Source organism: Adiantum capillus-veneris, chromosome 13 (assembly GCF_014529385.1).
Source record: "Adiantum capillus-veneris isolate H3 chromosome 13, ASM1452938v2, whole genome shotgun sequence".
In the NCBI taxonomy this organism is placed as follows: domain Eukaryota; kingdom Viridiplantae; phylum Streptophyta; class Polypodiopsida; order Polypodiales; family Pteridaceae; genus Adiantum; species Adiantum capillus-veneris.
Genome location: NC_140943.1, coordinates 64,076,990 through 64,149,078, shown reverse-complemented (window position 1 = coordinate 64,149,078; position 72,089 = coordinate 64,076,990). Strand labels below are relative to the sequence as shown.

The 72,089-nt window shown below is 41.5% G+C and overlaps 1 protein-coding gene, 1 long non-coding RNA gene and 1 pseudogene across 2 annotated transcripts; 1 reads left to right on the top strand and 2 right to left on the bottom strand.

The window, feature by feature from the left end:
- The first annotated feature begins 56,406 nt into the window (after positions 1-56,406).
- On the top strand, positions 56,407-57,005 carry LOC147444148 (co-chaperone protein p23-1 pseudogene; annotated as a pseudogene).
- Positions 57,006-64,344: 7,339 nt separating this feature from the next.
- LOC147444147 (uncharacterized) lies at positions 64,345-66,566 on the bottom strand. Its single transcript, XR_015190030.1, has 2 exons — positions 64,763-66,566; positions 64,345-64,682 (listed from the first exon to the last, which is right to left on the bottom strand). It is a non-coding gene; the product is annotated as an uncharacterized LOC147444147 (long non-coding RNA).
- Positions 66,567-67,042: 476 nt separating this feature from the next.
- Positions 67,043-71,640, bottom strand: LOC147444146 (cysteine proteinase mucunain-like). The gene is made up of 5 exons (XM_086526863.1): positions 71,040-71,640; positions 69,929-70,170; positions 68,555-68,695; positions 67,748-68,377; positions 67,043-67,269 (listed from the first exon to the last, which is right to left on the bottom strand). Exons 1-5 carry the CDS (start codon positions 71,518-71,520, stop codon positions 67,150-67,152), a joined length of 1,614 nt encoding a protein of 537 aa, XP_086382989.1. The 5' UTR covers positions 71,521-71,640; the 3' UTR covers positions 67,043-67,149.
- Positions 71,641-72,089: the final 449 nt, after the last annotated feature.

The window sequence follows — 72,089 nt, the reverse complement described above, 5'->3', positions numbered from 1 at the left end:
GAAAATGCTAATAAGTATGTAAACTCACTAAAAGTGACCCGTTGCACATATTTAGCAGTAGAACTGCAGAGAGCTAGAGATAGTAACCCCTGGTAACCCTAAGAACGAGAGTCTTGCCTCATGCCGGTCTATTGGGTGAGCAACACCGTGAAGTGCACCGCCGTGTACAAGTATGTCTACCTCAAGTATGGCCGAGCACAACCACAAAAAAGTAATCACTCCCTAATCTGCTCTTAGGAGATACTAGACCCACAACTGGATAGGAATCTGAACTCTAACACACTCCTACTTAAGAGGCATGTGTGCATGAATAACTAGGGATCCTCAAATCAAGCTCAAGCTAGCCCACATCTCTCTTTTAGTTGGAGTTATTACACTCTTTTAGAAGCATCCATAACCTCTTTTTAATTCATACAAACACATTTGCTTTTGAAAGGAATTCCATTGGCACTTTTAAAGGTTGCATTATCCTTTTGGTACCCTAAGGTCCTAAGATGCACATTAAACTAGTTGCATTGACACTTTTGAAGGTTGCTTCACCCATTTGGCACCTTGTTTGCGGGTCGCCGCGACGGACGTCCATAGCATAGCTCTCACGCATCAACAAACAATTATCGATACAGAGGAAGCGACTCGGATGAGGCATGGAAACTCATTAGGATGTCAACCCTAATGAAGTGAACTCAAAGAGATGCAACTACTACTCTACAAGCACATCAAACGCACTAAAGCCAAGTAATCTGCCTATGTCCTTCTACACAGCTCTACAGTCATCACGCCCGTTTACCATGAAAATCATATTGGAATCGCACGAAACATGAAGGGAAGCTACAGGGGACCATATCCTATCACTGTCACAGCATTCTGGAGAGGTACAAAGATCGCGATCGTTCATCCCAAAGTCAGCAAAAATAGCAAACAGATGATCCTAATGGGTCGTTTTAGGGTCCCTAAAGCCCCTCCTAGGGTCAAAACAACATAAAACACGCATATAGACACTCAAAACAGTGATTTAAGGCCTCAAACTCGTAGTTGAAATCCTACACCGAATCTTGAATGATTACACTTGAATGGAAGAGCAAGGTAAGAGGAACACAATGCAATGAACAAATCTGAATTTGGATTACCGTAGCCTCAATGGCGAAGATTACAAAGTTGGAGCAGGAAGGAGCTCTCAAACGTACACTGTCTTCCCAGTTTTCCATCAAAAAGATCATCTTCGAACTTACAAAAAATGACCTTTATAGTTTAGGTCTTTACAAATGGCTTGTCCGACCAAAAGCTCCTAAACTTCTAACTGGCTCTCTAATATACAATTTCTCCCAAAAGAATAATCATAAATCCTTTGACAAGTTCTCGGCTTAGAGATGCTTCCTTACAAAAGAATTTTACAAAGGTTTCTCATAAAAATATGATGCTTCTCTGGAGACGGCCGCTTGTTGCTTCGTCCGCCAAACACTCCCCCCTTCCTTATCCTTGCATGCCCTCGTGCATGTTCAATGCTTTGGCCATTGATGTGGCTCCAATGAAGCAAGTGTTGCTGAAAAGATTCTTGTTCGAAGGACAGCTTCCAGGGCTTCTTGATGCTGTCTGAATGGATTTTCAGTCAACGTGTGTTGGTATTCTACATACCGTGCCTTGAGGTCCTTCGCCATAGGATGGAAAATCCGTGAGTCAATTTCGAAGAATCCTGTGTGACGAAGGCCTCTTCGAATGTCTGCAAGTAGTGTGAGGGCAGGTACATTAGCCTGGAGTACATTGCCATCAAAATGTGTCGTGGCCGTGAATCCTGGAGATTCCAACAGATCCCTCTATGTCCTTCCAAGAACAGAGTCCACGGAAAATCGTCGCCTTCAGTGTTTTTAAACACCTGGATGCAGGTGACGATCATCCGGGCTATCTTTAGTAGCATTTGAAACGCCACATCGGGGACATCCCGCAGCAAGGTGACTGTCGAATTCAGTGTGTTGATCATGTAGGCTACTGTAGAGGGCTGCTGAGCTGTCAAGACCGGGTAATTCAATTTTTGCGGCCTCCAGCCTTTCCATGTGGCAAAATCCTTCCATGTGCGTCTTCTAGGGACTGGGCAGAAAGTAGGATCTATTTGTATATGCTGAGGAGCGTTGTGGTAGTTAATTAGATCCTGTGGCCGTTTGTCCAACCACTTATGCCTCCACTTTGGGTGGTCGCCGACAAGCATCTGGGCTTCTTCCCCTGTTAGTGCAATGCCTTCGTAACCCCCATCTTTGTTTCGTGATAGGGCTGGCCGCATCTTTTCCTTCCACAGAATTGCTTCATGGCATAGCAGAGGAAATGGGCGGTACTCATGGCCAAACCCTTCCACCTTCTCTTCTGGCTGTAAGTAGGACAGGGCCACTGACTCCATTATCTTCTTTTCATAGAGCATGTACTCCTTTGCTGGCCCCTCTGGCATGTCCTTAATGCTCTCGTTGAGCTCATCTCTAATATCCAGATCTGGCTCAGCAAATTCATGCTCCTGTTGCCCTTGGTGTGATGTTTCGGGCAAATCAGGCACTTATTGTTCGAGCAGCAGTTGCGGTTGACTCTGGGCTTTGTCTGCTCTGATTTGTTGTTGAAAAATCAGATCTTCTTTTTCCTTTAGCAGCGTGTCACCGATCTGCTTCTGAGTCTGTAATTCGGCGCTTGCTTGAGCTAGTTACTGCTCCAGTTCTTTTAGCTTTCACTCATTTGCCAACGTCTGGGCCACCATTCCTGATACGAGCAGCTGTCTTTAAATCTTTTCTTGCTCTAGCTCCGATTTCAGTGCCGCTATAGTGTTCACTGCTGTGGCATTGTCACATGTGGAGACCAATGCTCCAGCAGGTTCCTGATTCGCCATCAAGGTTGTTAGAGTGCTTTTGACAGTGTTAAATGAAGTGTTAAGTCTCTGAAATCTTGCGCTCTCGTAAGCAAGCTGCTCCATTGCTTTCTGTACTCTTATCGTCAACTCTTGGCATTCCTTTTCTTTGGCGATCAAATCTGTCCTGACGTCCACCAAATCTTTGATCAGAGACTGAGCCTGCTATCGCTCAAGGTCTCTTTCCTCTGTTGTGAGTTCTAGTCGTGTCCTCAGGCTCTCTAACTCCTCTTGCCCAGATGCTTGCTTTTGTTGGGCCTCATGTACCTGCCTTTCCTTTTCACTCAGCACCACGTGCTGGCACTGGAACTGTCTTTCTAATTCCTTTAAAGTTTTCTTGTAATCAAAACCAGCAACTGCCTGGCAGGCTTCGTGGTATCCGATTGCTTCTGTAGGAGGTATAAGGGTGAAAGCATGTTAACGTGTCGCGCTTTTTGTGCTAGTTAGCAGTTTCAAGTTAGCACGTTTTAAAAAAGTTGGGCGTCCGGTAAAATTTTTACAATTCGTGTCAAAATTTGTCGGAGGTTGTACATTTGGATTCCTTGTTTCAAGAGCTTTCTACTGATATATCATATGTCATAGATCTTGGAGATGTAGCTCATGTTATTGTACTAGTTAGCATATGTCAACATTGTGCTAGTTAGCATTGTCCGGGACACCAAAAAGCATGACAAGTTAACATGCTTATACTCATAAACTCCTTTTGCGAGGTTGAAGGAGGAGGAGGTGACTATTTTTTGTTCGATGGAGAAGGGGGAGGAGGAGGAGATTTCGGCGAGGGAGGAGGTGGTGATTTGGGTGAGGGAGGAGGCGATGATTCAGGCGAGGGAGGAGGTGGGCTTGCTTCTTCTCGTACATGCCTCTTTTTGGAAGCATCTTCCCCTCGTTGCAAAGCAAATGCTTCTGCTTTTCTTTTCTTTAAAATCTTGATGATTCTTTGGCGGGTCAGATCCGCCGCCCGTCGCGCTTCCACATTCCTCTCTCTTTGGATCTTCTTTAGCTGCTCTGCTTGGTTTGTTTCATCAGCCGCATCTTTCTCCTTCGTTCCTTCAGTGGACTGCGAAGAAATGTCCACTTCTGCAACCTTTTTCTCTGCTTCTAACCTTTGCTTCTTTGCCCGTATGCGAGCTGCATTTTCTATTCTTTCTTGCCTTTCCTTTTCGAATCTTCTTTTTTGTGTTTGTTGTGTTGCAGCCGCTCTAGCCTGTCTGTCAGCCCGTAACTTGGTTCTTCTTTCCTCGACTTTTTGTTGAGCTTCTGCATATGCTTTTTGAAGGTCCGACTATGGTACTGCACTTCTCTCCCTCCTTTTTCTCTCGAGCCGCTTTGTGGAGTCTTCCTCCTCACTTTCTTCAAACTCTGATGGCCCTTTGTCTTTCGATTATTGAGATTGTCCTTCTTCATTAGTCTGCGTTTTTTCTTCATCACTCGAGCTTTTGTTGGAGGCCTTTGCTGAGCGCGATGATGTCGCTCCAGGGGTCGTCCTTACTGAATGAGCAACCAACTTTGCTTCTTGGATCAGGGCTAGCAGATCCCTTGTATACATCTTGTTCAAGTCACCAACCAAGTTTCAAGCCATTTGGACATCAAAAACTCATGAAAAGACAAAGTCTAGTCCAAAACTCCCTTGTAATCCAAAATTGGGACCTGTAAACTCAAAAGTGGTTCAAATGAAACACGGAGTGGACCAAAATGACCCTCCAACTATCAGCAACCCACTCATGTGATCAAATCTAATTTTGGCCTCTGTACTACGATTGCGATCGGTGTACCTCAGGTCCAGAATTGGCTAAGATTTTAATCAGTCATAGCTCTAGTCTTCCTAGTCCCACTAGTGAAATATGGACAAGAATGGATGAGATTTGTTCAAGTAATGATCAGTTTTAACTTTTGAACTGTTTTTTACTAAAAGTCTAAATGCGATTGATTGCGAAAGGAAAATCCTGGCAGCTTGTGATTCTCCTGACATAGAATGCCTCGCCAAAAGAAAGAAAGGCAGTGGACAGCAACACCATATGAAGTGGAGGAGCTCGCTACAAATAAAAAGGCTCACATCTCGGATGAAATACTATCTCAGATCCCTGCCCACATATTCATCTCAAAGTTTAAGGATGCTGATGGTGACATGGTAAAGACAACTATCATGCCACGAGAGATATGGAACCTCCACCTAAGGCCAGAGGTAATAGAGGCAGTGCGAGCTGTGCATTTGGAGCAATTTTTCAGATTACAGCCATGGGGAACAGATTATATGAGGGCCCACGAGCTCATGAGCTCGATACAATATGATGGGCAGGCAATGCTCACGGACAAGGATGGATCGAAGGTGAAAGTAAAGATCGCGAAAGAAATCTTCAACGAAGCTTTGCATTTCCTCCCAAGGCAACACGATTTGTTGGCGAAGACAAAGTCACTGGATAATGAGAAGGCATTCGTCAAAGCAAAAGGAAACAAATACAAATACAGTGACATGATATACGGAGAGCTGAAATTGCCTATGAGATTGATCTCGCAACATTTCAGAGTACAAAAGCCTCCTCGCTACACCGAGCCAATCTTGCACATTGCCATGGTCATGGCTCTAGCGACAGCCGAAAATAGAACCATTCGCTGCGACTACGGTTCTTACATTTTGGAAAACTTGGTGGAAGCAAATTTGAAAAGCTCGGATGTTGAGGTACACCGATCGCGATCGTAGTACCTGAGCTTTTTTGGGTGAAAACTAGATGGTTATGGACCCCTATGCCTGCCTAGCCCACTGATGAATTATTTCCAAGTTTGGACTTAAAATGAACAAATTAGAGCAATTTTTCACTGTTGACCTTATTTTACTAAGTCTAACCATATTGGGTTTTCCTGATGAAATTTGGTTGGAGCCTGAAGTTAGTTTTAGAGCTTCCACTGCTTCCATGATGTGCTGCTACCAGCAGCCTACTCCACTGTCTGATTTTGACTTGATCAAGCACTTTATACCCCGTCTTGGGAGATTTTCCAGACTTGTGCATTTTTCAGGCATTCCTTGGATACCCATGTGATATTTGAGCATCTTTAAGTCACCTTTTGGTCTTTGGCATTTGTTCGGCCCCAATTCTCCCTTTGTGTGGTCATTCGAGACTGAAATGATTATATTTGTACTTGTAGGAGATTCTGAGATCCATTCGAGGTTTTCTACAACTATTCTGACTCTTAGTCGGACAGGTATGCCCTTCAAACTATCCATCATTATTTTTAACCGGATTTTGGTAGTTGTAGGTCAAATTTTCCCGTTTCGGTTGTGTTTGACAAATTAGGCCCATTCCATGAGTAAAATTTGTGCATTTTCCTTGAAAATTCAAGAGAGTGTATTTTTAATTGAGTTCCAAGCCTGGGCCAAATCAAAAGTTGCAAAACATGCATCTGGGGGCACCGATCGCGATCATACCACAGAGGCCAAAGTTAATTTTGACACCTGCAGATTGTAGGCGGGGCTGAGGGGAGGTTTCTTGCATATTCTGTCCCAAATTTTGTCGGTGAGGTACACCGATCGCGATCGGTGTACCACCACCAAACTATGATTTGATCATATGGTTTTGTTCCTGACCTTGTGGGGAGCCCATTGATGTGTTCTGTGCCTGGAAAAGTTTTGTTTGGATGCCTCTAAGGGCCCGTGACCTATTTGACCCGATCCGACTTTGATTTGATCCCTTCGCCCGTTTATGCAATGATTCGCGCTTGCATGCGTAATAGACTTGATCTTTACTTGATAAGGAACATACCTGTGAAATCTGGTATGAAATGTTGGCTCCGACCGTCCGTACGGGGTAGAAATGTGGCAGCTCGCTGTAGGTCAAGAGGCTCTCTTCTTCTCTCTCAAAATGTGAAAATGAACAATGAGCTAGAATTTGGCCTACCTGACCTGTATCTTCTCGAGATTTTCGTGACATAGGGCTGATTTTCCTCACCTTTGATCCCGATATAATCTGCATACCACCTGTGGGTCGAATCGCTTGTCATTCCTGTGTCGTATGACCATTTGATGCGATTTTGGCGAAATGTAGTCATGATCATTAAGGCTGAAATTCGACATCTTCATATTAGCTTCATATCTTTCATGCTTGATAACCTTATCATGATACTTTGGCGTTTGCTTCCAGAACTTGATTCCGAGGTCAGTGGTAGGTTGTATTTCTTTAGTCTGCAACCACTAATCCAGTTAGGCATTTCCTCTCCCTCTAATGTCTCAAGTTTAATGGCACCGCTAGATGATATATCATGAATCACATAGGGTCCATTGCCTCGCTTTTTGAGTTTCCGGGAATGTTGTTTCAGGGTATACATTAAGACGTAATCCTCAGTAGCAAATTCCTTGCTGATAACATGTTGATCAAAGAATGATTTCATGTTTCGTTTTTGCGCGTAGATTGATGCAACGGCTCTCAATCTAGTTTCATCCAGTTTTTTCAAGAAATTTACCTGATTGAATAATTCATGGCCCGTCCATTCTAATTGTTTAGCGACCCGAAGCGTGGAGATAAGAAATTTAAGTGGAAAAATCGCTTGAATTCCATAAACCATGTTGAACGGAGTCGTTCCGATTGATGTTTTGTAAGCTACTCTATATGCCCATAAAGCTGAATGTAGATTTTGATCCCAGTCAGCTCTCAATTCGCCAACAATTTTGGTGAGAATTGTCACCAAAATCTCATTCGTACTTTCTGCTTGGCCGTTAGCTTGTGGGTGATAGGGAGTTGACTTCCTGTGAATTACCATGAATTCATCCAATAGGAATTCGATCACTTCATTGATGAAGTGAGTTCCTCTATCGCTCACTAGCTCTATTGGTAAGCCATATTTGGTGAAAATGTTCTCATACAAAAACTGTGCTGTCGTTTTTGCATCATTTCTGGTTGTTGCTTTAGCTTCCACCCATTTGTTAGATAATCTATTGCCACAATAATGTATTGAGCTTGCTTTTTATATCCCGGAAGCGCTATCGATCCTACAAAATCTATTCCCCATTTTGCAAACGCTCTTGCCCCCATCATTGGCTCAAGGGAATATCATCTCGTGCTCTAGGAATTTTTGTTTTCTGGCAATCGTCACATCGTTTCACGAACTCTTCAACGTCCATGAATAGTGTAGGCCACCATATGCCTGCAATAAGAATTGCTTTGGCCGTTTTGTCAGCTGAGAAATGTCCATCAGCTTGTCCGCCGTGTGCTTGCTCTAAGATAGGAATGTATTCCTTTTCAGTCGCGCACATTCTCAATTGATTGTCTTTTCTCCTCTTGTAAAGATTGTCCTCAATCAGTACATAGTTTTCTGCCTCTTTTGTGATCGTTTTGATACGTGATCTACTCATCCCTTCAGGCAATATCCTGGTGGTGAGGTATTCAACAATGTAGTTACTCCATCGGGGTGCTACAGATAATCTAAATAGAGACGTGTGCTCTATTGGCTTATGAAGCGTGCATCTAACGCATGATTTGATATGCGTATGAACACTATGTTGCATTTTCGACCAATACACACCCATTCTCATCAATCTTTGATACATCTGTGCATGCCCATTGTGAATCCCCGTTGTTTGTACATGAGCTTGGTTTAGGTACAATTCCCGTTCACTCGATTCAACACAAAGCCTAAGGATTTGATCCGATCCCTGTTTGTATAACCTGCCCGCCAACATTACCAATGATCTAGATGTTGCAATGGTAGATGGTTGTCTTGTCACATTCAAGACCCGATAGTCAGCAAAGGAATTACATCCTCGCTCCATCTTGGAACCATTTCTATGTTGAAAAGATATGCATTTGGCAAATCATCATAAACCCCTACTAGGTTTTCTCCATGCATTATTCTAGATAAATGATCCGCTCTATTACCGTGAAGTCAAACTCAAGAAGTATGATGAACCATCGAACAATCCTTCCCGTACTGCAAGGTTTGTTTACTAAGTACAACAGTGCTTGGTGATCAACGAAGAATACAAAATTATTGGAAAGTAAGTAGTGTCTAAACTTTTTCACCGCATAGACCATACCCAAACCCTCCCTCTCAGTTGTTGTGTAATTTTTCTCTGCATTGTTCAGTTGTCTACTGGAGTAACTTATTGGAAAATCCACGTTGTTCTCTCCAGGTTGTGCACGTATGCATCCTATTGCATACGCTGATGCATCTACGTGGATGTGGAATATCTTTTCCCAATCCGGAGCCTTCAAAATTGGAGCAGAAATTAACCTTTGCTTCAAAGTTTGAAAAGCTTTCTTGCACTCATCCGTCCACTCAAATTTAGTTATCAGTGTGTAAAGTGGTTTTGCAATTATAGCGTATGAGTAGATAAATCTGCGATAATATCCACAATGGTCCATAAATGCCTGTACCTCCTTTACCTTTACTGGTCATGGTAGATCACAATGACGTTGATCTTCTCCATGTCTGTCGAAATACCGTTTTTGGACACTATATGTCCCAATATTTTGCCCTGTCTTACCATGAAGACACATTTCTCTGGATTCAGGCAAATCCAATACAGTCTGTATTTTTCGAACACCTTGGTCAAGTGCTCTATGTGCTCCAATCTCACAAGAGAGTGAATGCACAAGTCATCCATGTAGATTTCTAAGAACTGTCTTAGATATTCTTTAAAAGCATGACCCATCAGCCTCTGAAATGTGGTTGGTGCATTTGTTAAGCCAAAAGCCAATACCCGAAATGAAAAAATACCCCATTTAGTTGCGAAATCCGTTTTGTACTGATCATCTGGCTTTATTGCAAGTTGGTTGTAACCCGAAAAGTCATGTAAGAAAATATAAGCCTCTTTTCCTGCCACTCTTTCTATTACATGATCAGTAATGGGTAGGGGATAGTTGTCCCGAATTGTAGCAGCGTTTACTTTCTTGAGATTGACGTACACTCTTAACTTTCCATTTTTCTTCGGGACCACCACAATCGGTGAAACCCAATTGGCGTGCTCAATTTCGTAAATAAACTCTGCCTCTTTAAGTTTATCTATCTCCTCCTTGATCTTTTTTGCAAATGTTTCATTGTAAGTATAGGGACGTTGTCTGCTGGGTTTGGCATCATTCTTAAGGGGGATTGTGTGTTGACAGATACTTGGATCCACCCCTTTAAGATCTTTGTATGACCATGCAAACACATCTCTATTATTGTTTAAGAGTAGCTACCAAAAGCCTTTCCTCTTCTTCAGTAAGATCCGTGGCAATATATGCAGGTTTTGGATCTTCTCCCGTCTCTGCTAGATCTATTCGTTTGGCTTTCTCAGGACCGTTGTACAATGTACCCGGTTCCTTCAATTCCCTCATTAGTTGTTGCACTATGATTTTCCTATCTTGTATGGTATACTTCTTATAATGGGATGGTGCATCCATCTTGTCAGAATTCGTGTCCTCATTTGTTTCCAAGTCAGTCGTCCATATGTCTCTGAGGGTTCGCTTGAGCTTATTGTACTCCATTTTCCTCTTTGTTTGGTCATTCCAGACCCTGTTTTCCCCCCTTTATGCGACTTAGTCGTTCGCTTTTCGTGTATGTTCTTCTTGTTGTTTTCCATGGTTTAGTTTTGATAAACCGGCCAGTGACCTCGTCTTTGACACAATCATCAGCTTTGACAAGCTTTAGATATCCCGTTCTGTCACATTGACAAGAGGCATCGATTATGCTTATTCGCCCTTGATTTTCTTGTTCTCTTGGATTTATACCGCTCTTGTCGACTAGGTTTTTGGTTAGGAAACTCGTAAAACCTATCCTGTGTCATAATAATCAATATCTAACTCTCCTAAATGATTTTCTCATGTTAAACTGATCATTTAATATGGGGAAGTGCCAGGGGAGAAAAAGCTAGAATATTGGTTAAGCTAGCAGAACGGCCACAGTAGGGATCCAAAGGAGGGAAAATAGGGATCCAAAGGGGGGGCCATCTGCAAAAGAGCCATGTGCAACAATGGGCTAAAAAGACCCTAAGGTTCAGCCCATTAAGACTTCCAAAATGCTAAGGTTCCAAAATTCAAAGGTTGTGTCCAAAGGTCAACCTTAAGGGAATTGGATGCTTTGTGTGTGACCAAAAAAGTCTTTGTACATCCCTACTTGGGAGGGGCGAGCCTTTCTTCTAGGGGATGAGAGAGAAAACCACACACACACATAGGCTCCCTTTACACAAAGGGAATGAGGGACACATGTTAGCTCCCTACCCCAGATGCCCACAAGGTGTACCCAATTTCTATTGGATGGCCTTGGAGGTGGACCAATGAGAATTAGGCTAGAGTAAATCTAGTTTAATTAATTTAAAAACACTTAATAAAAGAACCAATGAGAATTAAGTCCTCTAGAAGACTATTGGACAGTCTCCCAAGGGGTCCAATGAGCATTCAGGAGCCCAATGGCTTGCCTGATTCCTATTGGCCAGGAGGCAAAGGGGTCCAATGAGAGTTTAGTTTAATTATTAAATTACCTAAAGCTCTCACAAAAGGAGAAATGGGGACACATGTCAGAAGGCTATCACTTATGCTGCTTAATAGTCATTGGCTTGACTTGGGGGGGATCCAATGAGGGTAGAGGAAGAGAAAAATAGCAAGAGGGATCGCCCAAGAGAGAGAGGGGGCTGATTTTTGCAAGGCATTATCACACACACACTCACACACAGTCTATGTGTGAAGGAAAGAAGACTATCTCTTCCCAAGCTTTAATAAAGAGCTCATCACCTACTCCAAGCTTGTGAGATAGAAGCCTACATCGACATACTCTTGGCATGTGGATGCAAATCGAACCAAGAGCCAAGCTTCAATGCATGCTCATCTCCTCTACCAAGATAATTACTAAGCTAAGCTATGCTAATATGAGTGATTATGTGAGGAGATGTCCATCTTTCTCGTAAGATACTCCTTCTTCCTCTCAATCTACTCTCATACCCTGCTAGCTCTCACCATCTTCGAAGGTGTGTGAGGTCTTGGGTCTGAGACCGGGGATAATTGATGTTGTGTTTGTTAAGTGTTTTGCTTAGTGCATAAAGCTTTCATCTTCATTGCACTAGCTAGTCTTGAAGGAACAGAAAGAATTGTATGGTACAATGTCTCTCTTGATGGGAGAAACCATAATACAAAGCCTTTTGGAGGGGGGACCGGCTCCATGCAAATCCGGTCCTCAACTGTTGTCAATAGCTTAATTTCTCTCTCTTTTGAAAGTATTTTTGATGCTATCTAACTAGGTGTTATGATTTTTGTTGCTCTCTCCACCCAAGCACTCTTGTAATTCTCATTAGGAATCTATTCTAATGAAATGCCCACTATGTTCATGCTAATTTCCGCTACACACAAGTTACTAGGCCATTAAATGTTACATTGGTATCAGAGCACAAGGTTTTTCTTTTCTTGCTCAAGAAGGGAGGTCCTCAAGCTAGCTATAAATGGTTGGTATTATTAATTGCCTGTGAGTAAGTAGAATAGGGATTTTTCAGCCTTGCAGTGCGCTTGCCTTCGTGCAGTTAACGGGGCATCATCGTCGAGAGCTATGGTCTTAATAGTGGAGTCCTACGGGGCTTGCCTACGGCTTAACCACTATTGAGCTATTAGAAGCTTGACAGGAGCCGCTGTTGTTTTGGTGTTGAAAGACCCTCTCTTCTATTCCTTGCAATTAATGGTATTCGAGCCGCGGGTACAGTAACTTGAGTGATTTTTCTAAAGGGGTAAAGAGGAGTAGCAACTAGGGCTTGAAGTGCCAAAGTACACCTAAAAGTTGTTAGAATGGCTGACAATAGTAAAGAGAGTGAAATTAATGTTGATAACTTTGATTTTGCTAATGAGCAAGCTACTAATGATGCTCCGATGCTTGTTAACTATCTTGTTTCTAGGCTTCAACAAGCCATGGGCAATCCATCTCTCCAAAGTGAAGTGCAACGGCAACTCCATGCTCAAGGGATTCTCCAAGCTCATCACCATGACGAGAGAACACCTAGAAAGACTCCTTGTGAGACTCCCAAAAGAGGTCTCTCTCCGATTTTGAAAGAAGAAGAGAATCCATATGAAGGGCTCAAGAATTTACTTCTTGATGATGCATCTCCTTCCCAAAGGAGAACTCAAGAGCCTCCACCGAAGGAACGAGAAAGAAGTGAGTCTCCTGCCACCTCGACGGAGATAGCTCCACGAAGACGGCGGGCTAAACGCTCTCCATCACCACCAAAGCGGAGAAGACCATCACACTCTTCTCCATGCCATAATTCAAAGAGGGATGATAAAAAGCAAGAGAAGAAAAAGGCGAGAAAGAGGACACCCTCTTCTCCATCTTCTTCATCCTCTTCCTCTTATGAAAGTGATGGTGAAGACGCCGAAGATCAAGACAAGAAAAAGGCGAGAAAGAGGTCACCCTCTTCTCCACCTTCTTCAAATTCTTCACCTTCTAAAGAAAGTGATGGTGCAACCTTTGAACCATCAAAAAGAAGAGGCCAAAGGAAATCCTATGCCGCATGGAAGAGGTCGTCCAAGTTGAAGAAATTCAAAGAGGGAGGGAAGAGCATCTCTTTCCTTACCTATGATGGTACCTTTGGTGCTACGGACAAAGTCTTGGCCTTTATCCAACAATTTGATGCGGCGTTTGGAGATGAGGGCTTCACAGAGTCCTCTAAGCTACGCCATGTAGCTATGCACTTTCAAAAGTCCGCCAGGCAATGGTGGTCTAGCCTACGAGCCAACGGTGAAGCTCCACGAACATGGAAAGCTTTAAGAGCTTCCATTATGAAGCAGTTTTTGGCCACCGATGCCAAAGACAAAGTACTCACCGAATGGCGAAGCTTAAAGCTCTCTCCCTATGAATCCATCCACAAATATGTAGACAAGTTTTGGGACCTACAACTCAAAGCCACTGTCTTCAAAAAGTTGGATTTTGGAGAGCAAAAACAACAATTTTGTGCGGGCTTAACCAAAGAAATGGCGGAGTATGTCAACTCCCAAAGGCCACGTACCATATCGGCGGTAATACACCATACTATGGTGGCCTCTCGAATCAATTTCCAAACGGGGGCTAAAAGAAATAATAAGCCCACGGAAAACAAGGGTTCCAACGAGCCTAAGGGGAAGGACAATGTCCAAAAGTCTCCTAAGGGCAACTCCAACAAAGCTAAAGAGAAGGCAGTTTACAAAGGTAACAACAAACTCTCTCCTGAAGAGCTTGATCGTTATCGCAAGGATAACCAATGTTTCAAGTGCGGCGAACAAGGGCATGAGTACCACGCTTATCCCCAAAAGAACAACCGCCAAGATCCTCCTAGAGCTTCCCTGGTTGAAATCCAAGAGGAGGAGACTCACCAAACTCACCACAAGGATCTCCTCTATGCCATGCTTGGGGAAAGGTAAGAGAACATGATGCTTTTATTCTCTTTGACCCTGGTTCTACTCACAATTTTATATCTATAGAGTTGGCCACCAAGCTAGGCATACAAGCTTACGAGATGGGAGATGTCCTACCCGCAGACAGTGCCTTCAAGGGGCAAGAAGCTTCAGTCACTCCCTTAATCGGGAAATTGAGGCTTTATGTCCAAGGCTATGTGGACAAAGAGGACTTCTTTATCTCTCCTCTCAAGCATGAGGATGTAATCCTAGGGGTACCATGGTTTGACCGCCTGGCTGCCAATGTTAAATTTCTTGAAAGGAGAATCTCCTTTGAGTTCAGGGAAAAAGACATGTATATAGATGCTAAGGAAATGGGTAACACTATCCCCATTGTACATACACCAGCTTTCAACAAGTCAATAAAGAGCTCTATTTCCATGTACATGATTTTTGTTAAAGATTCTCAAAATGAACCTAATGCTTTAGCAAAAGAAAATAAAAGCAACCAAAAGGAATTAGAGCTATCCAATTTTCTCAAGGGGTTTCAAGATGTTTTTATTGACGACATCCCTTGTGAGCTACCTCCTAAACGAGGTAATGATGACCATGCAATCGAACTTCTTCCAGGAAGTTCACCGCCTAACAAACCTCCTTATAGAGTTTCTCAAGATCAACAAGAGGAGATTGTGCGGCAAGTGCATGAGTTAGTTGAGAAGGGCATGGTTAGGCCTAGCTCATCTCCATTTTGCTCACCAGTGCTATTAGTGCAAAAGAAAGAAGGCACATATCGTATGTGTGTCGACTATAGAGCACTAAATAGGATCACTATCAAGAATAGGTTTCCCGTTCCACGGGTAGAAGACCTATTTGATAAGCTACAAGGATCAACCTACTTCAGTAGGATTGACCTAAAAAGTGGCTATCATCAAATAAGGATAGTTGATCAAGACATTGTAAAGACCGCATTTCGCACCACATTTGGTCTTTACGAATACATTGTCATGCCTTTTGGCTTGACCAATGCACCAGCCACATTCAACCGCTTGATGGAGAAGTTGTTCAGGCCTCATCGAACCTTCACTGGAGTGTTCTTTGATGATATTATCATCTACTCTAATTCATTAGACGAACACAAGCAACACCTCCAGGTAATATTTCAAGTTTTAAGAGAGAATAAACTTTATGTTAATCGAAAGAAAAGTGAATTTTTCTTGTAAGAGATTCAATATTTAGGTCACATTATCTCTCAAGATGGCATCCAAATGGATCCATCCAAGTTAGAGGTAATAAAAGGATGGCCTAAACCAAGGAATCTTCATGAACTAAGAAGCTTTATAGGTATGTGTGCATACTATAGATGCTTCATAGAAAAGTTCTCACAAATTGCGGGACCATTACATGACCTAACAAAGAAAAGTGTTAGGTATACATGGTCTGCTAAGGAGAACAATGCTTTCGAAAAGCTTAAAGAAAAGCTTATCTCTCAACCTGTGCTTACACTACCGGATCTCTCAAAACCATTTGAGGTCCAATGTGATGCTTGTGGTGATTCCCTTGGAGCTATTTTGCTCCAAGAAGGGCACGCCATAGGCTATGAGAGTCGAAGGCTCGACCCTGTTGAGCAAGTTATAGGCATATATGAAAAGGAACTCCTTGTAGTTCTACATGCCTTAGACTCATGGAAGCACTATTTATTGGGGACTCCTTTCATTCTGCGAGAACGGATCACCAAAGTCTGAAGTACTTCATGACGCAGACCAAGCTCTCCGACAAACAAATGAGGTGGGCAAATTTTCTTTCGCAATTTCATTTTCATATTGCTCACATTGTTGGCAAGCATAATCAAGTAGCTGATGCACTCTCAAGACGCCCGAGAGTGAATGCGGTTTCCATAGCAACTCACAATGATCTATCTTCAATGATAGATGAGTATGCTATTGATCCCGATTTTAGAGATGTGATTTCAGCCCTTGCATTAGGGAAGAAAGAAGAACCATTTACTTTACAAGATGGTTATCTTCTCTATGGCAATAGACTATGCGTTACTAACTCACTACGTGAGAAAGTAATGTATGAATCTCATGCTCCACCTTATGCGGGGCATAGAGGGATTTAGTCTACCTTAAAGGGAATTGAAACATATTTCTATTGGCCTACCATGAAAGTGAACATACAAGAGTATGTTTCTAAATGTGTGGTATGCCAAAAGACAAAATTTGATAGAGGGAAGCAACTTGGATTGCTTCAACCCTTGCCAATCCCTAATTCACCATGGGAGAGCATATCCATGGATTTTATCTTTGGATTGCCTAAGTCTCTATCCATGGGAATACGGGAATATGGACGATAGTAGACAGGTTCAGTAAAAAAGCTCATTTTATACCTGTCAAAAAGACTATCAAAGCCCATCAAAGGGCAACCCTCTTCATTTCACAAATTTTCAAGTACCATGGCTTGCCAATGTCCATAGTGTCGGATAGAGATCCTACAATGACCAGTAATTTTTGGAAGGGTCTCTTTGAGAATTTAGGGACAAGGCTAAACTTCTCTTCAGCCTATCATCCACAAACGGATGGCCAAAGTGAAATAGCTAACCTAACCATTCTCGATCTACTAAAAGCCTATGTAACGGAAGTAGATCAAAGATCCCAATGGGAGAAGTACTTACCCTTAGTGGAGTATGCTTACAATAACACTGTACATACTTCCACGGGAAAAGCACCTTTCGAGGTAATTGAGGGGAGATCAAAAAGTCCCTTGCTACTTAAGGTACATGGGAAGATCTTCGCTGCAGATGAGTATAGCCGAGACCTACAATAATATTTTCAAAAGATTAAGGATGCTATCTCTATCTCACAGCAAAGGCAAAAGGCTGCTGCTGACAAGCATAGAAGAGCCCAAGCCTTTAAAGAAAATGATTGGGTCTTATTAAAGTTTCCCAAGGCTCGATTAAGGCACACGACGGGCAAGAATCCTACATGCCACCAAAAGTACTATGCTAAACTAGCAAAAAGTTACTATGGTCCCTTCCAGATTCTTAGGCCAATCAATGAGATGGCCTATCAACTCAAGTTGCCCAATCATTGGCTTATACACAATGCTTTCCATGTGAGCCTATTAAAGCCTTACAAAGGAGAGCCACCTCAAGAACCAACTATTGAAGACCCACCAGAGATCGAGGACCAAGAGGAGGTGCTGCAGCCCGAGTCCATTCTCCGACATGAAGACAAGGTATTAAGAGGCGGTAAGACTATCCGACGATATCGTATTAAGTTAAGAATTATCCTTTTGAAGATGCTAGATGGATGCAAGGCATAAAATTAAAGGATAACCTGAACCTTGTCAATGCTTACAATGCTTCCCAAGAGTAAGCAAATGTACAAAATGTTAAAAATGAACAAAGTTTTTTTTGTCTTATAAGACTCTCTTTTTCTTTATTGTGCACAAAAATGAAGTAGTATGCATGCTTAGATCAAGTTTGCGGAGATGACGTCTCCCAAACACCAAGTAGAGCTTGTCACTCTACTATGGAAGACTGATAGGACTAATGTGCAGGCATGCTTGTGGCAGCCTCAAGATCTCAAGCGCCAAATGGACTAGTCATCCATTGTGGAAAGATGTCGTAGGGTAACATAGGGATCCTCTACCAGCTAAGAAAAGGACTCATGAATATGCTTTATCTTCTCTACACCATACTCGAGGACGACTATGATGTCAAGAGAGAGATAATGTCATAATAATCAATATCTAATTCTCCTAAATTATTTTCTCATGTTAAATTGTTCATTTAATATGGGGAAGTGCCAGGGGAGAAAAAGCTAGAATATTGGTTAAGCTAGTATACCGGCCACAGTAGGGATCCAAAGGAGGGAAAATAGGGATCCGAAGGGGGGGCCATTTGCAAAAGAGCCATGTGCAACAATGGGCTAAAAAGACCCTAAGGTTCAGCCCATTAAGACTTCCAAAATGCTAAGGTTCCAAAATTCAAAGGTTGTGTCCAAAGGTACACCTTAAGAGAATTGGATGCTTTGTGTGTGACCAAAAAAGTCTTTGTACATCCCTACTTGGGAGGGGGCGAGCCTTTCTTCTAGGGGATGAGAGAGAAAGCCACACACACACACACACACACACACACACATAGGCTCCCTTTACACAAAGGGAATGAGGGACACATGTCAGCTCCCTAGCCCAGATGCCCACAAGGTGTACCCAATTTCTATTGGATGGCCTTGGAGGTGGACCAATGAGAATTAGGCTAGAGTAAATCTAGTTTAATTAATTTAAAAACACTTAATAAAAGAACCAATGAGAATTAAGTCCTCTAGAAGACTATTGGACAGTCTCCCAAGGGGTTCAATGAGCATTCAAGAGCCCAATGGCTTGCCTGATTCCTATTGGTCAGGAGGCAAAGGGGTCCAATGAGAGTTTAGTTTAATTATTAAATTACCTAAAGCTCTCACAAAAGGGGAAAGGGAGACACATGTCAGAAGGCTATCCCTTATGCTGCTTAATAGTCATTGGCTTGACTTGGGGGGGATCCAATGAGGGTAGAGGAAGAGCGAAATAGCAGGAGGGCTCGCCCAAGAGAGAGAGGGGGCTGATTTTTGCAAGGCATTATCACACACACACTCACACACAGTCTATGTGTGAAGGAAAGAAGACTATCTCTTCCCAAGCTTTAATGGAGAGCTCATCACCTACTCCAAGCTTGTGAGATAGAAGCCTACATCGACATACTCTTGGCATGTGGATGAAAATCCAACAAAGATCCAAGCTTCAATGCATGCTCATCTCCTCTACCAAGCTAATTACTAAGCTAAGCTATGCTAATATGAGTGATTATGTGAGGAGATGTACATCTTTCTCGTAAGATATTCCTTCTTCCTCTCAATCTACTCTCATACCCTGCTAGCTCTCACCATCTTCGAAGGTGTGTGAGGTCTTGGGTCTGAGACCGGGGATAATTGATGTTGTGTTTGTTAAGTGTTTTGCTTAGTGCATAAAGCTTTCATCTTCATTGTACTAGCTAGTCTTGAAGGAACACAAAGAATTGTATTGTACAATGTCTCTCTTGATGGGAGAAACCATAATACAAAGCCTTTTGGAGGGGGGACCGGCTCCATGCAAATCCGGTCCTCAATTGTTGTCAATAGCTTAATTTCTCTCTCTTTTGAAGGTATTGTTGATGCTATCTAACTAGGTGTTATGCTTTTTGTTGCTCTCTCCACCCAAGCACTCTTGTAATTCTCATTAGGAATCTATTCTAATGAAATGCCCACTATGTTCATGCTAATTTCCCCTACACACAAGTTAGTAGGCCATTAAATGTTACATCGTGTCTCGACCTGTATTTCCTATTCATCTCTGATCCACTTGATCTTTCATCATCAGCCTCTATCATTTGGATTTCATCATCCAGTGATGGAAGGTCACCGCTTAGTGAATCCGTGAATTCCTCCTCGATTCGATTCCTATCGTTCACTACAGATATCTCATCAATTATTCTTTTACACTCGGTCTCATGTGGTGGTTCTTCTTGTTCCTCGCTCTCCAATCCTGACTCAAGGATGACGCTAGCCATTTGCGACGTTACTAGGTCGTATCCTTCTTCGTCACAAAATTTTGTAGGCGTGCATTCGTTAACACATACGTCCAAGGTTGACAATATTTGAGTCCACCCAAATGGCTCAAATAAATGTTCAGGGAAAGGTGCTGGGAGATAAGCCTCGTCTTCTACGGATCTTTCCAATACGCATTTCTCTTTGATTATGTCTCCACAATCAGATGCTCCACACATCCAAACATGTCGTTCGTTTGCATCCATGCAGGTATTTCTTTTTCATTTACAGTGGTTGAATTAAATTCTTGCACTGGTGTTTTTGCAACGTCTCTATAGCTGTGATCCTTCATGTTGATTTTCGTTATTAGCTCTTCGTGCCTTAGGTAAATTTGGTCGTACAGTTGACGCATAAAAGGTCGTCCCAAAATAATGTCGAAGTTGAGCTTTGCGTTCCATCGAAACCTCCGTTCCTGCATCCCCATATAGCGATTGTATATCGGCTGGATAAAATCCGTTATCCAGGTTAATCTCAGGAATTGGAGCAGACTGTAACGTCGCGCTTCCGTTCTTTCTGTTTCTGATGGTTTTCCATAAGTGTTGTGGTCATTGTTATTCAACTTCTGGAATTGGCATTATCGTCATTGACTTAGCGTCATCAGCGGTGTTTGGCACCACTCGGTGATCCAGTGACAATATCATTTCAGGCCTGGGTCTGTTTACTTGTTTTGTTTCATCGATTTTTAGTTTTTCTCGCTCTTTGTGAATCAGCACTTCTTGTTCTGGGGTTCTAACCACCTTAGGTTCCATCAACACCTGGGCTGTTTCAATGAGGTGTTTACACATTTCCAAACGCTTCGTTTCCACTTCTGGTTGAGGATAAGTTAACCATCTCTGCTCTAAGGTTTAGTTTGTTTTTAGCCTTGCTTCGTACGCTTGTAATAGAGCATCTAAAGGCTCTAGCACTTTCTCAACCAAGACTGATCCCCCTAAGGACGCTTTCCTCGGCTTGTTGTTACCCTTAGCAGTTTTATACTCTCTCTCTTGTTTCAGCTGCTCCTTCGTTTCATGTAATTCGTTTTGCATGGCAATTTGGGTTTTCAACCTTCTTGTTTTCATCCTGTCTCGTTTCGCCTTCCAGGATTTTCGCTAGGTTCTCACGGATAAACTCTCATTTTCTGTGGGTATTGGCAACTCGACCTTTTCCTCCAAGGGCTCGTTTTTCCCTAAGTCCTTGGCTTGGGCTCTGGTTATCGCATTGATTTGGATCATGGGATTGGTTTCTGATCCGCTGCTTGCACTTGGTACCACCCCCACAATATTCATAGTTGCTTTTTCCTTGTTGTCCGAATTCTTTGGGCAATCTGGCAATATGTGATTCACACCACATCCGTCACAAAACCCAAATATTTTCACTCTTTCGCCTTTGAAAGGGCAGTTACGCTCCCAATGATCTATACTTCCACAGTTATAGCACTGTCCAATTGGTGGTTGATTTTGAGGAGGTGGTCCCATAGGTTGTCCAGCCCTATTAGGATACCCTCTTGGTTTGTAATTATGGTTCGCAATGAACATTAGCGTTCTTTCGTCCACCAAATATTGATCTCTCGAAGGTTGTGCTACATATGTTGGTGGACCCTCGCTATTTCCCCACGGTTGATAGGCTTTGTCTGCGCTTATTTGTGATTCAGGTTCTATTGCGTAAGGCTCGGTTCCTCATAATAAGAAACTTGAAGTGTACTATTCGCTCCTGGTGATGCTTCGCAAGGTTGAGCATACCTAATCATGGCTCTATTTTCCTGTGGTAGTGGAGGTTGTTGACCCAACACAGGTTGAGGTCTCTCTGCTCCTGCTACCAGATTCATATTTGGTCCAACTTGATATCTCGGAGAAGGTGGTTGGGATGGTCCTGCTGGAGGTCCATACAGTCTTTCTCTCACGTAGTTTTTGTTATAAAAACACTCTTCCGTGCTATGATTTGTCCATTTTTGCTCTATGGCGCACCATTTCAACACTCGTCCATTCGCAACTGGTGCTTTCGGCTGTTGTGTGCACCACAACGTCGGGTGATCCCCCCCACATATGTCACACTTCTGCGTCTGAGACTGTCTCATCATCGGATTTGATCTCATATGTTGTTGCATTCTCTTCGTTACCTCCTCTATCATTTGGTCAGCTGTCGGCATCAAGGATGCCTGAGCATCTTTCTTGGTAGAGGGTTCGCTTTTAATCGATGAAGAGCCACTGGTTACTGAATCAGTATCCTCTGACACTTCCCCATATGCTTTGCAGTTATCAACAAGATATAACGCTTCCCTTGTAACCTGTTGAAATGTGCTACAGGCCTTCAAGTGAAGGTCCTTTTTCAAGGTTTCATTCCTAAGTCCTTCAACGAAGAGCACAGACAATCTCTCGTCCTGCGGTAATTCCCTCCTTGGGCACCTCTCAATGTATTGCTTGAATCTCAGTTGCTTCCTTCACTTTTTCATTCTCCCTTTGTTTAAAAGCATATATTTGTGATACAGTATTATGCTTTATACCCCGTTTTGAGAATTCTTCCGCGAACTCGTGCAATACATGTTCAATATTCGGACAAGTTTCAGGGTTTAAAGGTTGAAACCATGTTAAGGCCGTCCCTTCCAAGGTCAGCCCGAATCCCTCGTATTGAGTATGGAAATCAGTGATTTGTTCTGCTCTTAAGACTTGCTTGAAGAGCGATACATGGGCATATGGATCCCCTATCCGCTATACTTCTTCGGCATGCACTTCGCTACTTGGGATGGCCTAATCTGTCTATGGTCTGCGATCAGTCTCATTGCTCCCGTGTCTTGACTTAATCGTTCTCGGGAATCATGGATGTCGTGGGTTGCTCTCGTTGGCTCCCCTGCCCCGAATCTACTACTAGGAGGCAAATGTGATGGGGTGGTTGCAAATGTCGGACCTACTGCCGTATGTGTAGAGATAGGAACCGCACTACCTCGATTCATAGCCATTGATTCTCTGGAATGTAACGTTCCCATGGGGCTTGGCATCGAATAATGAGGTCGACTGAAAGAATCAGCTACATGAGTCCTCTCTCCACCTGTGGTCACCGAGTCTGGCACGACAGTTGTAGGTGCTGGTCTTAGTGGGCTTGGAGTGACATAATACTGGTGAAGTGGTCCCCCAAAGTACGTATATCCTTCCAACTCTTTTTTGTCGATTGCTGCGTATCGTCTTCCATACTTGTCGTATGCGGCGATTTTCGTTTCCTCTCCCTCTGTGTAGGTGAAGACATAAAGTCTTTTCCGCTCAATCATCTCTCCGACGTAGGGTTCCTCGCATCTATAATAGAGATCTTGCTCTCCATTATTATACTTGTATAACCCCAAGTAGACGTTATCCGTGTTGACTCTCAACGTTTCGTTTTCTCGCCTTAACCTCGCATTAGGTAAGCTCATTGTTGGTGCCTTTTCCTCATGTTCCTCGTCTACTTTGGCTTTTATGCCTATCAATCCCCACTTGTCTACAATGTTAGGATTCAGAACTACCAAGTACATGATACCCTCATCATCTAAGTACCTATCTCCGCTATAGATCACAGGCACTAAGTCCCTGAACTCACTTGGTCTATCTTCTATTTTCACACAGTAGCGAACCATACCATCTTTGTATATCTTGGCACCTTGCTTGTTGTCATATTCATACTTAATGAACAATAGCTTTAATGTGGACGAGGGGTCTGATGGTCCTGCTGCCATGTTTTCTCTTCCGTTTAGTTTTAATTGTCCCAAGTGTTCTGTGAAATACTCGTAAGATCTCTCTGAAGAAGTATCGGAGATGCCTTCTTCAAGGATCGGCTCTAACAGTCGTACTACCCCTTGGTTTACACTCTCCTCCGTTGATACAACACTTGCTTGATCCGCTAAATTTTGGTGTCGGATGTTGATTTGTTTTCCCGATCTCAAAAACATGAAGAAAGTGGATTTACTGACTGAATCCAAACCTCTTACCTGGAGATGGATTGATCTTCCAACTCCTGTGAGACTGCATGGATTGTTACTTGATCGGTCTCTGCAATTGAATACACTTGATTGCTATGAGATCACTGTATTATTCCAACTGTCAGCAGATTCAATACTTTCACAATGATTTCAACACAATTTTGCTTGCAGATTATTGACAGTATGTCCAATTTGAGTTTTGACAACTCCTGATATCTTAAATAGTCTAGGTCTATGAACATGTCAAAAATGAGTTAGATCTGGGCCAGAGGTACACTGATCGCGATCGTACTTCTGGGTCCAAGTTTGACCAAACTTCATCAGCTTGTTCACTAGGATATTTTAAGGCTACCTCTCTGATACTTTTGTAACCAGACTCTAAAAAGTCAAGCTTTTACCAGTTCTTGGTTGGAAGTGTCTGTTTCCCAGAATCTGTCATTTTGATATGATTTTAGTGCTTGATTAGGGATTTGGAAGCTATCTGGGGTTGTCCTGTGTTCAGGCTATCCCTCTATATGGTTCCTTCCCAGTTTTGATGTGTTTTGGTCTACTGAAAGTCAATTTCTAAGCCAGTTTAGCAGTTTTTGGCTTGGATCTATATTCAGATGGTTTGACAAGTATTTTGAAGTTTCTGACTCTAGGTCCTTTAGACTTTTATGTTTGTATACACCTGAGGATCCCACTGATGAAATTTGGTCAAAATCTGGCACTTAGGTACACCAATCGCGATCGTAGTTCTGAGCCCAAATTAGACCAAATTTGACATACTTGTAGACACTGATGTTTTAAGGCTATCCCCAAAGTCTTTTTGCATTTGGATCACCAAAAGCCAAGATTTTGCACTTTTTGGGTTTGTCAAGCTAGTTTTATCCAAGTGGCCTGATTTCCTTAATTTTTGATGTTTTTGGGTGTGGTTGCTTTAGACAAACTTGTTTAGAATCTTATCAGGAAGGCACATGTCAAATCTTGTACAATTCTGACACTGAGGTACACCGATCGCAATCGTAGTACCTGGGCCAAATCTGATGAAATTTTGTCTGCTCCCTCTGACAAGTGTTTCCTAGTGTTTTGTGCTACTACTTTGTGATTTGAATCAATATCAACCCTATTTGGTCAGATTTTCAAAATTTCAGAGTCTTATGGCTTTTTTGCCAAAGTTATGGTTTCCTGGTTTCTCGACTCTAACTTTTGCCCCAAATCTGATTGGAATGTGATTTGCTTATCCTACTCCTAAGTACAGAAATGAAAAAAACATAAGGAAATGAATCAAACAAAACAAACACGACGTATTTCGGGTGAGATTTCAGTACTCAATCAAATTAGAGAAATTGAAGAGCAAAAATGCTTTAACACTCTCACTCACAGCTCCCTAAATCTCCTAAGAGAGGATCTAGCCGGTCCACTGGCTCTAGACTCCACTAAGCTCTAAACCCTTGTCTAGCAACCTAACTGAGGTGTAAAATGGATTTGTGGATTGATCTTTTTTAAGGAATCTAACTGCGCACTCGGTCACTCATCACCTAAGGTGCATTCCCCGGCAACGGCACTAATGTTTGCGGGTCGCCGCGACGGACGTCCATGTAGCATAGCTCTCAAGCATCAACAAACAATTATCGATACAGGGGAAGCGACTCGGATAAGGCATGGAAACTCATTAGGATGTCAACCCTAATGAAGTGAACTCGAAGAGATGCAACTACTACTCTATTAGCACATCAAACGCACTAAAGCCAAGTAATCTGCCTATGTCCTTCTACACAGCTCTACAGTCATCACGCCTGTTTACAATGCACCAACTCTAGTTGGTCACATCTACTTCCACTCTGCTCCATCTCTTGGTCTTGATGTTCCAAGCATACTTGTGTTATAGCTGTAGAAAACTCACCCCAGTTGCTTGCATATACACTTGCATAGTCTTGAACTTGGTGCTTGAAATCATCACTCACAAGTTCAACAAATGCTGCAATCATCCGAGCTTCTAGAATTGCTTGAAGCCTCATCTCTGTCACATAGCACTCAAGATATCCTTCTTGATCATAGCCTTCAAATATATTAAGCTCATTATATACGGATTGCCTAGCGCTTTCAATCGCTTTTTAAATCCGGTCTTCTTCTTCAAGCCATTTGCATCTGTCTGCAAGCTCTTTCATTTCAGCATATAGCTGCTCCCCTTTGCTAGCCATCTTTATGTACTCTCACCCCAGCTTGTTCGCGTCGGGTTCACCAAAAATATGTCGAGAAATTTGCGGTCTTGCTGGGAAAGCACCGGGCTTATGGCTGTGAGAGTTTGTGAGAGAACTCAACAAAAACTATATGAAGGAGTTAAACCATAGATTCCATGAAGACTAGGGTTTGGAAAGAAGTACAATCAAAGAAGCCCACCCATTCTCTCTTGCACTCACACACACAAAAGAAAGAACACAAAAGAGAATGTCAAAATAACACAAAGATGAAAACATCAAGGCTATGGTCATATCGTATCATGGGTAATATGAAAGGGTTAATAGATGAGTTAATGGCATTCAATCTTGGCTGACCAAATATGCTACGAATTGTTCTTTGGAATTGTAGTTTTGTGCTTACCATAATATATATATTTTGTCTAGTGATTGGGATTAATTGTGTGTACAAATCCTCTTGGTTCATAGCAAGATAACTACGTTTACATCAAAAGAAAAATTATAGTCTATGAGAGGTAGTATGATGGGATCCGGTGATAGAAGTATTTCATTGAGCCTTTCTGGGCCAAAGAGAAACACTATACGTTGTTGAAAGTGTATTTTACGGCTAATCCATACATTAATTTTAATAGATCGTACAGAGTGAAAGCGATAGAAATTATCATCATGTGGATTATTCATCTAGGATAGTATGTGAGAAATGTAGATATGAGAGAAGTGAAGAGATGAGAAGTTTCCCTCCCAAGCCCTATTCTTGCCCGTAGGCAATAAGGATACTGCGGGGAGAGATGTACCTGTAGCAAGGAGAACCTAAAATTTGTAGAGAGGATGAATTACTAAGAGTGAGAGAGATAGATTTGGTTAAGGAGATGATATTAGATATATATATATGTTAGATTAGAGATGAAAAAGAAAACAACAAGAAATCAAGAAAACATCAATGTAGAACACATCTTACTTGACAAACCCTTTGGCACCATTATTGATGGAGAGAGAAGAAGAGGGGAGAACTCCACTTTGATTGATACGCCAAGTGCAAGATCTTCTTTGATTAGAGTTGATCTTCCAAGGTTAGCTTGTTGCAAGAATGGCTAGTCTTCTTCTAGGAGAAAGTGTAGGCTTAGGCTTATGTTAATGGCTAAGTACAATTTGACATTACTACTCACTCCCTCATGAATTCCTCTCATCAATGGCTTGAATGCTTGAGTTCCTTTCAAGGAAGAAGAGGTCCCCTTTTATAGGTGAAGGGAACCCCCCAAGGGTTTACACAAGAAGAGAAGAGCCAGTGTGAACAGAAACTGAAAAAGTTGGAAATGAGTTGTCCGTGTATGATGTGGGCAAACTGGGGTCTAGTATTTTCATCATATCTCCTCAATCGTGGCTCCAAATAAAAAAGTAAAAATATGGGCAAAAAATTAAACTCATTAGCTACGATTTTCATTTTAAAATCGTTCTCCAATTCGGATTGGAACCTTGTGTAAAAAAATCATCAAAATAGGGTCCATTTCTGGCAGCAAAAGTCTTCCTGTGGTCTCCTTAGCCTAGACTTTCATTTGATTCCAAAGGACACCTCATGCCATATGAAAGCATGACATTTCTCCTTGACAAAGTTTTGTAATCATGCTTACAATAATGCATTAAAATAAGTGTATCTTTGAAATCATGCCACTTAGTGTCCCACTAGGATTTGATTCCCTCATAGTAGCTATTTAAAAATAAATATAAGAAAAATATGAAAAATACATAGAATATATATATAGTGGAGTTTACCCTAGATATAGGATCTAGCTAGGGTGTGAGATGATAATGAGATAGTAGAAATAAAGAATCAATGCTGTTTGCCCAAGTTAAAGAGGCGGAGCTATTGACGCTTTTTCCATAGTATTTTCTGATAGTAAAGTAAGAATAGGTTACCCTTGAGATAAATAATAGGATGAGATAGAAAGCATATTATTATACTTAAATATGCATATGTACATTATAGAAAATATAACTATGTATCTAAAAAGTTACAAGATAACTCTTGTAGGATGCGTTCCCACTATGTACGTGTCACAGCACGAGAACGTAAAGTGCTGGAATTGAAGATTATGCATGAGGAAGATGACATGGACACTTTCCTTGCTGGTGTCAAGGATATCAATGAGAAAATTATTTCTATAGGTGAAGTCATTTCAGATTGTTCCCATGATTGTTGCTCAAACAAAGGTGGTAACAGTAATGCAGCCACTTCTCATGGTTCTTCTACAAGTGGAAAATCACCTGTTTCTAATGCTTCTGCTAGAAGCAATTTGTCTAGAAATTTTGGTGATAAGGGTAAAAAGAAGATGTGTTGCCGTTATTGTAAAGCTAATGATCACTTGATCAAGCAGTGTCCTAAGTTGAAGGCCAAAGAGGCTAAGAACAAAGAGGCTGGTTCCACTACAACTGTAGCTATTGTTGAGTCTTCTGTGAAATGAGATAGTGATGCTGATGTTGATGCAGAATGGGTTTTGGTGTGCATGCACCGGCTTTAGTATGGCTGGAAGAATTTTCCACCTTCAGTTAGCAACTATCAATATAGATAGAAATTGCATGCCTCAAAGCAGTGATTGAGCAAATGCCATCTATTTTACATGCTTTGATTGATGGCATTGTATCCGCCCACTATGCTAGCATAGTGCACTGCAATTTTCATCCCTATAATGTACTGGTAGACAATATCCGTGTGAATAAATCTCACGTCGGTATTATCGATTGGGGTATGATGCTTAGAACCCCAGCCAAGTGGATGTCCAACAATTTTGTACATAATGCAACTCAGTCTTCATTTGCAATTTTGGAAGCAAAGGAAGTAGGAGAACATGAGTTGCAACAACGGCCATGGATTGCTCCAAAGAGATATGATTCACAATGTTTAGATGCATACACAAAAGCTAGCGATATATATGCATTAGGCTTCTTGTATGAGATGCTGATAAACTTCTAGAGTGCGGCTAGAAAAGTATATTTCCTAGATGAAGTATTATGTCACCCCGATCAAGACGCTCTCATGGCTATCTAACAAAAGGTGGACACTTGGATGAAGCTAAGAGAACGGTAAGCACGAAGAAATGCTTTTGACATTTTGATATTCTTTAAAGAGCATTTAAAGATAGATCTTTATCAAGTTCAGCGATCGCTCATTGAACTTACATCTTCTTTTTATCCGGCTTAAAAAATTTGAAGAGTGCTATCAATTATTGTAAATTATTTGCCACTTGGATTTCTTATTGGAGCGATACCTCTATAATTGATCATGATATTTTTGTTAACATGAGTTGAGGTGTATTTGGATCAATTGTATTCAGTCAATCAAGTTGTCTATTATACAACTTAAGTGTTTGGGTTGAAGTCAATGTGGATTAATTGCCTATAGTCAATTTGAGTTGTCTATTGTAAATAATTTTGATATCTTTGGTTTGACATGTATTCTCATGGTTTTATGTGGTCTTATCATTATTTATAAACACTTTGAGCTAAAGGTTATAAAGTAGTGGATCAAGCAAAAAAGATTTCTCTATTTGGCAATTGCAATTTTGAGACACAATGGCTGAGGAAGAGCACGCATGTCATAATGCAATCAACAAATCAACATCAATTGGTTGTTAATGCTTTCCAATGTATGAAGTCTCTAGCACACAAAAGAAGCGACATCACACCTCGTTGATTATGAAAATAGGCAAATTCAAACCACGTGCAATGAAAGACATCAACAAAGAAGTGATGAAGGATATGATTAAAACAATATGGCCATGTGAAGATGCAGAGATAAAGAAAGGGCGATGGAAAGTTTTGAAGTGCCAGCACCAAGAAATCAGGGAAAATGTTGAGAGAATCTACTTGGAGGTTTTTGGCCATCCACTACACAATGCAAATTGTGCATTGTATTTTGCAAAAATGTTATATGTACAATTTTTCCAGCAATGTCCAGTAGACTTCTTCTCAAAGGAGATAAATGTGGCCACACATGATATAAGGGAGAGTTGTGTGACATTCACACGAAAGGAATTGGCACTAATAGTTGAAGGTGCCGATCTAAATTTGAAAAAGAAAAAAGATATTTTGACAACACAATCAACTAAGAAGGATGCAAAGATAACACGACTCCTTGAAATAGAACACACACCTCAAGCGTCACATGCCAGAACGGAGAAAAGTCTTGATCACCTTATCCAAGATGTTCAAAAGTTGACACAATGAGTGAATATGCCACATGTTCAAGGGACGCATATAAGTCACCTGGTTTTACATCCAGAGTTAGTCCCCGCATCACACTCAGATGCGTCTTTGTCAAATTGATGTTAAATATGCTACAAGGATTTTGATGGATAAAGTGGATACTACACATTGGCATGTGGACATTAGTATCACCTAATTTTGTTAGTTTGATTAATGCAGAACAATAGTTGATGTGGATTGTGTTTGTAAAAAATTCCACAAGGAATATATTATATGCTCAGAATGGCAATTGAGTATAAATTCAAGCAAGCCAGACAAGACACCCCTAGTGCAATTAGAAATCTATTAAGTACTAAAGAAGCACACTCTAAGCACCACACTTGACAACAACAAACATTGTAATTTTTCCTTGAAGCACCATTGTATACAAAAGAAACATGTTGAAAAGTATAAGCTCCAATTACATTTTGTATTTGCAATCTCAGTTCATCTTATGGTGAATATGTGTAGTCAACGTTTTGTTGTGAGTACAAGCATTGTTTTTTTTTCTCTGTTGAATTGTCTACATTTATCATGAGATTCTCTTCTATTTTTGCTATCATGCATAGTGATATACCAACATTGAACTCACCTTCATCTTCGATTTGATAATCATAGACCCAACTAGGCATTTCTTCCTCGTAGCCAGCACTTTCGATATGATGCAGTATCTTTTCATTGCAAAACATGTACACTAACTTTTAAGCTATGTCTGCTAATAATATGCTACAGATTGTGCTATGAACATACTTATACATACTCCAATTTCTCTTAGATCTCAAATTTGTTGCACATTGTGCTAAAACTTTCATTGCAAGAGGATGTAGAGTCAAGTAATACTCCCCACTATTCATCATCCACCACTTCCATGCAGGTTACTCTTTTGCCATTAATTGGATATATTCATTTGAAAAAGATCCTTTCTTTAGTCTGAATGCAATCATTTCTTTGATGCAATGAATTCGACCTTGAACATTGGAGTAGAACATATTGACTACCTGATAGAAATCATTGACCACCTTTGTATTTGATATCAAGTTTAAAATCCAATACTCAAGGTCCAACATGTAAGACACACTATGGAGTGGACTATGAGTACTCTTCCACCTTGCATGAAAGTACTTAGACAAAAAAAAAAAAAATTAAAGAGAATAGTATTCGCCACTCCTTCTCTACTACAGACTTTTTTAACTCCTCAGTATGTTTTAAACTTTATTAGATTGTCCATCGATTCATCCACACTTTGCCCAAATTTAGCACCTTTTGATCAAGGTTGTGAATCGAAAAAAATAACGTGTATCATTATGCGGTATGCATCCATTACACTCCTCCACCAAGAATGCTTATTTATGGATCCATGTAAACTCGTAATTTTCTCTTTCACTTGTTCAGATTGGTCAAGCTGTCATTCTCCAAATGTTGTGCAACTGAACATATCAATCAAAACGCACTTATTGCATAGGAGTGATTCCAATGTGTAATTGTGTATGCAAAACAGAGTATCGGCATGCAATTTCAACATAACTGACATGTGCATTCTATACAAATCAAGCATCTTTGTTGTTTCAAGATGAATTTCACAACTTGCCATGCTACATCAATTATTTTGGCAAACCATGTAGTTTCTTCACTACTATACCAATATTTTAGTACCAAGTTCAAACTGTGCATATTGCAACCATTGGCGTAAATGTGTGGAAAGCACGTTTTGATTATGTTCCCAAAATTTTAATAGTTCTTTGCATTGTCCATGACTACTTGCTTCAATTATTTCATTACACTAATCAGGACCTCAGCGATATATTTGCCACTTTTAATAGCATTGAAACTGTCAATAGCTTTTATGAATGTCTCTGTCCTTATCAATGTTCTTCTTTAAACATTGTACCAACCATCATTGACAAATGTGTACCTTGAAAGCGATATATTATTTTGGAAACAAGCTCTTTTACTTCGGCATAATATTTGTCAAAGAGATCATTCTGTATCATGTGATACAAAGGGGCTGAAAATCCTGGACCGTACTCATCGATTTCCTTCCATGCATGTTTCCAATGATGGATGTCAAGCATGACTAATGCACTCCTAGTGAAAAAAATTGCTTTTGGAAGTGCATTTTATGCCTTTTCTAGATTTTACATTTGAAAGCTTTAGTGCAATGATTTTTGTTGCATTTGCCCAAGCCCAACCTTATTGTGCACAATGTTTGGTACTGTATCTCCTTACATATGCTGTTGTGTAGTATTTGTTGGTGTCACCATAGGATCATTATGATTAATAGTTGACTATGGCTGCTCTTGGCATGCATCCATAACAGATTCCTCTATCCTCTATTTCTTGTCATCCTTCTTTGTGATCTCTTCTCTCAAATGCTTTGCAAAAACACGTGCCTCAGGATGATCGCATTTGTGACAACTCTTTTTCAAGCTACCCAAAAAATGGTCCCTAATGCGTGGAACCCCATCTGTTTTTGTGGTGAAGGAAAAGTTACATTGCCACTTCTAATATTGACCACATATGTTGTGAGAAAATTTCCACTCTTTGCCGAGGGGCCTTTTTTTCTTTTTTGACTTCATACAACTTGTGCGGCATTTTGGTCCATTGCTTGTATTAATAGCTGAAGGCATAAGAACTTATTCAGCTACAAAAATAATTCTCTACTTTTTGATATATATTGAAACTAAAAACTTCATTAAGAAAACAATTAAATTTACACATTGTGGGATTTGCAATGCACTCTCTATCTGGCATTTTTCATAAAACAAAACTATGAATTTTTCAATGCAATTACAACTTGATGATTACTTTTACGTACTCTATGATTTTTAGGTAATAAGACACATTTAAAAACATCACATTGTCTATATGTAATGGTTTAGAGTTTTTTTTTCACTTATTTTCACATGCAACATAGAATAATTAACTTAGAATTTGGAACAATGATAATCATTTGCAAACCCCATAGAAAAGTAACAATATGTATGATTTCAACCTCATGCACCAATATTCTTTTACAATACACAATGCACTCTCTGTCTAACATTATGCACCGATATTCTTTCATAATACACAATGCACTCTCTATCTAACATTATGCATCAACAAAACTATGAAATCTTCAATACAGTTACACACTTGAGGGTATTGTTACCCAATCAAGGATTGTAGCACCCTTATACATTCAATTGAATATTTTGAAGGTATCTTCACCCAATTAAGGATTGTAGCTCTCATATTGTGCAATGATAAATAATATACATCAATTAAAACCTATGGTGTTGTGGAATGCAAGACTTCAAGGATCTTTAAATACCCCGTACACTAGTACAAAGTATCCAACCCTTGACTAATGATTCATTTTTAAAATATGCTCATCTTCTAAAACCAATTTTATTCCCTTTACGGATTAGTGGCTTTGTCACAATGAGCATGACTTTTAAGAGATTCCATTTGTTTGGAATTGTACCTTTGCTTTTGTTCAAGGATTTAACTTTTAAGAAGTGGTTATCGTACTAAGAATCACGCTTAGCCAAGAAATAGGACGTGTGATTCTCTAACCTTAGGTCAGCTCACAAGGAGAAATAATTGTACTCGGTGTTAGGATACATTCCCCAGGGATTTTCCTAGTCAAAATGCCGAAGATAGTAGAGTTTTTACTATATACAAAAGGGCCATCCGAAAAAATAAAAAAGCCCGGTGGGTTTATCGGCACAAGTGGTTTTTGCAAGTTACCAAGAGGGTTACATTAATATTTAATGTGATTATCATGTGTGATCACTCAATAATATTAACGTGTTCACGGGTTCGTGATCATGTTAATAAAATCCGTGGTCATTAGTGTGTAGATAGTTTCACTAATAACTTCAATGATGTGCTTATAATAAATGGTACATTAACTTACCCACCATGACCAATTGCACCATCACTAAAGTCATCCACTTTGATTTATGTGTGATAAAAACACTTGGTAAGGGTTTCCCACTGAGCCCAAGAATGCCTCATTTGACTTGTAGCTCCATTTTTTCATAGACTCTTTTTGTCATGCATACAGAGTCATCATTTACAAAGACTAAGAAGAGGAAGAGCATCAACATCAACATCGACAAATTTCATTCAAATGGGCTTCACAATATCAAAACAAATTGCTTTAAGGAGGGACAAGCCAAAAATTCCTATCAAAAGCAATTAACTATGACTTTAACTATGACGGTAGGTGTTGAAGCTATTGGAAGGATAATTCCATGAGGCATCTTCACTCTTAAAAATAAGAAAAAATCAAAGATTAGGTATGGATTTGCATTAATATATTCCAAGCCTTTTTTTCCTCCTACGCATTTTTCTTTGGTCTAAAAAACTTCATGTAGTGGTTTTATTTCAAGATCTAGACACTGGCATGCTATTTAGCTTGTCAATGAGACCTTCCTTCTACATTTTTTTGTCAAATAATAATCCCTATGATCTTAAGCCTTTATACACACAACCTTCCACTAGGTGCACCATATCAAACTATGGAAAAAACCATCGATGTAAGCTTAGATACAATGCTCACACACTTATCCTGGTTAGGTAGTATCATTGCATACTCAAGTAGGTTAAAATGTTGAGTTTGAGCTAGGGTGTTGAGACATTTAAAGACAATATATTTTCCATGTGCACCAAGGCTCTTCTATGTGAGAATCTCTTCTACTTCATTGCTAAAGCTCTTCTCTATTGGAACCTTCTCTACCTCTATCCTAGTTATGATAACATTGATTAGGTCGTGGTCTATCTTGTATCACTACTGAGGCAATATTCCTCCTTGTATATGTATAAAAATCCCTTCACTCTAATGGAAATCAACTAGTTGTTGAGTTCATTTTTCTTGTACTCTCAAATCAATTTTTAATACTCAACAACTCTATCCCATGCACTTGTACTGCATTGCAAATGTCAAGGTGCACTAGGCTAAGTAGGGAATAGGAGAGCTCTTCAAATCTCAAAAGAGCTCTCCAATGCTAGAAATATTGAAATCCCTTTGTGAGATGAAAATAGCTCAAAGTACAAGGAGAAAATTGCAAGAAAAATGGAAAAATCCCCAAAAATTTGACCAAGAGTTTAGATTTAGGGCAAAGTGTCAAATTGTGAATGGCGGAGGAAAAATTGAACTTTTATGCCAATTGTCACACCCAAGGGACAAGGCAAATCAAAAAGGACAAAAAATTGACTAAAAATACTCTAAGCTAGCAATTGTGCACTATACAAGTGGGTAGGATGGTTCAAAAGGAGATTTGGAGTGCATAAATATGATCTAGTAGCTATATATTAACTATGCCTTCTAAGAGCTATATTTTAATCATGCCTTCCACAATCATTCTATGCTCATGAGATGGTGGTTTCCAATGCAATAAAGCACATTAATCCTCTTTATTGTCTCTATCTTGACTTGTCAAGAAAGGATGCTTGATTAGCTGAATGGTTTATTTAAGTGGGTGATTAAAGTGCCCAATCTTTATGCTTGATGCTCACTATTTTGATGAATGCAATTTTGTTGAGTGTTTAGAGTACATTGGTAAAGAGCATCTTTGTGCTGGAGTGGGTGCTACATAACCTAGCTTCAGGATTGGTTTAAGCTTCCATCACCTCTTTAATGCTAAGCATGGTGGGTGGAGTAGATAAACTTAGCTTATTACCCTTCTCTATTGTGTAGAAGAGTGCATTTTCCATGTAGTTGTTCCTAAGGTTATTAGCCTTGGATTGACAAATCTAAGGATTTGGGTGATATTCATTGGTACTGAGCAACTTGTGTGAAAGCCCTCACTAGCATTGGTTGACATCAAGATTTTATGTTGAAATGACTTTTTGAGCAATTGAAATAGGACCATCTTTGTTCTTGTTAGCTAGAATAGTTAGATCTTAGAGAAAATGTGTGGCTCTTGGTAGGTAGAGTATGGTTTTGGTGCTACTATTTGAGTAGAGGCTACATAGGAGTTTAAGATCATAAGGAAATAGTTGAAAATTGAGCTTTCTTGTGCAAATAGATCCTTTCATTAGTTAAGAAAAGAATCTCAAATAGATCCTTTCTTGTGCAAATAGATCCTTTCATTAGTTAAGGAAAAAACCGCTTATGGCTACACTCTAAGGAGGACGAGAAGCATTATGTACGAGGCAAAACCATGCTCACACTCAGCAGTATCCCAAGGGGATGTGCTAACATGATTGGTTTTCCATAAAATGCAGACATGGAAAACTATTGTTAGAGAATATGGATAAACATGTACGAGGCAAAAACCTGCTCACACTCAACAGTATCCCAATGGATTGTGCTTTCATGATTGGTTTTCTATTAAATGCAGACGTGGAAAACTATTCTTAAAGAATATGGATAAACATTTTTTCCCTATATGATTGTTATAATAACATGTCTACACCTATGGATTTCCTCAAATGCCTCTATGGAGCCAACAAGAACTTTTTCTTTCACCTTTTGAGGCTCATCAAAAGGGCTCACTGAATGATAAAGGATATTATTTAGAGCAATTATAGGAGTCTAAATATAGCAAGTAGTTATGTTATACAATCACTTGTGCCAACAATGCCTCTTATCCAATCCAAGAAGTGTTGCGAATGGCAGTTCTTTCACACTTGTTGATGCACTTTATGTACCTTGGATAAAAAAAGAACCTTTTGTCTATATCAACACTTGCTAGACTTGATCTCATTGTGAAATTTTTGGATGACATGTGTACATTTCATGATCTCAATTTTGGTGATGAAATTGTTGCATCTAGCATTTTATGTCGTGGGATGTATAAGATCACTTTGTACGACAAGTGTGGGGTGAATTTTGCAAATCCAGTTGTGGCTTTTAAGGCTATTTCACATGCAAAACTTTGGCATGCACGTTTTGTGCATCTAAATTTTACCAGTTTGTTGCATTTGCAAAAATCTGATATGGTTGCTTCTTTGTTGCCTCTTGAAGCACGTGCAAAGCATGTCTGTGAAGGTTGTATTTTGGGTCAGATGCAGCACTCAAATTTTCCAAAGGATGGTTTAGTTAGGGCTACATGCAGATTGACTTGTGCATAGTGATGTTTGTGCGCATATGCAAACTTCGTCTTTGGGAAATTACCTTTACTTTATGACTTTCATTGATGGTTACTCCAAGAATGCATGGGTGTATCCGCTTAAAAATAAGTCTGAAGTTGTAGATGGCGGAGACAATCTCACTGGGTGGGAACCGGCTCCTATGAGACGAACATCGGATCAGTCAGTAATTATTACGGTAGTTACCACAGTAAGTCCCAAGGCATATAAATAGGACCCATTACATTGTAATGGGTTCGGGTTGGCATTTGTCGGTTGTACTTCTGCTTAGCTTTTGATTCATAATCCTTAGTTCCCAAATTGTTCTTGAGCTACATTATCTCCATCTGTAATCTTTCATCTGTAATCCTAAAGATAGCAATCCCGTGTACTTCAGCCATACATACTTTGTACTCATTCTCTCTAAATCTGAATCTGAATTTGAACATCATTCTCAGTACTTCAGTCTGTTTCTCATTTCAGTAGATGTATTCCAGTTCAATTTCTATTTCCTTTTCCAGTTCTACTGTTTGAACTAACACATCACCAGTAGCTGTAAACTTCAAACACTAGAATCAGCTATCTAAAGAGATTAGCTCCAATTCCATTTTGATGATCACGGTGGCTAGAGATGTTGCTCGTTGACTAGCAGACTCCTCTCCTAGTTTGAGTTTCAGTTGTTGTAATGGCACCCAAACCCATTCGTGGCCAAAAACCATCCTACCATGTTGACCCTATTCCTAAGGAGTCAGAAAGAGACTCTGATCCCAAGGATGAACAAGTAACTGACACTGAGGCTCAGGAGGAGCACAGTCATGCTGATGAGGCACAGGATTCTCAGCATTCCAGTCAGCCCAGATGACGCTGAGCTGAAAGGGAAGAACGCAAGGCCAAGAGTTCTCGGACCAAACAGGGAGACAAAGGTGCCAAAGGCAGTAAAGGAAGTCGTCATAGTTCCAGTAGAAAAGCTAGAGAGGAGATAGCAAATGAGACGGAGGCAGAAATTAATTGGGATGCAGACACAGACTATTGTAAGAAGGCTGCAAAAAAGAGTCAAGATTCCAAGGTGAGAAGAGGAAGAAATGAGGCTGATAGACATGATTACACATCTTCATTGAAATAATCTTTTCTTGTGTTCAAAGGGGGAAAGAAGGAGGACCTTGATGTTCATATCCAAGCCTTTGAGCAATATGCTGAGTTAAAAAAATTTTGATGAAGATGATTGGGGTGACTGCTTTCCGCAAACATTAAAGGAGGCAGCAAGGAAATGGTACTACCATTACCCGGCTTGTCAACTCATATCATATAATAAACTGCTTAAAGCTTTCCGACTGGAATATTCAGACAACAGAGGGGATGAGGATATACTCTGTGAGTTGGATAAGATAAGGCATGGAAAATTGTCAGCCAGAAGCTATGTTGAGAAAATCAAGGAGCTAACTAGACAATTGTAGGAACCACCATCCGAAAAGCGGCTGCGATCATGGTTTTTGAATGCGTTTCACAGTAAGAAGCTTAGGGAACAGGAGGTGCCGGCACCGACCAATAAATTCAATGATTTGGTGCAGCAAGCCCTGAAGCTTGAACAGTAAGCTAAGAAGGAAAAGAGTCATAAGAAGAAGAGGTCCAGTAGTAGCAGTACTTCTACTGAAGATTTTGAGTCCAGTAGAGCCTCCAGTAGCTCTGAAAGTAGTTCAGATGAAAGAACTAAAGACAAGACTAAGAAAGGATCTTGGTCTAGGAAGATTGAAGAGATGGTTCGGAAAATTGTTGAAATTATCCAAACCAGACAGCCGGTAAGAAGAATGGAAACCTGCTGTTCAAAGTGTAAATCTAAAGACCATGTTTCAAACGAATGTCCACAGTGTACTTATTGCATGGCCTATGGCCATTTATGGAACAACTGTGGTATTCGAATTCATGATTTTAAGAAGGGAAAAGATTTGTCAGTGGTAGCATTCACCAATACTAAACCAGTAAGAGTAGAAACTACCAGTGTTTCTCAAGAGGAGAAACCAGGTGCAAGTGGTACTGGAGCAGGGCGCGGTAGATACCAAGCGGGTACCAGCCAAGGCCGAGGTGGTGGTAATTTTCAGAATCGAAGCCTGAATTGTTATACATGTGGTAAGTATGGGCATTTCGCAGCTCAATGTCCAGAAACACCTGAAGCTGCCGATACCGAGACGAAGGTTCCAGAACCGGTTCCTGTACGAGGAGTTATGAAGCAAAGGGGTGGTGACTGAGGAAATTCCAGACAAACCAGCAAAACCAGTCAATCCTGAAAGTAGCAAATGGGCTCAGGAGAGAGAGGTATGGAAGACCAAGGGTAAAGAAAAGGTGGTTGATGAATGGCAGGAGCAAAGAGCACTAGAGGTGAAAATCACTGAGGATTTGGCCAAGAAACTGCCAGAGTAACCAGAGAGTTTTGATGCCTAGGTCATTCATAAGATACCTACCCAGTTGTCTGAGACAGCACAACCAAATCAATCGAAGACTGGGATGCCTGAGACCAGGTTGGCTGAAGTACAAGGGTTGATGGAAGAGTTGGGAACTGCTAAAGGAGCTGGAAGCACTGAACCAAAGGAATGGTATTGTGAAGATAACACCAATTCCTCAAGTTCTGACGACAACTCTGAGCATGAGAAAGAGGAAATTCATGTCAAGATTTGTGACACAATTCAAAAACTCACTGTGGAGTTAGAGGACACTAGAAGAACTCTACCTGAAGCAACGAAATTCATCAAGCAGCGAATGAAGGCTGAGGCGGAGGCCAGATCAGTCAACTTGACAGCTGTCAGAGATGATGAAGTGCCATTCATTCAGGTGGACTACAAAGTGAGGAAACAGTGCGAACCACTCTCAAGTGTTATACTAGATGGAGGAGCAGGGGTAAATATTTTGGGAGTACATCTTCAGCAAAGGATGGGAATTACTAACCTGAAACCAACACCTTTCAAAGTCCCAATGGCGGATCATCGAGTGGTGCAAGCAATTGGAATGGTAGAGAATATGCAAATACGAGTGGGCAAAGAAAAGTTCAAAGCCAGTTTCCTAGTGCTGGATGTGCAAGGAGCTTATGGGATGCTACTGGGACGCCTATGGCTAACAGCACAGGCTATTCATAACTATGCTAATCAAATTTTGACAATATAGGGGGCCGGTAGAAGAATCCAGATTCAGATGAATAACACCAAAAGTTGGAGAAAGGAACTGAGAAAGGAATAACACCAAAAGTTGGAGAAAGAAACTGAGACCCAAGGAGCTCTGTCCAGAAGTACAAGGTGAAGGAAATTGAGAAAATGTTGGTAGCTATGAATATTTTTCCATTAACAGAGATAGATCTCAATGCAGTCTTATAAACAAAGATGAAGCTAAAAAACAAAAGAAACAATTTCCAGAACAGTTCACTGAACTGAATTCAGGAGAACGTTCAATGAGATTAACTGGAAGACCAGAAGAACCGGTTGAGTTCAGCACACCAGTAGAACCAGTATGCTTTGGAGTAGCTACTAGAAATCAGAATGATAATTCAGAGCTCAGAGGATCGTCCTGGGATTATTCTAAGGAGTCAACCAAGAGAAAGGGTGGAGGGCCTAACTGGTTGCTTCAAGATGATCAGGAGATAGAGGAATGGAATTTAGGGTTTGAAGAAAACCCTAGAATGATCAAGGTAAATAAACATATGAATCCTACGATGAAAGAGAGGGCACGACATATGTTCCAGCACTATAAATATGTGTTCGCATGGGAGCATACAGATCTAAAAGGGGTGGATCCAGAGGTCTGTCAACACAGAACACCACTAAAAACCGATGCCAGGCCAGTAGGACTGCAGCGCTATCAAATGAATCCGAATTATGCTAAGAAGGTCAAAGAGGATATTGACAACCTTCTGAAAGCTGGGTTCATTAATGAAGTATCCAGTAGTGATTGGTTGTTTCCTATTGTGGTTGTGCCTAAGAAGAATGGGAAGTTGAGAGTATGTGTAGATTATAGGAAACTCAACGCTCAAACCATCAAGGATCCATTTCTATTGCCCTTCACAAATATGTTGCTTGATGAGATTGCAGGGTATGAGATGTACAGTTTTATGGATGGATATAGTGGATACAACCAGTTACAAATTGCTCCTGAGGATCGGGGAAAGACAACTTTCATTACAGAGTGGGGAGCATTTATGTATCTAGTAATGCCATTTGGCCTATGCAATGCACCAGCCACTTTCCAGTGGTGCATGATGGAGATATTCAATGAGTTTCTTCATCGGTTCCTCGCTATATTCATAGACGATTTCACTGTATATTCAGCCAAGGAACAGCATTTACTATTCTTGGAAATGGTTTTTAAGCGCTATAAGGAGAAGCGGATTTGTCTGAATCCATTCAAATTTGTTTTCCTAGTCTAGAAAGGACAATGACTAGAAAAGGACAGCTACTGGGACATGTGGTATCCTGCAATGGAATAGAAATGGCCAACAACAAGATCCAATGCGTTCAGCAGGCCAAGGCGCCCACAAATGCATCTGAGTTAAGTTCTTTCTTGGGATATATTAACTTTTACAGAAGATTTGTGCATAAATTTGCCTCCCAATCTTTACCACTGTATGAGCTCACAAAGAAAACCAGCAAGTTCAATTGGACTGATGAGTGTGAGGAAAGTTTCCAGAACTTAAAAAGTGCCATTATCAGTAAACCAGTCCTTCGGCAACCAAATTGGGATGTTATCTTCCATGTACATGTGGATGCTTAGGGGCTGGCGATGGGGGTGATACTAGCCCAGCCAGATGGAAGGACTCACTATTCTGTCTACTTTGCCAATCGCAAATTCAGCCAGGCTGAACAGGGTTATACAACCACTGAACGAGAAGCTCTAGGGATGGTTTTCAGTGCTACAAAATTCAGGCATTATTTGCTAGGCAAATTGCTTCATTTCTATGTGGATCATCAGACCCTATTATTCTTGATTAATAAAGTCATTATTCAAGGCAGGCTAATACGGTGGATGATGTTCCTTATGGAATTTGAATTCCAAATTTTCCGTAAACCTGGCAAGAACCACTATGGTGCTGATTTCCTCTCTAGGAGTACGGAGGGCTGTTCTGAAGCGTCTTTAAGAGACGAACCAATGGATGCTGAATCATTTCAACTAGAAGCGGCAGAATCAGTCGATCCTGAATTATATGAAGTATATCAGTTTCTTTCTTAGGGTAGTTTCCCAGATGATTGGAAGCAGAACCAGAAGAAGGCTCTCGTTATCAAAGGATTAAACTTTACCATCATTGGGGGCTCACTCTACAGATTAGGTGTCGATGGGATTCTCCACCGATGTGTGCCTATGGAGGGGAGAATGCAAGTTATCTCAGAGGCACATAATGGAGAATCTGGTGGACACTTTTCTACTGATATTACTTACAAGAAGATTTTGTAGGCTGGTTTATGGTGGCAAACATTGATATTTGATGTCAGAAGCTTTTGCAAAACCTATGACACATCAGCAGACATGGGTAGACCCACATCAGCAGACATGACTCCTTTAACACCAGTACATCCACTGGGTGTTTTCATGAAATGGGGTTTGGATTTTATGGGACCTTTCAAGAAGGTTAATCCTAGGAAGAATAGGTATATCTTGATGGCTACCTGTTATGTAACCAAGTGGGTAGAAGCTAAGGCTCTTTCTGACAATACAACAAAATCTACTGCAACGTTTTTATTTGAGAATATTGTATGCCGCTATGGATGTCCTGTGGAGATTGTGTCAAACCAAGGGACACACTCCATAAATGACACTATGGATATCCTCATGGATATGCTTTCAATCAAGCATCAGAAATCCACACCATATTATCCTAGAATGGGCAGGCCGAAAGCAGCAACAAGACCATTAAGACTATCCTCACCAAGATTGTGCAGAAAAAGCCAGAACAGTGGGATTTGAAGCTTCAGACTGCTCTATGTGCATATTGAACAGCTTATAAGGTCACTATGGGGTTAACACCATTCAGAATGGTGTATGGCACTGAAGCTGTTGTCCCTATGGAATTTGTTATACCCAATTTCAAAATGGCTATAGAGTATGGTTTAGATTTTAATCACAATCTGAAGAACATACTCGAAGAGCTAATCCAGTTAGATGAGCTGAGACAGAGGGCTATGTTGGAACAAGAAATTGTTCAGCAAAGAAGGAAACACTGGCATGACAGACGAATTAAGGTTCGAGAGTTTCAGAAAGGAAATCTGTTTCTATTATATTAGTCCAAATTAGGCCCTAAGAAACCAAACTTAAAGATAGCCTGGGCATGACCATTTGAAGTTGATTGGGTGTTCTCAAATGGCACGGTATAGCTGAAAGATCTGTCTGAATTACTGCTGCCAGGGGTGTATAATGGAGCAAAAATCAAGCTCTACTATTCATAAGCCAGAGAGCCTTGCCAGGAACAGGGTACTGAGGATCTGGGAGCTGAAGACCAAGAAATTCCAGAATCAGTTATCTTGGGACTTTTTCATGTGCAGCCAGTTCAAGAACCAGTTCCAAAGCCAGTTTTAGACCAATACCAGCACGACCAAGCCAGGCTTATACCAAGACTAGAGAAGTGGGGAACCAACGGTCAGATGGAATATTAGTAGTAATCATTTCAAAGACCGGAAAAATTATTGTCCAATGCATGTCTGCCACGTCATTTGCAGTACACAGAAGTTTAGGAACGGTAAGTGGTGGATCTTTTATGGCGCAGACTCGTATAACAGTAAGGCGAGTAAGTTTTTTTCTCGCAAATCTCCTGCACAACGCTTACCTTCTGTTGTCCATTCACCATCGCTGAGCTCCGAAGTTTCTTCACTGCAGTCGCAAACCTTGTCCTCTGAGGAGACCGTGGATTGTCATCTGTCTTTGCCAGCCACACCTGGATACAGTTTCAAAGAATCAAGTAAGTCATCTTCTTCTTCTCCTGCTTCATCATCTTCACGGTGCATGGGTAGGAAGAAACTGTTAGAGAAGATGCAATAGACTATCGATGAAACCCAAGCCCTTATTACTGCTGCAAAGGAATCTCTTCCACTCATTCCGCATAGTAAGATTCAGTATTATTTGTTTACTGAGGAAGCCAAGGCTTTAATCCAACTATGGGATTTGCGTGTGGTTCTACAAGCCACAAGGATTGAGTTTGACACAGCCATCATAAGGCAAGTCCTGGATTCTTTTAATGTTGAAGATGGAAGTGCCGTGGTCTATGGCAGAAAAGTGACAGTTACTCCAGAGAACGTTGCTTTTGCTTTCCGAATGCCAAATAAGCCAAATCCATCTGTGGCAACCGCAGAGCATATCAGTGCAACTTTAAAGGAAGATGGCGCTCCCAAAAGGAGACGAAAAGCCAGTGCGCAAGGGATTCCAGTAGCAGGTCTGGATGTTCTTGCTGCTTATCGATTTGTGGCTGAAGTTGTGAGCCTAAAAAATAATCCGACATATGTGTCAGAGAAACTCTTTGCTATGCTTTTAGCAAAGAGATCGTATTCTAAAGTTGATATCAACCTCTGTCAGATATTGTCGCATAATGTACTTCAGCAAACTGCCAAGTGGAAGTCTCAAAGTGTATTCAAGGCTTGGTATGTTTGGCAGTTTCTGTACTAGATGACTTCTCCAGACGCCCATGATCAGGTAAGAATGGCTTGGAGCTAGAAGCCATTCCCAGTATCCCAGAATGTGGAATTATCATCTGATGAAGAAGCCCCAGAAAGCCCATTGGACAAAAGAGAAAGGCTATACAAGAGGAAGCTGACAGTTCAAAGAGACCAAGGATGACACTGACCAAAAGCACGGCTCTCTTGAAGCAGTTAGAAAGTCAAATCGCAACGGCGTCTACTGAAAAGACTTCAGCTAGCCAGACTGAACAGCATACTATCCAAACCACTGGTGGAGTTAACCAGCCAGCAGGCCAGATTTCAGCAACCACCAGTACTGGACAAGACCAATCAAAAAGGGCCAGTCTTGACCAGACAGCAGACCAGACTGATAAGGGCAAAGGACCAACATCTCCAAGTCCACTTGGCAGAGTTTCTGTGCCATACAGTGAAGCAGCCCTACTATTGACAAAGAAAGATAGGTTACAGCAGATGCAGACTCATCCTCTCAAGGGACGCCTAGTTTTGCAAAAATCTGATTATTCTGCATTACCCTACCTGGCTCTTATCATGGTTTATGAGCCAACTGACTCTGATCGAGCAACAATTAAGGATGGTTGTTTTGTGCTTGTTCAGTCATCATGGAGCACTATTGTCAATTGCATGGGAAAAATGTTGGATACTACAGGGTCAGAAGATGAACTAACTAAGGTAAAGACTGAACTAAGGGAGGCTGAGGAGAAGATTGAAAAGCTGGAGCAAGGGAGAGCAGCCCAGAACCTGCACCACAGTATCCTTAAAGCTCAGTCAGCTAGGACTATTCAGCAGTTACAAAGTAAGCTTGACAAGGTGGAGTCTGAGATACGAACCATACGGGAAGAAAAGACAAAAGCTGAAAGATAGGTTTGAAACTATGCTCAGAATGAAGAGATTTGAGTTCAACTCCTTACTGACCAGCCACACTGCTCTGAAGGCCACATTAACAGAAAGGTATATCTATAATAATCTGGCCGAGATCTTGAATCCAGAAGGGAATGTTGTTTTTGACATGGACAACTTGAGGGCTCTTATCGAGACAATGCAAAGTGATTTGCAAGATAAATTTTTTGAATATAACAGTGCTCTGGCAACTCAAGCTATCCTTGATTATATTGAACACCAGAAGGATGATGATAAGGAGGAAGAAGAAGCAGAGAAGGAGGATGAACCAGAAGAAGAGCATAATGATGATGATGATGACTCTCCTCCATCTCCACCTTCAGAACCTGATACTCGCGGTGCGGGCACAATAGAAGGACATGATCAGTCTCAGGAAGACCAACCAGACCAGCCTGAAGGGCAGCAATTGAGCGATCAGCAGCAGAGCTGGGAAAGCAACAACCCAGCAACACTGGAAAATCAACAGCACACCAATCACAACATAGTAGGGATGCTAAAGGGAAAGGCAAAGATGTGACTGAGGGACCATAAGGTGATGAGCGACATTCATTACAGCTTGTCACGTTGAACAAGAGATTAAGACATCAACAAACTCCTATAACCAGGCGGTATCTGGAGAATAATGATCTTATCTCTGATCTAGAGCGCTTTCAAGGACGGTATGTCGGCGCCAGGGAAATGTTTGCGCATTGGAAATCAGCCGCTTTCCATGATCAGGAGGTCTGTCAAGTGCCTAAGCATCCCAGTACAATACAACTGTTAGAAAGGGTTCCTTAATGGTTACTGACTGTTGAAGAGAGAGTATCTAATCCACATTGGCAACGGCATTCTACTGCAGATTGTCGTTCCCTAGCTATGGAATTAGACCTTCTAGGGAACAAGCCAACGTATAGATGTATGAAGGATGTCAGGAGTCAATTAAAAGAGGTCTTAGTGCAAATGCAGATCGCTAGGGGAGTTCTGGATCAAAGAGTGCGAGCTATCCTTGAAGATCAGACTGCCACCAGCAAGGGACCTCAAACTCGAATGTCAGTAGGAGAACATGCAACTGCTCTCCGGCGAGACTGTTTCAGTTGGTTAAAGTAACCAGAAAGATGATGCAGCAAGAGAACCAGGCTGTCCTTAACTTCTTGGAATTTGTGCCTGATTCCCCAGTTTTCTTGTATGCTTTACCAGCAAGAGAGGCAGAGTTGCCAAGATTTTTTCCAACACTCTATCCTCAACACACAGGACCAATAGATCGGCTCACATACTTCAAGATTACTGATGATCTTCAGGATTGGTATGAGTGATCGACTGTGGAATGGAAAACCTGGCAAACATTGTTCAACGACGCTCTCCAACTGAATGATCTCCAAGAGCTGAGAGATGAGGTGCAGAGGATCAAACTGTGTATGGGCCAGTGGAAAATTCAGCTCAGAGGCCTCACTTAGATCACCAACCAACTGCTGCAACTCACTATGGAGTCCTCTAAAGTGCCTGAAAAGGACATTACGGCTAAACCAGGCCTAGGACCACAGTACAAAGAGATGGGTGAGATTCTTTTTGAAGCCCGGATCAAAGCCAATCAGTCTCTTCTAGAAGGATGGATCCATACAGCCTCACATTGTCACAAACTGGCCAGAACTCGGCTCGGCACGCTCTATGATCTCGACACCAAATCTTATCATCCTCTCACGCTTTATGAAATCGAGATGTCCACAGAAAGGCGGGATCAGCTTGAGCAGGAGGCCATTTACAGGCTCATTCAGAAGGAGAATGCTGGCACTGGGACTTCTCAGACGCCATCCAGGCCAAAGGGTAAACGGAAGCGGGTTCAGTGGAAGGATACTGGGTAGTTCCATCTCAGAATTCGGTCAAGGATTTTTCCGCCGGTCTTTAAATCAGATGGTGGATTTTTCCAGCAGTTTTCGCAGCAGACGCTGGAGTTTTCCACTCAGGAGTTGGTGTCACTTGGCTGGATGACCCTTGGAATTACAATTACAAGGGTGTCAAGCACTCAACAACCCAGCACTAGAAGAATCAGACGATGGATTTTTCCAGTCCGACTTGGTGTCTCTTGGTAGGATGCCCCTAGAATTACAACTATAGGGGTGTCGAGCACTCAACGAGCAAAATTCCAAAAGAATCAGACGATGGATTTTTTTTCTTAGAAATTTTGGAATCTTACCAAAATTCAAGAAAGGAGGGAAGGATGTAGATGGCGGAGACAGTCTACTGGGTGGGAACCGGCTCTTGTGAGACGAACAGCGGATCAGTCAATAATTACCACGGCAGTTACCATAGTAACTCCCAAGGCATATAAATAGGACCCATTACATTGTAATCGGGTTGGCATTTGTCGGTTGTACTTCTGCTTAGCTTTTGATTCATAATCCTTAGTTCCCGAACTGTTCCTGAGCTACATTATCTCCATCTGTAATCTTTCATGTATAATCCTAAACATAGCAGTCCAGTGTACTTTAGCCATCATACTTTGTACTCATTCTCTCTGAATCTAAACATCATTCTCAGTACTTCAGTCTGTTTCTCATTTCAGTCGATGTATTCCAGTTCAGTTTTTATTTCCTTTTCCAGTTCTACTGTTTGAACTAACACATCACCAGTAGCTGTAAACTTCAAACACTGGAATCGGCTATCTAAAGAGATTAGCTCCAATTCCAGAAGTGTTTATGTGCTTCAAGCAATTTTTGTTTATGGATGAAAATGTCTTTAAATGTACTATGGGCACCCTCTGTTCAAATCGGGGGGGAGGGGGGGGGGGGGGGGGATTATATGTCTCGTGAATTTAATGCATTTTTGGCTAGCCATGGGATAAAACACCAATGTACAGTGCCGCATACACCTCAGTGAAATGATGTTGCTGAAAGAAAAAAAATTGGTTGCTTAGAAAAATGGCACTATGTATGGTCAAAAGTCAAGCTTTGCCACATTCATTTTGGCTTGAGGCCATCTTGTGTGCTACTTATGTACTTAATAGCTGTCCTACAAAAGCTTTGTAGTCTATGACTCCTTATGAAGAATGGCATGATAAGAAGCCATCTATTGATCACATGCGCGTTTTTTGGGTGTTTGTCTTATACTTTGGTGCCACAAACACATCACAAAAAATTGGATGACAAGGTTGTTAAATGCATTTTTGTTGGTTACAGCACTGAAAGCAAAAGTTATATGTTATACCATCTACAAACAAAATGTATCTTGATTTCACGAGATGTTGTGTTTGTGGAAGATTATGTTCAACCTTTGTTATCATGTACCAGAGATAATAATGTAAGCTCAAAGGATATTTATGAAACTTTGTTTCTTCTTTTTAATGGCGGAAACTCGAATGTAAATTCTAATGAGGCAAATATACAACCTATCCCGGCCTTAGATCGGCTTTAAATCTACTCATATCTGTGGTCATGATGCGGCCTTAAATCTCCTCATATTTGTGGTCATGATCCATGACTTAAGCTTGAACCCCTCTTGAACAACACTTGCATCGTTTGTTTTGTTCCTGCTTCACTATTGCTGGCAAATTCAACACTTGAGACCCTGCATTTTAAATTTGCACTAGTTAGTGATGTCATATTACTATCATCTTGTGCAAGGCTACACTACTTCCTCCTACATTATTATCCCTTGGGTTTGCATCGTATTCAATTGGAGAATGACATAGACGTTAGTGGTTGCAAATAGCAACAAAACACCTAGAGATTGGCTATCCATGGTGAGGCCGATCGGTGGTAGTGCATCCCCAGCTCCTTCTTTGCAAGGCTCGTCCTCCTCTTGACAACCTTAACAATCTTTGTAAGAATGCTCAGAGTTTTGTGTATGTGTGTGTGTGCGTGTTTTTGGGATGTGAAGGAGATAAGTCCGTAACTAGTATATTTGTTTGTGTGTGTGCACTTTAATTATAAGTGGTGATGGCTTTGCTCCATGTCAATGCTTGTCGATGATTGTCTCATGACTACGTGTGGGCTGCTCCAGTTCATTAATTGCTTCCAACACTCAGCCGACATCACTCGTTGCCAAGGACCCAATCGTCATTGATCTATGGTCGTAGGGTGATCTTCATCCCCTTGGTAGGCTACTGCATATCTGCGCTACTGATTTCAGGGACCCCTGGCTAGCGGGCTACCTTACTTCATCAAGCCCTACTCCAAATCACCACTTCAAGCTCAGTTGTTATCATATAAATGTGCATCCTCAATTATAATGCCCAAACAAAATAGTTTAGCGCAAAATTTCATGCCATGCACATGTTAAGCTTCAAACAACACCTCCTCAAACTAGTCCGCGACGTCGCGAACTGTTTATAAAGCAGCTTAAATTTTTCAACGAAGAGAGACCCTCCATGTGTCACTCACTGCTTCACTAAAGAGAAAACCTCTCTAAAATGCAAAAGGGAGAGTAAGATTGTAAGAAAACAACAAGCAGCTTTTCAGTTTAATCAAAAGAATTTCTTTTTCTTTAGTAGTAGAAAGTCAAATACTTTCTCCTCTACAAAGAATAAATGTATTGGTTAAAATGCACATAACAAAAAGGAGATAAATTTAGTGGAGAAAATATTATTTAATGAGAATTTAATTTTTAAAGATATATTTAATTTTTTCTTTTCAAGAGGTTTTTTTCAAGACCAATATTGATATATATATTTTTTAAAGTTTTTATTTCTTTAAAGAGATTGAAAAAAAAAAAGCTTGTGTGGTATTGACTTGGAGTAGTTTCACTTTGAGAAATACATGCAAATGAAGAAGTAGTTATCCATGTTATTGACCGCGGAGAGAGAGAGAGAGAGAGAGAGAGAGAGAGAGAGAGAGAGATTTTTTCCTTTCAAGCTCATAGGGCTCCGTCTCACCAAGGACGCCCTTCAAGCCCTTCAAATTTATCAGAGGGGTCACTTAATATTTAAGCGGCTATCACGTGAGTACAGCAGAAGGGGTTATTAATTTCTTTTCTCACATTTTTACATACAAAAGATACCATAAAATGTAATTGAATATTTTTTTATAAACTAAATTATTTGTCAAAAATTTACAGATAAGGAGTTTAAAAATAGTCCTTGAACGCACATGATATACAAAATTTATATTTAGTGACACACCAAGTCAATAATATGGTTTTCTTAGAATAATAGTGTATTTTCAAAAGGGTAGCTAATATTTTTCACCCATAGATAATAAATAAAATGCCCAACAAAAATCAACCCTCTCATTGGTACCCAAAATAGGGAGAGAGATTGTCCAGTTAACGTACCTTTTACCAGTTCTTGGATATTTTGTCCTTTTTGTTTTTAAGAGTTAAACCGTGGAAAATGCTTAAAAATCAACAAATTCTCTAAATTTTGATAGGCAAAGGTGCCTATCAAAAATCAATCACACACACACACACATAGAGAAAAATGTTTTAGCATCGAACGAATGATGCAGCAAGCAGAAGGAAGAAGAGGAGAAAGAGAGAATAAAATGTTTGAGTGTGTAAGAACAATCTAAAAAGATGCTAAAGTTACACAACAAGTCTTTAACACTTGAATATCTATGGAAAGGAAGGAGAGAGAGAGAGAGAGAGAGAGAGAGAGAGAGAGAGAGAGAGAGAGAGAGAGAGAGAAGAAGAATAATAATAATAATAATAATAGAATTTTTAATCCCATAAGAACAATTCTAAAAGATATATATGGCAACTTGGGTGAGAATAAAGTTATTTTGTTTCATCTTCTAACTCTCTCTCTCTCTCTCTCTCTCTCTCTCTCTCTCTCTCTCTCACACACACACACACACACACACACACACACATCTTGAAAAAAGAAGAAATTAAAATGTTTGTAGGAGCGATCCAATGAGATCTCAAAGATCTATCCGATGGTCTCAAGTTCAAGACCTTAGAGAGAGAGAGAGAGAGAGAGAGAGAGAGAGAGAGACAGAGAGAGACTAATCATAGCCATCTATACTTTTCTTTACAGAGATTAAGAAAAAGGAGTTTGCTCATCCTTTTCATGCATTGACTTGAGGTCATCACTTCAACCACACTGCCAATTTTTCAACTACTATACCACGATGACAAGTCATATGTGTATGCACACATGAGCTCCATGCAAACTACTATCCATCTAACATGTGGGTGTGTGGGTGGGTGTGGGTGTGTGTGTGTGTGTGTGTGTGTGTGAGAGAGAGAGAGAGAGAGAGAGAGAGAGGGTTTTGGGGGGGGGGGGGGGCACGAAGGGAGCATAAAAGTTTTGAATGTCATAGCTATTGTACTATAACAACAACAAGAGGCTTCAAGACCTATGTGACAAATCTTCGATATAAGAATATATATATGTACACACACACATATATATGTATATGTATGTATGTATACATATACATATATACATACACACACACACATACAAATACATATATCTACATGTGTGTGTGTGTGTGTGTGTATACTCAAGTAGGGTATGATACTCATATTCTCAAATTTTCAAGGAACCTAATGTGTACACAAAAAGAGGCTATCCTACATTGGCTCAATGTCCAATCACACATTTAACAAAGCAACAATTAAGCCAAATGGTTGGTATAGTATAGATTGTGCGCAAGGAAATAGGTTTAAGATGGTTGAATACAATCTGCTCTCTCAAAGAGGAATATGGTTTTGTAATTAGAGGATAAAGATAGATAGAGATCAATGGCATGCATGATTTTAGTCACAACCTCAATTTTACACCACATATTTCATTTTAGCATACAATCTGCTCTCTCAAAGAGGAATATGGTTTTGTAATTAGAGGATAAAGATAGATAGAGATCAATGGCATGCATGATTTTAGTCACAACCTCAATTTTACACCACATATTTCAGTTTAGCATAATGGCAAAAACTCCTACAAAAATAAACATTTGAGCAACCTTACTTTGCTTTCATTTCTATTACATTTTAAGATGCAAATGATGTGAAAGTGTACATGAACAAATAGTGTGCACCTTATCATACTAAGATGCTTATGTATTGTTGTGACTAGGTGATGATGTAAACCATTACCATGCTTGTGAACATAGATAGAAATCTAAGAGAAGCATCTAGAGAGCAGCATAGATGTAAGCACATTCTTAATATTAAAAGAACGTCATCTCATCTCTTTGAAAACTTGAAGCTTTTCTGGTACATTGGAAACTATGAGCCCTTATAGTTTCACAACTCGGCTCAAATGCAAAAGCCTTACCATGCTTTGAAAGCATTTCTTTGAAGCACTTTGTCTCTTTCTGTGTTAGAAACTCCTCACAACCAATCTGCAACTCTTGAAAAGACTCCTTTGTGAAGGTATGCCTGATCTTTTTAGGATTTCTTAAACTTGGTTGCAAAGAGGCTTGTTCAATCTTTTCCCTGTTGTTGGGTGGTAAGGGTGAAGCTACTGGTTTCACCTTCTTTGCTACACTCTTGTATTTGGTTTCAACATGGACTTATGGGCCAACTATTTGGCTTTCTTTAAAGGCTTCTATTACTTGATACATTTCCATAGAGAAAACTTCCACAACTTCATTTTCAAGATGCAAACTAGACCCCATTATAGCATCAAGCTACTCTTAGACATGAAATATTTCATAATTACACACTGTAGCAATTATGGGCCTTCATCTTTAAAAACTTGCTGGCTTACCCAGTTTGCACTTCTCTACTTGGTAGCACTTTTGTCAACTCTAGGTAGACCAAGGGAAAGATGGTCTTCTTGCCATATAAGAAGGTATGTTGTACACTTCTACATGTCTTGCTCATAAGAAAGACGCAAGGATAGAAGTAGGTAAGAGAGTGGAGTAGAGACATTGAATTCAGTTGAGTTCCTATTCTTGAAGCCAATTCTAGAACGCACTCCATTGTCAAAAAACGCCTTATAGCTACATTGATTTCATGTGGCTTTCATCTCTTCATACCATGCTAACTTACCTAATCTATATAATCAACATTGCTAGCATTGCTGACTTACCTAATCTATATAATCAACATTGCTAGCATTGCTAAACCAAGATACACCAGAAGGAGGAGACTCTCTCTCTCTCTCTCTCTCTCTCTCTCTCTCTCTCTCTCTCTCTCTCCACAATAGAAGTAGAGCACTCCTAAGTTTTTTAAACAAGGGTTAGTATCTTATGAAAAACAATGTCTATGAGAAGCTCCCAAGCTTGGTATCAAGAACACTTTGTATAATCTTACATATATTTATGTTTGTTAGAATATTCAAGAGGTTGTGTAATGCATTACTTTTAAAAATGCAATAGAATATACATGTAGGAATAGAATATTGATAGTGTTTCACTTGGAAGAGAAGATATCCCTACAAGAATAGAAGCGATGTTTCTTTGGCCGCAGCAACGCGCGGGTCATATACTAGTATGAACAATTGCTCATGCTTTGATATCTTGCTTGTAGTTTTTCAAATGGGTAAGAGCGACCCCCTAGACTAGGCTTTAGGACAACTAGCTTTCCAAGAAACCCAAGAGGAAGCAAGTGATCTCCTAGCCTTGTAAGTCGATTCGAGGAAACTTAGAGCCTTGTTTTTGAGAACTCAAAAAACCTACACATGGAAAATTTTAAAAGTAAATTGAATATATTCAAAAGTTTTTTTTACTATTTTTGAAAAATTTTGTTTGTTTTTTCACCCTTGAGGTTAAAATTTGGACATAAGTTTCAAAGTTTGTAAGCACATACCTGGGGTTTTTTTTTTTAACTACTTCTAAAGCCTAACCTGTTCAAATTTCATCCACTAAGGTTACCAACAACCATATACACTTCTCTAGATGCCACGTCAAAGTCATGTTGAGAAGTAAAGGAGGTGAATTATTATCTTTTACTGTCCTTTGAGGGGCTAGAACCTTCTCTTTGCACACCCGGCATCTTTCACCCTTGCTTAACGAGTAGCAAAATATGGTCTTTGTATGAATGTAAAGATACAGTACTTCGACCATGTATTTTTGGGTTTACATTCACGTAAACCTCTTAATTAGCAACGAAGATTCCAAAGGAATTTCTAAATCGAAGTGAAAAGGGGAAAACTTTGTGATCACGCGGGCCCTTCGCAACCGTTCCCACGCTCCTGTCCCCCATGTGTATTGACCTGCTCATCCCCATTCAACACAATTGCTCCCCTACTCGTAGAGCTACTCATCTCAAGCTGTGTCCGCATCCCCTCCCTCTTGCTCTGTGTCCGGCTTTTGACAGAATCCCTTTGGACCTTTCCCGACCTGCGCCCAATGCCGCCCTCCCTCCTCGGCCACAGTCACGGGGTTGCTCCTGCGATGGGCGCACAAGTGCGCAAGGGGTCCAGGTTGCCCTGCACAAGGAAAAGAGGAGTATGTTTGCCTCCGCATCAGCTTCACCAGCACGAAGAAGGCAACATATCGACTTTGAATGGGATGAGGAAGCCAGTGTTTTGTCTCTCTCCTCGCCTCTTCTTCCCCCGACACGCGCCCCCAGTACTTACTCCTACTGCATCATTCGGTTGCACAACCACTCATCCTGCTCTCCCTCGTCCTCATCACCAGGGCCTATGCTCCACTTCTTTGCCTCTTTGTCTGTCTCTCTCGGCAAAAAAATCTCCTTGTATTGTTCGCTCATATCCGGCTCACTTGCCCACATGGCCTTGCCTCCACTAACACCTACACGTAGCTCCAAGTTAGGGTCACCTCTTCACTACCAATGCATCTCTTTTGTCAATGGTGTCTATGTGTTGCCTTTGCACTGCGAATCTGACCCCTCATCGAGACCTGCAGCCCAATCGACAAGGAAAAAATCTCAGGCTCTCTCTCTCTCCTCCTCTCTCTCTCTCTCCACCACATGCCACTTGCTTTTCCTCTTCCACTCACTTTTTCTTTGGAAAAAAAAGCATCTCCTTCGGCCCTCCAATCACTTTTAAACTTTACACAAAATGGATCTTTCAAGATACCCATTAAACACCCTTTCCCAAAATTGGCCGGACCTTTAGGTGATTTGAATGACTAAGATTTTATATTGTTACTCGCCTATTTAGCACGATTGCACACCCATCTAGTTACGTGGTGAGCCAAAGATCCTTTGTTCGCTATCTGGACTCACAAGACACCACGTGTCACCTTGTCATTGGATGCTTTTCACGGGCTCACCAACTAAAAAGCTTCAACTAAATAATAATAATAAAAACGTTGGACGTGAGCAATTCACATCCATTACCGTCGCTTAGTTTGCAGGTTTGTAGCCATCACCTTCGCCCAATTTGCAGCCCAGTTTGCAGGTTTGCAGCTACTAGCACCAATTCGCAGTAGTTCCCAACAGTTCAAACTGCAGCAGTTCCACGTCCGAAGTTCCAAAGGCTTCAACAAGTTTGTTGACTACCACTAGAATTGCCATATGAGAGAGAGAGAGAGAGAGAGGCTACAGCAGTTCGCAGATCTCCAAAGGCTACAGCAGGTTTGTTGACTACCACTAGAACGGACCTCTTCCATGAGAGAGAGAGAGAGAGAGAGATTCATGACCGTATCTGATTATGCCAACTGATCACCGATGGAAATCTGGTATCTTCTGTTTCAGTAGCACTAGAACAGACCTCTGCCATGCATGAGAGAGAGAGAGAGAGAGAATCTCTTAACGTTCTTGCCCTTCAGCAACAGAGTGCGCCAAATGTCGACGTAGAGACCAGAGAGGAAGGGGAGCCTACGATCATGGGGCGGCATCCTGAGGTGAATTGGGCTCAAAGGTCTGATAAGGTTCTCATAACCATAAATTTACCTGACGCAAAGGACCCAAAAGTCAAGATTGAACCGGAGGGAAAATTTTGTTTTTCTGCTGCCGGTTATGAGCTTGATTTGGACCTTTTTGAAAAGATAAATAGGCTAAGAAATGTTTTCTGTGCTTTGGTCAAAAGTGAGAAAGGTTGGTGGAAAAGGCTTTTGAAAGGTGAAGGGAAGTCGCCTCCTTACTTAAAGGTGGATTGGGACAAGTGGGTAGATGAGGATGAGGAAGATGTTACCAAGAATGAATTTGACAATTTTGATCTCGGATCCATCCAGGTGGTTTTCCGAGCTTCAATCCTGGCGGTGACATGGGAGAGGATGAGCCAGACAGTGACGATGAAGATGTATCAGTACCTCCTGCAGAGAGCCAAGCAAAGAGCTGAGAAGTAAGGGAGACTTTGAAACTCATACGAGTCCATCATTGTTGGATAGGTTGCTCGTTAAAGAGGAGTAGATAGAAAACCCCTGCCCTTTATATGGTACTATGTTGATAAGGGTAGTCATTACTGTGATATTCATGGGAATCAGTGCACATGACTTGTAGAATCATGCATTGCATACGGATTTACTGTTTTTCTAGTGGGTATTTCAATATAATTCACGTTTCATGCCTCTGAAAGAGAGAGAGAGAGAGAGAGAGAGAGAGAGAGAGAGAGAGAGAGAGAGAGAGAGAGAGAGAGAGAGAGACATTCATGCCCGTATCTGTTTATTGTTGACTAGATTCCAAATTATGCCAACTTATCACTAGAACAGACCTCTGCTGTGAGAGAGAGAGAGAGAGAGAGATTCATGCTCGTATCTGTTTATTGTTGACTCGATTCCAGATTATGCCAACTGATCACCGATTGAAATCTGATATCTTCTGTTTCAGTAGCACTAGAACATACCTCTGCCATGAAAGAGAGAGAGAGAGAGAGAGAGAGAGAGAGAGAGAGAGAGAGAGAGAGAGAGAGAGAGAGAGAGAGATTCTTGCTCGTATCTGTTTACTGTTGAGTCGATTCCAAATTATGTCAACTGATCACTGATTGAAATCTGATATCTTCTGTTTTAGTAGCACTAGAACAGACCTGTGTCATGAGAGAGAGAGAGAGAGAGAGAGAGAGAGAGAGAGAGAGAGAGAGAGAGAGAGAGAGAGAGAGAGAGATTCATGCCCGTATTTGTTTATTGTTGACTCGATTCAGATTATGCGATTTAAATCTGATATCTTCTGTTTCAGTAGCACTAGAACAGACATGTGTCATGAGAGAGAGAGAGAGAGAGAAATGGAACCTTTTTCTTGTCAATCAAATACAATAAGCTTAATCAATATGCTACATGCCATGTATTTATGCTAATGTGTATTTTGTGTCTTGCAGAGAGAACATATACTCACAACACTGGACATTTGGATTGTACATGCATAACTCCAGCTAGACTACATTGCAAGGTTTGTTATCTCCATCCAATTCCCCATGACTATGTGTTTGCTTGGCGCATCACATAAACGCTACAGGACAGGGCACGGCTTCCGTTTCTTATAATTTTTGGAGAGACCACAATGCCAACTCTCCACCATACTTTTGTATGGCACTTCTGCATGCCGTGCACTGTATATTTAGCATCTTCAATTTATGGCGCTTCACTGTAAGATGATATGTTTAACTATTCACATTCCTTTTCTGTAGCTTGAGTCAAAGATCGGCGTGTAGCTTGGACAATCCAAAAACATATGTACAACATTTCAGGTCAGTAAAGCACTTCATTTCAAATTGCAATTCATTGATGCTTTATCGATTTGCTTGTTTTAGAATTTTGTACCTTGCTTCCTTCAGTTTGTTTTACTTGCATGCTCCTTTCAAAACTATACAATCAATGTCGACCAACATCTATATATGTTAATTATACATACAACTCTTTGAGTAGTAAACACATGTAGTATATTACAATCTTAAATGCACTTTGTGCATCTTTACTTTTGACTTAAACAATTGATGCCATACTATATTTGTCCTCATTTCTCCCATACTGGGTGTCAATATGAAGTTCTCAAGGCCTGCAAGATTACAGTCCAAGTGTCACGAACCCAGGAAACTAACTGCAACCAAGTTGAAAGCAGCTAACCGTCCATATGCTAGGTCATGGTTTGAAGTTATTCCATTATATAAAGATTGGATCATGCAATGTGACATCCTTGCTCACAATCTAGAACTGTGTCCCTCTTGCGTGGCGGAAAATCTCACGTACAACGACAAATGAGGCCGTGAAACAAATGAAATAGACAGTCCCGTTGCACTCACTACAATATTATTGTTGAACGCTTTGTACAACATGCAAAAATCAAATACTCATGGACGGCTTGTACTTCTTGTAAAATAACTAATTCTCATCAAAGATATATTGCCATCCATGCCCCTGACTACATACAGCGTATTCTCTTTTCTCGACAACTACACACACAGTTGCTTTGCATTATAGACGTATCGATCAGTGTGACAAAACCTACACATGCAATAGCATGAGGATCACTAGAACTACCTATGCAATAGCCAAATTAGTCTGCTCTTGTTCCCTTCAGTGCTAGATACTAAATATCAATTTGCATATGTCCTATTATATTCTGCAGATGTTATATAGCAAGGCCCACCAAGCAAGACTAGTTTTTCACTTGTAGAAGATCCCCTTATACGAATCTACAAAATAGCCCTTGTCAAGGCTTTTTCTTGATGCACATATGTGAGTAACTACATACCTTTTTGGCAAACTGCAAAAGAAAGTGGATGTTTTAAGAAGGAAGAGGGTACATTTAATGTTAGAATGGAGATCATTTTAAGGAGATGACTGAATTAGGGTTAGTGAAGACCATTTTCTTGTTTTCATACTTTGTCTTGTTTGAACGATATTCTAACATTTGATCAATGGTAAATCCAATTATTAAACTTCATAAAAGTGTTTACATACTGGGAGGACCTATTGGGTCTACGCCCCCATTACATGGAATCTACCCAGATACCCTCTCTCTCCTCTCTCTTCCATCTCTCTCTGCACGATGCCATGCCCTCTGCCCTACCTACGTAGCGATGGCCTCACCCTCTGCAGCTCGATCTCCACCTCTAAAACACTCCCTCAGACCACCTCACACCAGCGCCACCTCACACCAGCGTTCTCACTGTCTCTCCCACTCTGCCCTCTGTCGGACCTGCGCACCCATGGCCACATCGCCTTCCAACTACACACATCGCTCAGAGGAGCTCTCTCCATGTCTCTCTCGCTCTCCCCTCTGCCGCACTTGCCGACCCATGGCCACACCCTCCGTAAGGACTGACTGAGAACTCCGTTTCGACCTGGGAAATGAGATTTCTCTCTCTCTCTCTCTCTCTCTCTCTCTTTCCACATGTCTACTGCATCCTCTTTCCACGTGCTCCCTTTCCCTTTTTGACTTCAAATTTATCATGAGGATCTCCCGAGATACCCCTTTATCCAGCTGCTTTCGAAATTGGGGACACCTACTAGGATACCATTTTGTGAGGTAGAGAGTGCCACGAGGACTCTTTAACTTTGACTGTGCTTTTAGACTCATTTTGTGGCCTTGCTTCCCACTAAATTTTGCCTAGATTCTTTGCAAGAAACTATTCTCTTTGCAAATATTATTTTTTAGTGAGTGTTTGGATATGTGATAAAGTTTGCAAGGTTACATAAGTTCCGATTTTTTCTAAGGTTATATTGCTCGGTTTTTTGGTTCGCTCCAAAAAATTTGCTCGGTGTTTGCTATTCTTCATCTTCCTCACCACTGCGTTTGTGAGCCATTACTCTATAGCTTCACCTCGCCCTTTTGCCCACAAATTCACACAACTATATCCTATGTTAAATTTGCCTCATGAGCTAAAGTCTCTAGCCTCCAATCTTCTCTTGTTTACCTTCAAATCCAAAAATCTCTCTCAAAATTTTCAGTATCAACTTATTCCATAGACTTTCCTTTGGGTTGTTAAAAACTCTTGAAGAGACTTTTGGGGGGGGGGGGGGGGGGGGGGGGGGGGGGGGGGTGGTGGTTTGCTAGTCCTATTCAAAGACCCCCTTTTCATAAACCTAACCAAGAAAGCACTAGTTAAACTCCAAAAAGACGTCGATCTCAACAAACACAATGTGTGGGACTTATTTGTTTGGAGCATTCAAAAAGCAATCAAAAGCTCTGGCCTGCAAATTAAAAAAGCTAGGGAGGTGCAGTTGCTTTACCTCCATGAAGGCCAATGGGCTTGCTTCTGAGGATGAGCACAAGCAGTGGCTTGAAGACAAATCTAACCTTGCTAATGAGCAACAAGAAGATATCAAAAAGGCAAGGCTTCTCTCCAGGGAGACTTTCCGCCAATCGGAAGCCTCTAATCAAGCTCACTTTTTAAGGGCTCTGAAAATCAAGAAGAGTCGGGGCCACGTCCACTCGCTCTATGATGAGAAAGGGATAGCAGTTCAGAACCATGATGAGATGGTTGGTTTGATGTTGAACTATCTTAGCCAAATCATTGGACAGCCCGAGAGCCGGTCCTGAGAATTGGATGATGCCAAAGGAACCTTACTTAAGAGTGTCAAGAAGAAGATTCCTCAGACAGAAGCCAATAGCCTGGAAGGGGCATTTTTCGAAGACAAACGTTCACTAGCATTGCAAGCCCTTGGCAAGGAAAAGTCCCCTGGTTGGGATGGAACAATAACGGAATTCTTTAGAAAATTTTGGGATAATCTCAAGGTCCCAATCACGAGTTTGGCCAACAAAGCCATTGCCGAAGGGTCGTTGGAGATAAGTGTGAAGAGAGGGCTTATCAAACCCATCCCCAAACAGGTATGTTTTCTCAAATGAAGCATTGGTGCCCTATTACAATGATGTCAGTAGCCTACAAAAGTATTGACAAGGTAGTAGCCCTCATACTAGCCCCCTTACTTGACAAGATCATCTCTCCCCATCAACATGGGTTCATTAAGGAAGGTCCATTTATGACAACATCTTGGTAGCAATGGTGGGCATCGAATACACAACTTACACAAAGCAAGAGTGCATTCTGGTGCAGTTGGACCTTGATACGGCTTATGACAAAATAACATGGTCATATATAGAAGCCGTCATGGAAGCTCTGGGCCTCGCCTATGTCGCCTTATACGTACACTGGTAGCCAGTTAGAGCTCCTATTTAACGATAGCATAGTGGGCTCCTTTGAGGCCAAAGGGTCTATTAAAAAGGGATGCCCTCTAGCCCCCCTACTTTTCACCATAGGATCACATCCTTTGATCATGATGCTCGAAGCTAGTGCTGAGTGATTGGAGTTGCAAGGCCTGGCTTTACCAAGAAATAGTCAACTACTAGTAGAACTATTTGCAGATGATTCTCTCTTCTTCTTGAAGGCGTACCTTCAGGTTGTCAAGAAAGCTTTGGAGATTGTGCATATGTTCACAGTCGCTTCGGGGTCCCAGTGCAATATAGAGAAGTCAAGGATGATCTCCCTATCGGAAAATGACTCCTTTCACCCTTCTGACTGATAGGGGAAGATTGTCACAAAAGGTAATATTTTCAGCCATTTGGGGGCCCCTTGGGGACGGAAGTAATTCACAAACAAAGATTTTAATGGGTCCTCGAAAAAATCAGAACAAAAATGAAGGTGGGACTGTGCTCTTTTCCCATTCCCCGCTGGATTAAAATGATTAGTGCAATTATGTTCCCTTATATTGTCTTCACTAGCCCGCTTCTCAAGATGGTTAAGTGTCACTGGAAAGAGTTCTTAAAAGTAGTGAAAAGATTTTTATGCAAAAACAACACAAAATCCTCCATGCCATGGCAATGGGACGGTTGGGAGTCAGCCACTCGGCCAGGGGATCAAGGAGGCCTTGGAATTCTCAACCCTGTGGCCCATGCAAAAACTCGTTGCACCAAATTTGTAGTCTCATTGGCTAAACAGGATCAATCTTGGGCTATCATGATCAAAGATATGATAGAAGTAGCTAAACTTGGTTTGAAAGGTGGTAAGTGGAAAGGGGTAGAGGTTCATGACAAACTAACTATTAGCCCCGACGTGGTCTACCCTAAGTCTAGGGGGTATCTCAAGGGAATTGGTAAGGAAATGCAACAGAGTAGCGGGAGTCTTAGAGCGGAGGGAAGAAACCAGATACTTCAAGAACTCCATTTTGCACTGGTCCCCCTGGCTCTCTAAAGTTGTAGATCCACCACAAAGTCCCTATTGGATAGAAACAACCAGGAAACTAAATAATAAGGGTCTAAATCGACTTGGGCACTTCTAGGATGGTGACAGCAAGAGCTGGAAAACCATTGACCTTCTGGTAACCCAATTCAAACTTAATGGCTTGTAGGTATTGCTAGCCAACAAAGTGATGAAAGAGGTCGACAATGTAGCGATGCCAATCTGTGCATTAGGGTTTGAATGGAATCCATGGAGATAGCCCAGAAGCAGTGTCTTATGGAAACCCCATTCTAAAGGCATATATCATACAATGATGCACAAGAAGAATTGGTCTAGCCCCCTTAACAAGATATGGAAAAAACAATGGCCGGAGGAATGGTGGGAGCAAGTAATGGAGAACACCTGGCAGCCAGAGTTGTCGTAGTACATGAAGGTATTTCTATGGAAGGTAATTTGGGGTGCTCTATCGACAGGGGTGAAGATACAAGAGAGAGGGATTGGGTCAAATCGATGCTTGGGGTGCAAGTTAGCTAGTGAGGATCTAGCCCACCTATTCATAGGAATGCTCGGCTATCAGAGGCCTTGTAGGGAAAATATGCAAGTGGGTCCAAAGGACATGGAAAATTGGTTTTTTCAAGACTGATTTATTCCTTGGAGGTAAGAAGTTGGGAAGTCTTGCCCTTCTCATCAACACTCAAAACTGTCAGGTACTTTTTATTCCATTATGTATGGCAGACAAGGATCCGCCGAGTGTTGGAAGGAGATCCTGAGGTGGCAAGCTTCGCAAAGATTATACAAGAAAGCAAAGTGCTAATATAGACGCTCGGACACAAGCAAAACCCGGATGATTGGTCTAGGACTACCCATGCCTTGTTGTCAACAAATGGTAAGTAAAGCCTAGAAATTAGTTCATTGAGTTGGTTATGTAGGCTTTGGAGATGAATTGCTTCATTATTTTTAGAAATAATTGCTTTTTTTTTTGCAAGGGAATTTGTGACAAATTCCATATAAGCACTCAGAAACAAATCTCCATTGTCAAAAAGGAATAAAGATTAGAAAATCTTTAACAATCCAACCAAAATAGATATGGGGTATTTTGGGAATTTTGAAATTTGAGGGAAATTTTGAGAATTTCCACAAATTAGAGGGGTAATTTGGTAATTATCCCTAAATGTAATTAGGGGCCAGCACCGACATGTGCGTCCTTGCGAGAGCAGAGGAAGGAGAGGGAGCCTCTTGCCGCGTCGACAAAATTAAGGGAGGAGCTGGGGCCGGTGGAGATTCAATACCAAGTTCATCGAGGGGTGAAGGGGCAGATTTACTTACAATACGGACATTGTAAGCTCATAAAGCAGTGTTTGCTATACCTTTGAAAATATTGGCCTTTCAATTGATAGCAAATCTGTAATCCTAAAAGCACTTGAGTATCGCTAGCCCATTGGCAATGTTGAGGAGCAATTGAAGCCGAGAGAGTCTTTTGAGATGTGCATCTTGATGTCACAACGAGTAATGCCCAATAATCGTAAACTATTTTGCAATGAAAGTTTTCATCACTGATTTTGTTGCTAGACTATAAGTAGTTTCTATGGATGCCATCCAAGGATGAGAAGGTATGTTGGAACAGAAGAGAGGAGAGTGAAGGGGGAGTGAAGGGGCTGGAGGATGTGGAGTTCAGTAGAAAGGGAGACGATGGGATAAAGAGGGGACATATTTGATATTGTTTTACCTACAAAAGCTATTATTGTGTCTACAGTCTTATCTTACATTCTTATATATCTCTGTTCTATATTAAAACGGCAAGGGTGAATGTCCAAGTGGCTGCAAATGCATGCAGCCACAACATCCACCCTCTTAGCTTGTTGCTCTCCATATACAAGCCCTTCTCCATATAAAAGCCCTTGGTCCCCGCCAGCTTGCGCACCCCTTCACAGTCAAGGCGTCACGTACGCAACACCCTCCACGATAACAAGCATGCGTGTATGCCAAGATGACTGCTTACGCTTCTAGAGGTGGCCCGCTCGTGACTACCTACAATTCAATAGGAAGAGAATAATCAAGTTGGACCTTTGAATTGTGGGCTCATACAATCTAGCAGCAACAAGTTGTACCTGTAAGCATGCACACAAAGTGATCATTGATTTGTGGGAGGGGGGTACATAGACCCCACTCTCCTCCTCCCAACAGTGATGCCACAAGCCTCCAATGTGCTGCTCAATTCTCCTACTACTCGCTCTCCTTCGACCACTGCCTCTCGACAAACGTCAACAGTCTTCTTTAACCCTGCATGTTGTGTGAGGTTCTCAACAAGTGAGCATTTATTATTGGGAATGCCTTGCTCAACAAAAAGTGAAGAAGGTAGCCAAGCTTTCAAGTGTAAGTTGGAGAGAGAGAGAGAGAGAGAGAGAGAGAGAGAGAGAGAGAGAGGCAAGACCCCTACGTTCAGAAGTAGCCATCCTTGCGGCCCTTGAATCCAAGAAGGAGAACAATGAAGAGGCCAATGTGCCAAGTGGCCATCCACAATTAGAAGAGGGATGTGAGAGCAAGGCATGTGGGCCAATGTACAAGCTTGGGGCCAATCCTATTGAAGAAGAGACAAAGCCAATAACTGACAAATGTATCTTGAGCCGGTCACGGACGAAGCAAATAACATGGGCCTCGCTTCGCATGTTGCTCAAACTCAAGGAGGAGAGTGGGAAGAGACGATCCGCACAAAAATAGGGTTGTGAGGCTAACTGAGGAGGCAACGGCAACACGGGCACCTCGAGGAGTGCAAGCCCAAGTTGGGAAGCCCAACCTCCAGGCTGCACTTCATCTCCGCAACAATTACCATCTTTCCACTCTTCTTCTTTTTTAAAACTGTGCTCTTTCGTTTGCATGTTTACCAAATGTGGTATATTTGTTTTCATGAGCTTCCTATTTAGGATGTAGTCTCTTGGAATACATTGACCATACAAGAACAAGGCCAAGAAATAGTGGGTTGTTATGTCTTCAACAATCCAAGTTGTTGAAGAGCTTCCGAAATGGGTAAGCGAGCTTCCTATTCGGGATGTGGCCTCTTGGAATACATTGACCATTGTAAGGTATGCAAACAAGAACAAGGCCAAGATAGAGTGGGTTGTTATGTCTACAACCATCCCAGTTGTTGAAGTGCTTCCGAAGTGGTAGGCAAGGAAGTTGATCTATGTTTTTTTCATTGGATGCAAAACGGGGGGCCTCTCAAAATATGATACCATGCATCTAGATGGATGTGGCACTAGGTTTGTTTCGAAATATGATCACCCATGCTCCCATCTAGAAGGCATGAGGCAATAGCCAAGGGGTTTGACATAAGTGATGTAAGCTTAGTGAGGTCTCTCTCCAAATATGAAGACATGTGCTTACATCTTTGGTCGACACAAACGTTAAATTTGGGAATCTGTTTCCGGATGAACTACCTATTCGAGATGTCTAGATGGATGTGGCACTAGGTTTGTTTCGAAATATGATCACCCATGCTCCCATCTAGAAGGCATGATACCTATTCGTTAAATATGATACCATGCATCTAGATGGATGTGGCACTAGGTTTGTTTCGAAATATGATCACCCATGCTCCCATCTAGAAGGCATGAGGCAATAGCCAAGGGGTTTGACATAAGTGATGTATGCTTAGTGAGGTCTCTCTCCAAATATGAAGACATGTGCTTACATCTTTGGTCGACACAAGCGTTAAATTTGGGAATCTGTTTCCGGATGAACTACCTATTCGAGATGTCTTCTGGGATGCATTGATCATTGCAAGGTACACGAACAAAGCAAGCCTAGAAAATAGCGGGTGAAGGGGAAAATATGTCAACCGCCTGCAGGCAGGCAGCATTGTAAAGTGGTAGAGCATGAATTGGAGATGTATAGAAATAGACATATACACACAATATATATGTACCTGTGGTAAGAGCGAGCGACACCCGTCGGTAGGCGGGTCACACAAACTAGAGAATTTGACACTGCAAGCAAAAAATGTGTGAAAGAATTGTACCGTTTAGAAATCCATTGAGAGCAAGAGTTCAGGGTTTGTTTTTTTTTTTGGGGGGGGGGGGGGGGGAGGGAATACATTTCCATAAACCAAGTAAAATACCACTTCCTAGGGATGCACAGGAGACCTTGCATTCAGGCATACCAGAGCTCCCCATAAACTTTTTTCCAACCAAAGAGAATAGGGCTACACTAGAAACCCTCCTAAAACTAATAAACTTTACCAGTTTTCCTGCAAATTCTCGCCACTTAAAAATACACTAAACCCTGGGTTTTTTGGAAAGGTAGAATTCAATTATTAACCCACAAATGATAAATCATTTATACTGTTCATGTTGGCGACAAGCCTGGCCCCCAATCTACTTAAGTGGACCAAATTAAAGCTTGGCTCATGCGTTCCTTCATTAAGTAATTGGACACTTTACATCATCAAAAAGAAAACTCTGTACAGAGAAAGAAAGGCATATATAGCCTCCCCTCTCTCTCATTCTAGCACATCTCGCAACAGTGCTTCAACAGAAGGAATATGGCTTCCCTCCCGCATCTGCGCCCGACTGCGCTGCGAAGCTGGCACGCGCGTCAATGGACTCCTGCTGGATGCATCCTGCACACACATGAGGTAAGAATGTCATATTTTCTTCGATTGCCCACACACAGAGAGAGAGAGAGAGAGAGAGAGAGAGAGAGAGAGAGAGAGAGACATGAATGGTCCGTATTTCCGCTTGTGCGTGGATGTCTTTCTCCTTGCATGCGTGAGTGCAGCGTGCATAGAAAGGAAATTCCACACAGAGGGAGCTGTCTGTTTGTTGCCATATCAATTCCCTTCATTCATGTCGTGAGGTGGGTGTAAATTCCCTTCTTGCATGAGATGATATGTGCAAGAAACGCTCCATTGTGCATGCGCATGCGTGCATGCATTCATGGTATGCGTGATTCAAAGCTAGAAGAAGAGTGCACACAGGCATGCGTCTTTGCATGCTCTTCACCATCCTTTACCATCACCCAAGATAGCATTGCACATACCAACCAAACATGCACAATGTTAGATGACAATCGACTAGCCGTCGTCGTAGCTTGCATACCTGGTAGCAATAACCAGCCCATGTGTCACATATGGGATAGTCCTCAGGACAGCAGCTCTGATGGTCATCACAGCACACAGCATTCTCGTAGGCACAGCAACCCCAGAAGAGACATTGAGACCCAATCTCGAATATGCAGCAGCACGTTTCACTGGCAGGGCACGTTGACCACGAATCACATTGCGTGGAAGAAGGCGGAGGGGGTGGAGGAGGTGGGGGTGAGGGCGGTGGTGGTGGAGGAGACGGTGGGGGTGGAGGTGACGGCGGGGGTGGTGGAGGTGATGGTGGTGGTGGGGGTGATGGTGGGGGTGGAGGGGGTGATGGTGGCGGAGGCGGTGACGGCGGTGGTGGGGGGGATGCTGGGGGCGGTGGCGGCGACGGTGGTGGAGGCGGTGGTGGTGGTGTTGAGGTAGATATAGGATATGATGGCATAAGATACATTCCGCATATGCCGCTCGATGACCCGGTTCCTTTCACCAAGTTGATATACCCTGAGGCCCCCCATGATGTGCCCCATGAGTTTTTACCGATCCAGTACTCCACGCTACTGCTCGACACACCCCATCCTATTATCAAAATGGCATGGTCCAAGTCGCTTTCGCTGCTTGAGCAGGTACCGTCATACACACCCTGCACCAATCAAACAAACACTCAGTTCTACAATATGATACAGTTCTCGGTAGATTTTCAGTATCATATCGTTCAATGCCCTGTAAATTGCAGAAAATTCAGTGGAATAACTGTTTGGCATCTCTGCACAAATTGGAGAGCACGTCACTTCCAAGCGAAAAAAAATAGCAAACTCACCCCACTGTAGAGCTGAAAGTCAAAGGCGTCACCATTCAGCGCAACAGTCACAGGTTGCGATGCTACTGCACAGAGCAATGCTGACTCATCACCTGAGTCTACATCCTCATAGCTATCAATAGATACCACCTTGTTGCTGACCTGAACGACACATTCCAAAGCAGAGATGTCAGATTGTAAGTCACCTTATTTGAGCTCAATGAAAAGCTTAATGCAGACAGAATCACAGGGATAGATCGATGCAAGCCAGCTTCCACGGGCCTCAAACTATTGAATCAAAAAAAAAAAAAAAGCCTTAAATGCCTGTCAACGTCTGTACGTATCCATTTCCAAGCATATGTATCCAAAATGAGACGTTCTGGGAACACTATAACCATACCACAGTTGGGATTCAGTTGCGTGAGATTTCAGGTGCTACACTGCAACAGCGGCCTGTAAAATGCAACGTATATGTCTAAGCTTTTACAAAATGCGGCTAGTCCCATAATGTTTTCATTAATCTCGTCCGTAATCCCATTCTGGGGCAAATACTGCTCTGAACCAGTATTGCGAGACCCAACAGTTTTGAGCTATAGAAAGATTAATAAAGGTATTAACTTCAATATGCGAGCCCATATGTTTATGCATGCTAGATCCTAAGCAATAAAGAAACTTCAATAGACCACTGAAGGATAGTAAACTTCAGCAGAAGAGTAGGGCAATCTACTCTGTAGAAAGGGATCAGGACATTCTCTCTTCAGGAAGTACAATAAACAATCCATCTGCAGTCACAATTACTTTCAAGGAGAAGAATGAACATTTTTGTAAATGCGAACAATCGCAAGAAGATGGTGTTAAATGGTACTGACAGTGTTTGGCACGTTACGAAAGAGGAATGTAAGCATGAGCGGGAGGTAACACCCTCGTCAATGTAGCATTTGATAACACAAATGGGGTGTTAGGACGATCATATCACCACAAAGGCTCCTTTTTTGCTCCAGGTCGTTTGCTATTGAGAAACCCCCCATATAGCGTGCATTTTTAGGGTACTTGAAAAACCCCTCTGCTAAAATGTGGACATGAATAGATTGACCCCCCCCTCCTTTCTTCACAATTTAAGCCATTTTGTTAAATTGCTTAAATTTTCAAAAATAAAAAACCCCTCCCGCTGAACTCACATGGTACATAAACATGATTCTAGAGCGGACCCCCGGGGCTTTTTTGACATTACAAAGTAACTCATGCCTGTGGAAGAATCTCAACAGATGCAAATGACTTAGAACATGAATGTGTTATATTACTCAATACAAATACACATGGTCTACTACTGGAAATTAATGAACAAAGCCCTGAAGGCATTAGCACAAGAATACTTTGCTTAGAGGAAGGGCACACCTTGGCAGTAAGGCAGCTACCCGTGGAGCCTCCAGAGCTGGTGTATGGATAATCAGTCTCTGAGTCTATACCACCATTGTCAATGACCCACTGGAAGGCGTAGTCCATAAGCCCCCCATTACACCCGTAGTCGTTTGAATCGCAGCTTACCAATTCCTGCTCAGAAAGGCTCACCAAAGTGCCCATAGATATGGCATTGGCACTCTCTATGGCCCCCACAGCCGCAAAAGCCCAGCAGCTACCTGCACATAATGATTTGAAATGACTACATACTCAAGTTTGATACGAGACATCACAAGCATAACCACTTATTCCCGCCAGAATTTAAGTATTTCTACTTTATCCACGATGCACATAGTATGGAGACTTGTACATTTAATAGGTCTATACTCTTTAGTTTCTTCTATTCATAGAACACAGACCTGCATGGATGAACTTTTATGTTTGGTATGTCTGGTAGACCATGTTAGCTCTCATAGATGACAGACCTTTGAGTTCTCTTGGGATTGTTCCTATAGGATGAAAACTTCTCGTCTCATGGCGGGTGTGGGTGTGTGTGTAAAAGGAGAGGATAACACCAGAGAGCTCATAAATTGGTTATCCCCGTACCCTCTAGAATAAGAGGTCTTGAGTTTAAGACTCATCTTTGAGGTCTATTGGCATTGTTCCGACGAAGACCTCTCTCTCTCTCTCTCTCTCTCTCTCTCTCTCTCTCTCTCTCAGCAAGTCTTCAAGTGCCATCTCATAGATCTTTGAGGTCTCATGGGTTGCTCTCTCTCTCTCTCTCTCTCTCTCTCTCTCTCTCTCTCTCTCTCATAGGCAGCCAATACATAGCTGATGGCTTGGCAATCACTTCGGATGCATTCCGCATTAAAAACTAATCAATGCAACGTAATAAACAACTTGATAACCTGAGCCATTAATACATCATTTCTGGTCACACCAAGCACAATTATGTATATGACTGAGAAAAATACTGAAATAAAGGGCAATCGGATGCTAAAAAAATCAGTCAATGGGCATCAAATGTAGAAAACAAGAGTGCAATCATGGTCAATGCAGAGATCCAAAAACTAATCAAGCATAATTAGAGAGCTGGGTCCTTAATTACCGCAGCTGCCTTGATCCTTGACGCTCTCCACAGCATCCTCATCACGCCAATCGAAGGCAGTATCCAAATCGCTTGAATCGCACGAGTGTACTCTGCGCCTGTGATTAGCAGCTGCTAAAGAGCTGTGGTTCCTTGTAGAGAGGACAGGCCGCACTCCGAAGTAATTAAGCGCTTTGAACTCCTCATTAGTGAGATCTGCAAAGCGGGTGAGGCCCAGTGTGTAAGAGGAGGTGCCCTTGCTGTTGTGCTGCTGGATATGGGCAAGATTCTCTTTGAAGATTTCAAAGCGCTTCTCCTTTTGGGGGGAGCCGAGGGCGGGGTAATGTTTGCCATGCTTGGCGTTCCAGGCGTCGAAGAGGGTAGAGAGGCGGCTTTCAGAGAGTAAATCCTCTTCGGAATATTGGAGGACATCGCCAGAAGCGAGCCCAGAGAGGAGGAGAAGGAAGGAAAAGAGGAGGAGCTCCAGGGTTGGAGCTGCCATGGCGAGCTTGGCCTGTCAGTAACGAGTAGGTCTTTCACTGTCAGGTGGCCATGGTGGTAGAAGCAACAGAGAGCAGGGCAGACGGAGGACCCGGTCTTATGTAAAGCTGACGAGGAGGGAGACGAAAAAGGAATGAGGATATTATTATGGTAGACTGTAGTGAGAGGCTAAAAACGAGGACACGAGCCTGCAGTGCATGAGCTCCTCGTTCGTCTTTACTGCGTCAGTAAAAGTAGGCATCCAATTAGCTTTTGCCACGTGCCACTCAATCCATTGTTAATTTCTGAATCATGATAGCTAAGGCCTAGATAAAAGCCTTGGGCCTATATGAATATTCGCCCTCGCTAACTTTACGGTCCTTTAAGCTTCGCATATTTTGCGAGTTTTTGACCTTATAGCTATTAAGGCTTATCGTCCATTGTTAGCTTTATTCTATTCCTAAATATTGCTTGCAGGCCATGTGTCCTCTTGAATCTTTTATCCGATATGTATATGTATGCTGTGCGTCATCATCTCTCTCTTATGGTGCGCACATGCAGGCGGTCGTTGAAGCGTTCGGCGAAAAACAG

Bases quoted from the DNA above. Each gene is read 5' to 3' on its own strand.
- LOC147444146 (XM_086526863.1), bottom strand. From the start codon at position 71,520: ATGGCAGCTCCAACCCTGGAGCTCCTCCTCTTTTCCTTCCTTCTCCTC. The intron at 68,378-68,554 runs GTGAGTTTGCTA...TGATTGGTGCAG, and splicing joins ACTTTCAGCTCTACAGTGGG to GGTGTGTATGACGGTACCTG. The intron at 67,270-67,747 runs GTATGCAAGCTA...ATGTGTGTGCAG, and splicing joins GGGCTGGTTATTGCTACCAG to GATGCATCCAGCAGGAGTCC.